This window comes from Petromyzon marinus, unplaced genomic scaffold (assembly GCF_048934315.1).
Source record: "Petromyzon marinus isolate PM22_M1 ecotype Great Lakes invasive population unplaced genomic scaffold, UKy_Petmar_22M1.pri1.0 PM_Scaffold_24, whole genome shotgun sequence".
In the NCBI taxonomy this organism is placed as follows: Eukaryota; Metazoa; Chordata; class Hyperoartia; order Petromyzontiformes; family Petromyzontidae; genus Petromyzon; species Petromyzon marinus.
Genome location: NW_027423213.1, coordinates 653,357 through 725,445, shown reverse-complemented (window position 1 = coordinate 725,445; position 72,089 = coordinate 653,357). Strand labels below are relative to the sequence as shown.

General features: G+C 46.5%; 1 protein-coding gene across 1 annotated transcript; it reads left to right on the top strand.

The window, feature by feature from the left end:
* Positions 1-24,306: 24,306 nt before the first annotated feature.
* Positions 24,307-28,615, top strand: LOC142922990 (uncharacterized). The gene is made up of 2 exons (XM_076063923.1): positions 24,307-24,527; positions 27,707-28,615. The coding sequence occupies exons 1-2, from the start codon at positions 24,341-24,343 to the stop codon at positions 28,360-28,362; spliced, it is 843 nt and encodes a 280-aa protein (XP_075920038.1). The 5' UTR covers positions 24,307-24,340; the 3' UTR covers positions 28,363-28,615.
* Positions 28,616-72,089: the final 43,474 nt, after the last annotated feature.

Below are 72,089 nucleotides of genomic sequence, written 5' to 3'. Positions count from 1 at the left end.
GGAGGGGGAGGGGCCGAAGAAAGCAAGGGGCACGGCAGCAGCAGAAGAGGGAGGGGCAGGAAAATGTAAGGGGGCGCAATTAGTTTAGTACAGAATTGTAAAGGTAACTTCCCCGTAGAAGTGTGTTAATAAAGAATTATAGCTTTCGTGACTGCATAAATTACTCTTGGTTTTTTTCGGTAAAGTCACTAATGTAGAAATACCATAAAATTATATTAAAATAAATCAATCACGACGTTTCGACCGCAACACAAGCGATCTTGCAACACAAGATCTTGCAACACAAGATCGCTTGTGTTGCGGTCGAAACGTCGTGATTGATTTATTTTAATATAATTTTATGGTATTTCTACATACGTGACTTTACCGAAAAAAACAATGAGTTAATCAATGGTTCTCTGTGTGAGTGAGTCTATGTGTCTCCATGTGAGTGAGCCTATGGCTCTGTGTCAGTGAGACTTTGGCTCTCTGTGCGAGTGTACTCTGTGAGTGAGTCTATGGCTCTCTGTGGGAGTAAGTGGGTCTCTAAGGCCACCACCATCTTGCCCCCTGCCCAGTGCGTCCACCTGGTTGAGCTGCAGAAGTCTATTGTCCACCGCTCCAGACCGCACAGATATCCAGACGTCCACCCCCAGCACAGACACCAGCAGATTCTTAAACCTGGTGGTGGAAGTAAGGACACGAGAGGGGTAATAGTCAACCACCATTACCACCATCAATACCACCATTACAACCACCGAAATCACCGCTATCGTTAACACCACCATCAATATCACCACCTCCACCACAACGATCACAATAAAAATTACAATCACAATACTCTTTGGTTCTTTCTGTAAAGTCACGTAGGTAGAAAAAATAATAGATCACGACGTTTCGATCGCAACACAAGCAACCATCATCAGGTGAAAAAATATAGCGAGTAAGCTGCTGAAACACGAAGTCATATAGGCTTGAGATAAGCTCAACCCAAGAGTAAGTGGGCGGAGCAAGAGGTGGAATTTGCATATACATACAACACCGGATCGTAGAAAAGGAGAGACACAGACACCGAGAGACATCCACACACAGAGTGGCACACACAGAGCCACACACAAGAGAGAGACACATATAGAGAAAAACACACACCGAAAGAGAGACACCCAAAGAGAGAGACACAGAGAGAGATAGACACAGAGAGAACGACACAGAGAGACACACAGATGTTTCTGCAATACAATTATAAGAACTGTCAAATTATATATAAATTATTTGTATTATTAAATTAAGGCAATACATTTGAAAATGGTCCCCCATGGGTGAGTGTCCTAAAAATACCTGCTCGAATTACATAATTGCCCATGAATTACTATGGTGTGACAATGCCAATTACCAATGTCAAAGGGAACATCAATGAGTGGTAAATGTGGGGTAATATCCCCAGAAGAGCATGTAGACTACATTAAAAATTAAAATAATCAGGCAATATAATATCACATATGGGTTCAGTTTAAAGTTTACTTATGAAAAATAATACTGAAATAATTGTGCTCCATAGATAATCTTAATGGTCAAGTTACATAAACATCACGGAATCACTTAAGCTGACCATTTAAAAAGACATTAATTCCAAGATGTTGAGCAAAGGAAATTGTTTGGAAGTTCATCTCACACCAAGTACATGTTACTATAAATCTAAATCTGCATAGTTCTCAATCACCCAAGTCGCAAACATGTTTAACCACAAGCAAGAAGTTCGGTGTAAAGCTGTTAAGCAAATTAACCACTGCACACATTTGTGGAAAGGTCGCTTCTGAAAAACAGCCACATAGCTCAGAGGGGTCTCACCTGGTAAAATAAAAAGTTTATAGAATTCGTTCTGCCTCAACGCTGTTTTCATAACGCCATTTGGATATAGCACGATGGATGTATTAGGGAACACGTTTTATAACGCGGATGCTAAGTGGTTGAGTCAACAGAACCACGTCGCGCGAGTAGGAATGTGCGGTTGTACGGCTGCCTGGGCACAGCGTCACACGAGGCATTGGGATGCTGCTGGATGCTTCCTGATGCTCCCCACGCGCCTCGGTCTTTGTTCAGCCGACACACGCATCTCACGCTGTTATCACGGACTGTGCTTTACCCTGTATTAGTCATTGTAACGAGGGAGTTTACACAACGCGGTGTTATTCAGCAACGCAACTGCCGCGTTATAAAACACTGCAGTAAATATTGTCGCGGTGTGGAAGGAGCAATGAACGTCATCTTGTGGCATGGAAAGGCATCGCAGCCCTAGCGAGCAGCCAGAGACAAAGCCTGCACGCACGGCAAAGTTGTGATTGACCCGGGGACTATTATCAAGTGACACGTATGGACTAATGGTTACTCTAAATGACGATGTTGACGTTGGTTAACGTGCTACAAATATGCTGAACGCACATCGCATTAGCTCTGACTAATAGCGTACTTTTTTAAAAATTATCGTTTACAATTGTTAATTTGTATATCATGCCAAGTGAGTAATTTGCGTGTGGACCCTGACAGCGGCACTCAATGTCCAACTCTTGCGAATGCTCTCAGGGGATCTTTACCGTGCGCTGCATTCACTCACTCAGCCCCAATCTCCCTGTCGTGAACTCACCACTCACCACTCACTCACCTCACCCTTCAACTCACTCACCCTCCTCACCTATTAATTCTCCTCATTAACTCACTCACCCTGCAATCCCCCCCCCTCCATCACCCGGCACTCACCGCCTGTCCGTGACCACCTCTCCCGTGCCTACAACCACAAACACCACCACCACCTCTCCCGTGCCTACAACCACAAACACCACCACCACCTCTCCCGTGCCTACAACCACAAACACCACCACCACCACCTCCTGCTGCTGCTGCTGTCGCGGTCTCCGCGTGGCGCCGCGGGCCCAGGGGGAGGCCTCGCGGCCCAAGAGCGGCGCCACGGCACCCCCCCTCCCGCTCCTGGCCCCTCCCCCTCGTCCCTCCTGGCCCCTCCCCCTCCCTCCTCCTCCCGACTCGCGACGTGGAGTGAACTCGGCCCCGCCCCCACCGCCCCCCCCCTGCGCGCCGCCGCCCATTGAAAGAATGGCGGGAAGCGGACGCGGGGCCTACCGAGCGCCGCCTCTCGCGTGATTGGCTCGCTTCGCGTCACGTGGGGAAGGCGGAAGAAGAGTATGGGGGAGGAGCTGCGCGGTTAGGGGCGGGGCTGTCGAGTCACGTGATGGGCAATGATTGCCAATAAGTGGGCAGGGATGGCTTTACGTCATAGCGTACGTCACATCCGGTAATGACGTTTGTATAAATAACACGCCCCTTCGTGACGCGTCTCACACTTCCTTCCGTCCCGCGTGCCATCAACACGAGCTGAGCATGGTGCTGCTGATCGTTGACGTTCTGGTCTTGGCCATGCTTGGGATGGGGATCTTCATTTATCTTCTTTTTACGCTTTCCATTTCAGACTTTGACCATGAGGTCACGACGTTGTCTACGGAGAGGATGAGCCTGCAGAATGTGGAGCTCTGTCAGAAGAACAAGATGCTCCGTCTGGAGCTACAGCAGCAGCAGGAGGAGTTGATGGAGAACCGAGAGACTCTCCAGAGAGAGAACAGGAGCCTGGTTCAACAGCTTAAAGAGTGCCAGTTGGAGCTGGAGTCCACGAGAGTGCCTTGCAGGGAGAGCAAGTCTCTCCATGCGGATTTTCTCCGAGACTGCAATGCAGCACAGCGGCAAATGTCGCTGCGCTGTGAAAACAAAGATCTCCGGAGGTCGCTGCACGCCCACCTGACGGAGTTGAACTTCCTGGATCCGCAGAGAGGCCAGGAACAGTTTAGGCTACGCGGGAAGCTGGTGCGTCACGAGGACATGTGGCATGGGGAAAAGAGGCTGCATGAAGAGAACCTTCATCTCAGTAGCCAGCTGAAAGAATTGAAATGCGCCGTGTCTCAAATGTACCATGATGCCACCGATGCCCCTTCCACCGCCGCTGCCACAGCTTCCACCACCACTTCTGCCACCACCAAGCCCAAGAAGAAGAAGAAGAGATTTATCCATTGGGTGCGAAAATTGCTGAAGCGCAAGTCGGCCAATGTAAAAACATTGGGGAAATTGTGAAAATGACACCGCCCCAATTAAAACATTACTCAGAAAGACAAACATACCCCATAGAACATCAACATACTATTGGGGAAAGTGCTGTACAATATATATGTATCTATATTTAACTTTCTTTGCATTGTATGTAGTCAACCATACCAATGGAAGGTGCTGTTAGCGAATAATACAACTTTTCGGTTCCATTCCTGAGAACTGTCCGTAAGTCGAACGGTTCATAAGTCTGAATACAATAGTGTACTGTATTTAAATCCACATACTGTAAGTTTTTAAAGATGTTATCACGGTTCAGCAAAACATGGAAACATTGTCAAAGTCATATGTAAGACAAAATATCGTACATTTGCATGCAACAATGTAATAAATACTGTATTGTGAGCAAAACATAAAGTTACTTAAATGGAAAAAAAAATCTGTTTTTATTGTCACTTACCTTTAGTTTGGATGCTGGCCTGCTTGTCGGGAGGGGGCGTAATGAGTCCCTAAAACTGCACACATGGGGGCGGTGGGAGGGGGGTGAACGTCCATACACACACACAACAGCGACAATCATTCGCCGTATAGCCTTACCAGAATGTTGGGGCAAGCGCTGTTAGTGAGCAGCGCCTATGAAGCTCAGAATGGCACACAGGCCAGCACAACGCACGGCTGCCTCTCTTTCTCTCTCCATACACGAGACTCACAGGCGTACATACGTCCGTGCACACACGCACAACAACAACGGAACAACCGTCGTTCACCCCTAAGTGGCGGTGACATCACCACAGCAGATTTAAAGCTTTTGCTGTCCTCCAGACAGTCTCGTCCCTTCACCTGATGAAGGCCGCTTGTGTTGTGGCCGAAAGGTCGTGATTTTTGTTATTTTATTTTTTACCTACGTGACTTCATCCAATATAACCAAAGAGTATCACCACAGCACTTGTGCCATTCTCAGTGCATTTTGAGGCCACGTGAAGTGTCGAAGACTGGCTGGCAGGAGGTCATGTAAATAGACGCAGGTGCCATGGATTGACTGAGGAAAATGATCGGCAGATGCAACAGCCGTGCTCCCCACTGTGCCAACTTTATTTGTGTCAGTTGTTTGGCGCTCTGCTCGTTGTTTTGAGCCTTGCTCCTCTGCCCTATGCTGTTGCTGGAGGGCGACTGCCTCCACCTCCCCAGCAGCGCTTTTCATGAACCTCCTCCACAGAAGCCGATCGTGACACTGCTGATACCAGTCATCAATAAGTCCAATCAGCTCCACATCCTTCTGTACCACATCAGTCCATCTCTTCTCTAGCCCGTACCACGCCCATTTAGCACCATCTATCCAGCCAAATTGAAGCTGCTTGGGGATTCCGTGGCTGTGCATCCGGACTGCATGACACAACCAACGCAGCCTCGATTGCTGGAGGAGCCCACAGATGGGCATTTGTCCAGATATTCCAGGAATCTGAGCTCCTCACAAAGTCCAGTCTGGTTAAACCCTGGATAGATCGTGGGCTAACCAAAATGTTTCACCCAGTGCAGATGTTCCTTTCGAGAGAGATACGGGAGGGCATAACTGCGGTCCAGAAGACATGAAGTTTTGTATGGAGTGACATGCCAGGTAGCTTCCACACAGTATTCAGCAGCTGATGAAAATAGAATGCCGCTCGAATGATTCGAAGTGAGACCTCGGCTACTGAAACAGAGTTGGTCATCAGCACACTGCCCAAGTACGGAAATATCTCCACTCTCTCCACAACTGCCCCAAAACACATGGGGAATTGAGGGAGGGGAGCATTTTGATGATGTAAAATACCCAGGGAGGTGATTTGTTTTTGTGAGGCTGATGGTAACGGCCCATAATTTAGGAGAATGCTCCATGTTTAGCTGTAGTGTCTCCAACTTCTCCTTAGAGTAGGAAGTAATCACCAGATCATCCGCATTCATAATATGGTTTAACAATAGAGAGCCAAACCATGACCGAACTGGGGCATCGATCAGCCTCCCATTATATCTATACCAGATATAGATTCTACTGGTACATCCATGGAAATCGTCTCAAACTACGTAGTCAAAAAAAATGTTAAGTCGTGAAAGGGCCAGAGGACACCCGTGTCGCACCTTACTCAAATATTCTATCATCCCTTAACTCCATTACGTCGATTTCCCATGTGACGCATCAGTTGTTTTGTATTATTTATATTTGCTTTCATTACTGTAACTCTGTGTGTTTATTTAGCTATGGTCATTTGGGTGATCCAGGTCTCTCTTGCAAATGAGACTCATCCTGGTCGCTTTAGTTCTCGCCTTGTTCAACTAAATAAACTGGTACTCACTCACTCCATTATGAACTCACCCACTTCCCTTACTCTATGACTTACATAAATGCTCCCTCTCCCTCCTCATGAGTCATATATTTACCTGATCATTCACACAATCACCTGATCATTCACTGTGTCAACCTCACTCACGCACTTTTTCATGCTCTCAAGAATGACCCACCCATCCTATCACTCACTACCTTAATCACCATCCCCTTATCTCATTGACCCACTGGTAAAATGAAAATACTCTACAGCAACAACACGTGAGATTGTACTCAGGCTTACACTCACATGTGTAAATAAGTTCCTTTGCAGGTTCCAATTTCTTGATGATTTATTTCACGATAAAGTATTTACAACGCAGGAGTACGACTTTTACGAACCTTCCCCCGTAAAGTACCCTGTACCTGTCTCCACCCATCAACACTGACACCACTATAACCTTTGCCATCGAAGAGAAGGGAAGTAGATGACGATAGAGTTTGCTGATAGAATCTACCAGGGGCAAGTGCTGGAAGTTACCAGGGCGTGGCCGTAGGGGTATATAAGGGGGAGCGAGGCCCGCGAATGGGTTGATTCCTTGGGGACTGAAGAACAACTGCAGGTGGACGACATCGGGGCCGACTGTTGGAGATCTACATGGGAGAAACCATCAACAAAGACTGTTCGATATTACTCTATTAGAAACCACCAGGACTGCGGTAGTTATAGCCTTGTGAAACGTGTGAGTCGTACTCTCGCCTGTAAATATGTTATCGTGAAATACATCATCATGAAAATGTACCCTGCGAATGAGCTTCTTTACACATGTCGGAATAGAGGACATGTTTCATCGCAGGCCGTTTTTTGTCTACAACAGACCTAAACACACGAAATATGAAAAATGGCATTTGATTAGGATTGCCACCTGCTACCCATTCTGAGATCGCCCAATTAGCAAAACCCTTCTTTCCATTATACCTAAGACTTTAGATTTGTACATTCCGTAATTTCAAGACGACGAGTTGACCAAAGTGGCAATGTTATTTTGTCATTTTATTCACAGTAACAAAAACGGTATAGTTTTTTTTCCCTGTTAACTTATGCATACGAGTGTAACGGTGGCACAATGGTTGGCCATTGCAATATGAATCAGACCACTTTAGTTTGATTCTCAGTCATAGTTACCATCAAGCAAACTGGCCTTGAGCCTTCTCGTCATCAACCCACGTTGACAAGCATGATGGAGTATGGTCAAGCAATCTGCACGACTTATCCAGTATGGAAAGACTTCACCCATAAGTGGTATGACAAAGGGTAACAATTATTATTATTGTTGTTGTTTATTACCACCGAAGGAATAACTTCATATCTGTCAGCCAGCCTATATATACTCATAGATAAATGCTCTCCTAAACACCACCATTGGGTTGAAGCTGATTTGGTATCTTCCACTTTGAGAGCCTCGCCACAAGGACCATCCTACTCGATCCAGCGGTGTATCAGCGCTTTGTCAGGAGCGAAGCAGTCGGCAGTATTCCGGCTGTGAGACGTGAACAACGTTAGAGCGTTATATCATCCCCATTAATAGTTCAGTCATGCTATCAGTCAAGAAGGCATGAAAACAGTAGCCAGGCAGCTCCAAGGGCAGAGCGCGAAGCTGGTACTGCCAATATCCTTCATCAGCTTCCCGTTATTGAGCGACTTTTCTAGTGCAGATATTTCATGGCCTCAGCCAGGTCATCAATGACTGCACAAATAATGAAATTACATTTGCATCTGCACTTGATCTTACTAAATGTCACATATACGAATAAAACATTGGCTTGCCGATGGTATAATGTGCATTGCTCTCTGTAGCAGCCTCGTTGTGCGTGAAATTTTCAACGAGATTCAAGGCAGGACGCATTCTCTTTTGAGCTAAAATTGGACAAAGAATGGAACTGACCAACGGCAAAAAAAGTTTTTTCCGTAAAAAATCCTATATATAGCACATCAGATGTAAGGTCAACATTAACAATGCAATAGTGGCCAAATTATGGAAGGGAAAAAGGAAGCAGATGAAAAAAATTAGTTGAGATGAGAAGATTTAGTGGAACACAGTGAATTAAGGTTGACAAGAGATTTCTGCATTCTTTAAATTATTCATCTGTTGTCTTCAGAAATGCTTCCAGTGGGCAGTTATTCGTTTGAACCATGTCATATTGTTCCAAATGGTTTTGATGGCCATTGTCAATAGTTTTTGGAGGGTGAGGGGTCCAATAAGACAGAGAGCTAGCATTAAAGATAATAACTTAATATCTCGATAAGGTACTGAATCATCCTTTCATCCCTCTGGAGTTGATGAGTACCTCTTTGTGGGACATTAACATGAGCTATTCCTTGGAAAGTGCCAACAATGATAGGCATTCATAATTGCCATTGACCTGGTGCCACTGCCGCAGGCTCTTTTAAACAAAAACATTTCATTTTTAATATTTACGAGATGGTTACCCCTCCGATTGCCTTTTTTTCTCAATTACTGTATTTTACAGTATTGAACTGATACAATGTGTTTTTCTGTTCACTAAAAGAAAGGCCATGACCATCATGAACGTCATCAGTCGGATGTCAGAAGTCCTCCAACATGATAATGTCAGATTAGACATGAGCCTGAGAACATCATGCATAGTACTGGCTTCCCTCTACTTTAGAAATGGATGAGTTCTGGAAAAAACACGAGTCAAACAAAATTTCGTGATCAGAAAATATTTTCCCATTATATTCAACACAAAAACTTAGGGATGAGTTTTAGACAATCATTCCACCCCACTCCTAACCAAAAATTGTTCACATATTGACAAATCAGAAATAATAAGAAAGTACATAAATGTTAAGAAGATTGAATAACAACTAATTTAAGACGAATAATTAATTCTAGATTTCAAGCTTTCGAGACTGCAAGGATCCATACTTTTAAGGGAACTCACCAAACGATCTGCATGTTGGAATGCCTAGAAAGGCGATGTGAGGCGTTACTGGTGAGCTGTAGGGATATACTGTGACAGTGTCGCGGATGGATGACGTATCCTCCTGGGTGCTTCTTCTTTGATGCTTTCATGGCGTGTGCCGTGTAAAATTTCGTTAACATGGAAATTCGATTTCGTAAATAGAAAAATGTCCATAATTTGTCAATTGCATGAACGCGAAATTCCGTAATCCGAACGTCTGTAAATCTATGGATATCTTTAGAGCCAACATCTGGAATACTCAGAATTTAATTGCTTCATCAGTTGGAGGCACTGTCTACTTCAACACCGTAGGAAAAATGTCACTGCTGTATTAAGGTGATGAATTTGCAATGATTATTTGACGGTGGTACCATGGATCCAGGATGGTGCAAGTGCACAGAGAAATATACAATTGTTCATAGCATTACCTGAACAGGATCACGAAAATAACTTATCATAACAAGGCTGGGAGAGGGTTTTTCAATGCCAAGTGAGTTGTCGATTGTTGCTTTTTCATCATAATTCACGTTGCTGGTGAGTACGGATTGGAGAATGCAGAAGGAATATATGTGAGAGGATAGAAGATGTGTTGACTATAAGCAGTGACATTGTATTTGTGTAGGGAACTGTAAAGAGAAAGTTCTAGAGCGTACACGTTGAGATAATTAGAAACAGGTGGCCGGAAGGTACTGTATTGATGATAATAAATTATCCAATAAACAATACACTTGCCACAGTGGAGTGGGGGCACTGTCTGATAGGGGCGGGGCCAAGGGGGTATATTAGGGGAGCGAGGCCCGCGATCTCCGCACTTGCCCGGGGATGCACAAAGAACAAGGTGGACGAGATTGGGACAAACTAATTGTGGAGCGATAAGGTGGAAACCATCAGGGCTGACTGATAGCCGTAGTAATAACGCTCTAAGTTGTAAATGTGTAGTGAGTTCAACTGAGTCGCAGACGTAGACTTGGAGGCAACACATTTATTTAACTCCAACACACAGGGTAACTTCCCCTTAGAATAACAACCTATGGTGGTGACCACCAGGCTAACTACACTAATTACAAAGTAACTAGCTACTACAGACCGGGACCAACAGCTCGGGTCCAGGTACACGTGTTGGAGACTCGTTGAACGGAGAACGTAGATCATAGAACGTAGACCGTCGACGAATGTTTCTTCCAGGATGAAAAACAACAACAACAACAACAACCCTGGTCCCTCTCGGGACCCGGCTTATATTCTCTGCGGCATGGCTGGCTCCACCCTTGGTCACGAACACCTTACAGAATCCTAGAGCAGGATCTGGATCCCAACCACGTGACCCCCCCTAGCCCTCACTTGGGGCCCCTTTGTCAACTCCCCCTTCAATAAAAGAACAAAACGAACAACCCGTTAGTGTGCATCAACAAATAAATACTTCAACCCATCTATACAATATATACAATATATACAAAAACCGAAGAGTCTTTGATCGAGTTCTTGTGGCCAGGCTCCCAGGAGAGGTGGGCGTACTCTCCTCGGGGGTCCCAGGGGGAATTTCAAAATGTCCCATCGAGCAAAGAGCAGTCGGCCGGGCAGACGAGCCTTCCGCTCCCGAAGCTTGTGAAGATGGCGCAGGTGGCGGCTTGGGGGATGTTAAACGTGCGGCATCTGAGGATGGGATCACATGACTCCCCTGAGAACCAACCTCAGTGGGTACACACCTCAGCTCGCCAGACACATCTGACACTTGGCCCCTGTGTAGTGTAGATGGGATGAATTCACGCAGCGTGATGAAAGGCTTGAGGCGAGAGGGATGTACAAACCAACTCCGCCGACCCAAGCAAATTTTTTTCACACTGAAGCCAAACGACCCGAATCACGCCAAACGTCCCCCTCCAGGGTTTAAACAATTTCGGTGAAGTACCCACCAGTATGTGGGGACAGTGCAGCCAGGCTCTGTCGCCTGAAGCCCACTCATGTCCGGAAAGATGGAGACCCCTCAGCTGCTCATTTGACAATTGGCACGAATTGGAATTCTCTCTGGAAGCCTCGCGTGCTTCTGAAAGCCTCTGAAGGGTAAAGCGCATGGACTCCGAAATTTTAGATTTAGCCTTGTTTGGCTCGGCTCATAATTGGACATCAATCTGGGGGTCGTGTTCTCTTCCATACATTTAAAAAATGGTGAGAAGCCGGTGGATGGGTGAGGGGCCATTCTATAGGCAGCCAGGACCCCGGTAACATGCAAGTCCCAGTCAAGCTGGGACTCACTGACCTGATGACTCAACATGGAGGTCAGAGTCCTCTGCAGCCGCTCCACCATTCCATCCGTCTGGGGGTGGTATGGTGACGTGCGTATTTTATTTGTTCCCAACAAGTCGTACACCTCCCGCAGCAATTTTGAAGAAAATTCCTTGCCCTGATCGGTCAGAAGATGCTCAGGGCCCCCCTTGTCCATCACATAGCAATCAAGGAATGCCTCGGTGATGGCCAAATCCGATTGGTTGGGCGGCGGCCAAGCCATCGGCTAAAATATTCGACGCCCACCAGTAAATACTTATTGCCACGAGGGGTGGTAGGAAATGGACCAAGGATAACAAGAGCGACCAGCTCATTTATGCGGGAAACCTGAATGGATTGCAATGGTGGACAGCAGAGTTTGGACGGGGGTTTCCGCCGTGCACACTGCACACACCCCTTGAATACAATAGCGACATCTTCCACCATGCCAGGCCAGAAGAAGTCGAGCTTAAGTGTGGCTAGCATCTTATGCACCCCAAGGTGCAACAGTCGCTCATGCACAGCCCAGATGACTTTACTCCGTAGGGCAGTAGGCACGACAATGTTGTAACGTGTCAATCCTCCATTCCAATGCATGAGCAATCTGCCTCTGAGGATGACAGAGGCTACACCCCGTCGATTTACCACCCCCGTCCACCTCCTTGACACGGCGTTGTAACTTGAACAGGGAAGCGTCTTCCACCTGAAGGCGTCCGAAGTCTGCATGGTTCATGCCAATAACGGCGTCATGCGCAACAGGACTGTCGGCTTTCCTCAGAGATGTCAACCTCAGCCAATGCCAGAAGGGGACGAGGCGAGTCTTCAGCAGGTGCCTTACAGCGCCCCGGCCCGAGAAACACGTTCACCCGTCGCTCGTTGGTAATCGCGAAAGGGCATCCGCGTTCGTGTGTTGGGTACCTTTACAAAAGGAAACAGTAATGGAATAGTCCTGGTGGACTTCCAACCAACATGAAAATTGGTCAGATGGTTGCTCAATATGCAGCGCGTACTGTAGCGCTGCATGGTCAGAGAGCATCTCAAAGCGTCTGCCATAAAGATAGGCGTGATACTGTTGCACAAAAAAAAACAGTTGCCAAAAGTTCCGCCGGAGACATGACTCTGCTGCCATATGCTACAACACTTTCCATGCCATAACGACTTGAGACAGAACAGCGCCAATTCCGGTGTTGCTAGCATACGTATCAAGGATGAACGGCAAGGAAAAGTCGGGGTAGTGGAGGGGAGGGGCGTTCACCAAGCCATCCCAGAGCACAACAAATGTGGCCTCCTCCTACTGCCCCCAATGGAACTTCTGACCTTTTGCCGTCAGGGCGTGGAGAGGTTTGGCGATCGTGGCAAACCCGGTGACAAAACGGCGGTAATAGGATGCAAATCCAATGAAACTCCGCACCTCCTTCCCCACCGACGTGGGGGTCAGCCAAGTATGGACACATGTGGTTTTGTTCAGGTCCATCGCTATCCCTGATTTACTGACTATGTGGCCAAGATACCGTACCCATTTTTGGAGCAGGTTGACACTTCTGCAGATGTTTTTTAAACGTACGGCTAAAAACGATAACATCGTCCAGATATATTAGGCATGAGTCCCACTGAAGGCCTGCCAGAACTAGTTGCGTCAATCGCTGGAACGTAGCTGAGTGGAGTGAAGACCCATCGTAAGCTGATTTAATTCAAATAAGCCTTGTGATGTGCGAAAAGCTGTCTTCGGTTTAGAGGATTCATCCAAGGGCAACTGCGAAAATCAAGATAGGTCAAGAGTCGAAAAATAATATGCCCCTGCGAGAGCGTCCAAGGAATCGTCCATCCGAGGAAGAGGGTACGGGTCAGCTACAGAGATCTTATTAAGCTTACAGAAGTCAACACAGAAGTGCAAACTACCATCCTGCCTTTTTAACAAGAGCAATCGGGGCTCCCCACGGGCTGGTGGATGGTGAGATAATATCGGCGGCCAACGTTTCATCAACTGCCAGCTGTACGTGTTCTTTTTCCATAGGGCTCAGCCGGTAGGGGTTCTGCTGGATGGGAGCGGCGTCGCCCATATCGATGTGGTGACTCTGGGACTCGAACAATTCCGAATTTTCGGAACAAAGCGTATCCATCCACTTTTCATCAGAAACCTGTTGCGGCTTCGTATTCAACGTGACCCCCTACACCGCCAATGATGTTTCCCTCGTGAAGCATGGACGACACGTGAGCTAGCACGGTGCCCTCCTGAATGACAAACATGTCCAACCCTGCCTTCAGGACTTGAATGAGCGGTTCCTGTCAATTGGATATGATAGTTTGGGCCCCCACCAACGGCAAACCACGAATGTCTTTGTTTGAGGATCCTAGAAGAATTCCCCCCTCAGTCGCCTCCTGGTCTAGCGGCTTGCGCAATCGTAAAGGAACCAACATTTGCATGCTGGGGGGAATCTTTACGGTCTTACTCGCAAGCGCTTGTACAGTAGCGTTGGCAAAGAACAATCGAGTGGGAGAAGGCAAAAGGCTATTCGATGGCCCAATGGTAACTCAAGGGAACCTTGATCGATCAAAATTTTCAGGGGCATCTGCCTCAAGAAGTCAGTCCTGAGCAAGCAAGGAACAGCAAGGGACGTTGATACAAGAACTGGCCTCGTCAATTTAATATCTCCAATACACACCCTTATTTTCCCAGTGAGGCCCAATGAGCAGCCATTTGCATAAAAGCACGGAACCCTGACGGGACATAAGGTACGACATTTAGGGGGCAGAATGTTAAAAATCAACTTGGAAATGATAGTCGCGGATGCACCAGTATCGACGAACATTCTGATTTCAACCCCCTCTATCAATCCGATAACAGCGGATGAACCTGCGGTCACAGCAATCGCTCTATGGACCAACTCCAATCACCGACCCGGTCGGAGCAGCCAGTCAGCCTGAGCAAAATCTGAACCCTCATGCACCGACACACGACGGGAATGAAAACCGACCGAACGTAATGAGTGAGGTGGATTCAGGGGCCGAAGGCGACTCGCCTTCGGGTGCAGTGGAGTGGTGGACAGTCAGGTGGATGACTGTGGTGCCCGCTCTCAGGATGAGGAGAGGTATCTTGCCATCGAAGTTGTTCATCCTGTCACACCATGCCATCCCCCCCCGCCAGCCTCCGCCTTGGGTTGAAGCACAGGCTTGGATGGGCTCCACATCTTCGGGTGTATCACGCATCTCACTAGGTACAGTATACGCCGCCAACCCCTTATGTCGTTGCAAGAGCAGGTGGGCCTGGATGCATCTTGAAACTTTGAGAGAAGACAAGTCGTCTTTGTCGACGGATGGCAGGACGATGTCGAGGTTGTTGTATATGTGGGTAATGAAAATTTGATGAAAATAGTAATATTAAATGAAGTTTTAAATTTGCATAATTTATCTGCAATTATGTTAATTTGGGTAATCATGCGTATAAATTATGCGAGTGGGTGTGGTTGTTAATGACAGCCTTTAAGATAATCAGGCCCCGCCTCGTTGACGAGGGTTGGTTATCAATCGGGATAATATAATTAATCGTATGCAGTTATGTTAGTGTGATGCGAGTATGCCAGAGTCAACTCGGCTTCATTGTTTAACTTCGTATTATCGATTAGTATAATACAATTATTCTTGCTTTAATATTTACTGAGTATGGATTAGAGTGTTTATGTAAGGTCACCAAGTTCATATCTCTACGCAGAACCAGTTCTTATGCATAGATTTCAGGAAAGAATCACACAATCACTTATGCGTTAATCAATTTTATTTTCTAATTAAACTTTAATTCTAATATAATATGCGAAATCTCGATCTTGGAATTTCAACAGTATCATCACAGTAACCATCACGACTGCGTTGTTTCACTTTGACAACAGCACCTGTGGTTAATTCCGCCGCATAACGCGAGCTCAGTTGGTGAGAGAGAGAGAGAGTCGTTAAACATCTAAACAAAACAAACCTTGATACTCTATTATGAAAGATTATACTGGAATGTGCACACACAGTATGGCGTTCATTCAGAGATCCATAAGAAACCCTTATCACGTTTTGATTTAAAGCTTTCGTGACTGCAGTAATTCATATTCTTATTTTTTTCGGTAAAGTCACGTTGAAGAGAAACAACAAAATAACAAAATATATATAAAACAATAAAAAATTCTCACGACGTTTCGACCATAACTCAAACGGTCATCATCAGGTGTGTCGGTTTGCATAAATTTATTTTTAAACGGCACATTTATTTAATTATAAAAAACGTTGGCGTCACGCGCAGCGATTGGCAGTTTGCCCAGGACTAGTCCATCTATTTTTTTTTTAAAAGAGGAGGGGGGAGACGAAATTTTTTATAATGTATGCTGTCTGAAAGCCACTGTAAGCGTGAACAATCAATCAAGAACTGAAATGATTTATCAAATCTTTCCAATGATTGCTAAGATAGAATCCATCTTCTCGGTTGAAATTGTCTCTGTGCTTGTACACATTACATAAAATCCGTGATCTGGTTCCGTCTGTAAAAGATGTGATTCCGGACATACAATACCCTGGTGTCTACAAACTAAGTTGCCTCTGTGGTAGTAGTTACATTGGAGAAACCAAACGCCATGTCTCGGACCGCATTCGTGAACATAAAGCAGACCTTAAACACGGTAGGACCAACACCTCGGCCGTAGCAGATCATTGTTCTAATTCAGTAGGCTCACATGCCATTGACTTTTCCAAGACGGAGGTTCTTTGTAAGCCATCTGGCTTCCATGAGAGATTCGTTCATGAGGCTATCCACATATACAAGCACAGAGACAATTTCAACCGAGAAGATGGATTCTATCTTAGCAATCATTGGAAAGATTTGATAAATCATTTCAGTTCTTGATTGATTGTTCATGCTTACAGTGGCTTTCAGACAGCATACATTATAAAAAATTTCGTCTCCCCCCTCCTCTTTTAAAAAAAATAGATGGACTAGTCCTGGGCAAACTGCCAATCGCTGCGCGTGACGCCAACGTTTTTTATAATTAAATAAATGTGCCGTTTAAAAATAAATGTATGCAAACCGACACACCTGATGATGACCGTTTGAGTTATGGTCGAAACGTCGTGAGAATTTTTTATTGTTTTATATATATTTTGTTATTTTGTTGTTTCTCTTCAACGTGACTTTACCGAAAAAAATAAGAATATACCTTATCACGTTGTTAGCACATTGGGTCATGGAACAGTTGAGTATTCTGTAGAGTACGCGAGTATGTGCGGCGATCATTAACGAAGGTGCTTAAAGATTACATGACGAAATTCATACGAAAAGGCGATCAAAACAGTTATTCCCAAAGGCACAAATATATCAATAGATCCATCGGCAAGATCAGATGATTACAGAAATGGCTTGGATTGAGGTTGTGCGGTGGGGTGCATGCTGTCTCACGGGAAATTAATTAATTCGTGGACGGAATTGTATAAGGAACCGGTTTAATACGATTTCTCCCCGTGAGCGAAGCTCCGTGGCGAAACACTGGCCTACTGTACACCATCCATATCACTAAAAACACACGCGTCATTGACAAAGGCCTAATTCTCAAGACGGGAACCATCGGTGGCCGTGAAGGTATCGTGACAGACCGAGTGATAACCATCCGTCGTTTATAAGTATAGTAATAATTTTTCCATCTAAACTATTTTGTCTTGGATTGTACTTCTAATCGCATAAATTACCAACAGATCCATCAATCCGAATTAATTCCTGACACCTTCGCCACGGAGCTTCGCTCATGGGAGAAATCGCTACAGCAGCAGCAGGAGGTGGTGGTGGTGGTGTTTGTGGTTGTAGGCACGGGAGAGGTGGTCACGGACAGGCGGTGAGTGCCGGGTGATGGAGGGGGGGTGAGGGAGTGGATTGCAGGGTGAGTGAGTTAATGAGGAGAATTAATAGGTGAGGAGGGTGAGTGAGTGTAAGGGTGAGGTGAGTGAGTGGGTGAGTGGTGAGTTCACAACAGGGAGATTGGGGCTGAGTGAGTGAACGCAGCGCACGGTAAAGATCCCCTGAGAGCATTCGCAAGAGTTGGACATTGAGTGCCGCTGTCAGGGTCCACATGCAAATTACTCACTTGGCATGATATACAAATTAACAATTGTAAACGATAACTTTTAAAAAAGTCCGCTATTTGTCAGAACTAATGCGATGTGCGTTTAGCATATTTGTAGCACGTTATAACCAACGTCAACATCGTCATTTAGAGTAACCATTAGTCCATACGTGTCACTTGCTAATAGTCCCCCGGTCAATCACAACTTTGCCGTGCGTGCAGGCTTTGTCTCTGGCTGCTCGCTAGGGCTGCGATGCCTTTCCATGCCACAAGATGACGTTCATTGCTCCTTCCACACCGCGACAATATTTACTGCAGTGTTCTGTAACGCGGTAGTTGCGTTGCTGAAGAACACCGCGTTACGTAAACTCCCTCGTTACAATGACTAATACAGGGTAAAGCACAGTCCGTGATAACAGCGTGAGATGCGTGTGTCGGCTGAACAAAGACTGAGGCGCGTGGGGAGCATCAGGAAGCATCCAGCAGCATCCCAATGCCTCGTGTGACGCTGTGCCCAGGCAGCCGTACAACCGCACATTCCTACTCGCGCGACGTGGTTCTGTTGACTCAATCGCGTTATATCCACTTAGCATCCACGTTATAAAACGTGTTCCCTAATACATCCATCGTGCTATATCCAAATGGCGTTATGAAAACACGCGTTAAGGCAGAACGAACTCTATAAACTATTTTATTTTGCCAGGTGAGACCCAATGAGCTATGTGGCTGTTTTCCAGAAGCGACCTGTCCACAAATGATAGATCAGCTAAATCGCTAATCACGTTAGAAATGTGTAGCACCAGCCACAAATACTCTAGACATGGGATCCCCTTTGACAGGGTCAGTGTCTACATAGTCATTCACTCCGCCTATTGTCATGCGGCGTGTGCAGCTGCGTCGTGACACTTGGTAGAGTGCTGTCTTTGAGGCAGAGAGCTTTACAACCGTGTGCAGTGGTTAATTTGCTTAACAGCTTTACACCGAACTCCTTGCTTGTGGTAAAACATGTTTGCGACTTTGCTGATCGAGAACTATGCAGATTTAGATTCATAGTAACATGTACTTAGTGTGAGATGAACTTCCAAACAATTTCCTTTGCTCAACATCTTGCAATTAATGTCTTTTTAAATGGTCAGCTTAAGTGATTCCGTGATGGTTATGTAACGTGACCATTAAGATAATCTATGGAGCACAATTATTTCAGTATTATTTGTCATAAGTAAACTTTAAACTGAACCCATATGTGATATTCTATTGCCTGATTATTTTATTTTTTAATGTAGTCTACATGCGCTTCTGGGGATATTACCCCACATTTACCATTCATTGATGTTCCCTTTGACATTGGTAATTGGCATTGTCACACCATAGTAATTCATGGGCAATTATGTAATTCTCTTTGTGTCTATCTCTCTCTGCATCTGTCTGTGTGGGTGTCTCTCTCTGCCGGTGTGTTTTTCTCTGTATGTGTCTCTCGTGTGTCTCTTTGTGTGTGCCTCTCTCTGTGTGTGGATGTCTCTCGGTGTCTGTGTCTCTCTTTCCTTTTCCACGATGTGGTGTCGTATTTACATGCAAATTCTACCTCTAGCCCCGCCCACTTACCCTTGGGCTGAGCTTATCTCAAGCCAATATAACTTCGTGTTTCAGCAGCTTTCTCGCTATATTTTTTCACCTGATGATGGTTGCTTGTGTTGCGATCGAAACGTCGTGATCTATTATTTTTTTTCTACCTACGTGACTTTACCGAAAGAACCAAAGAGTATTGTGATTGTAATTTTGATTGTGATCGTTCTGGTGGAGGTGCTGATATTGATGGTGGTGTTAACGATAGCGGTGATTTTGGTGGTTGTAATGGTGGTATTGATGGTGGTAATGGTGGTTGACTATTACCCCTCTCGTGTCCTTACTTCCACCACCAGGTTTAAGAATCTGCTGGTGTTTGTGCTGGAGGTGGACAACAGACTTCTGCAGCTCAATCAGGTGGACGCACTGGGCAGGGGGCAAGATGGTTGTGGCCTTAGAGACCCACTTACTCCCACAGAGAGCCATAGACTCACTCACAGAGTACACTCACACAGAGAGCCAAAGTCTCACTGACACAGAGCCATAGGCTCACTCACATGGAGACACATAGACTCACTCACACAGAGAACCATTGATTAACTCATTGTTTTTTCGGTAAAGTCACGTATGTAGAAATACCATAAAATTATATTAAAATAAATCAAGCAAGACGTTTCGACTGCAACACAAGCGCTCTTCATCAGGTGTAAAAACAAATAGCAAATAGGGTGACATCAACGCAAACACATAGAGAGCGTTAAACTGCACGGAGGTAAATACAACAAGAAGATGAGAGACGAGAATTCAAAAAACCTAAGAAAAATTTACGTGATGCAATACCAGTCGGCCAACGACACAGTTAGACACTTGCCTGGCAGACCACGAATTTCAGAAGAGTGCTAAATTTCGTGTTCATCCTCTGGGTTGAACATACCAGCATAGACAGAGTGAACAAATATGAGGTATAATATAGCAGAAATACATATACAGGGACACAAGAGGTAAGAAGAGGAAAGACGGACAGAGAAGCAAGAAAAATGGGGCCGGAGGGATGAACAGACAGAGGCTTAAAATAAGTAGTAGAGGTGGGGGGAGGGTCCGAAGAAAGCAAGGGGCACGGCAGCAGCAGAAGAGGGAGGGGCAGGAAAATGTAAGGGGGCGCAATTAGTTTAGTACAGAATTGTAAAGGTAACTTCCCCGTAGAAGTGTGTTAATAAAGAATTAAAGCTTTCGTGACTGCATAAATTACTCATTGTTTTTTTCGGTAAAGTCACGTATGTAGAAATACCATAAAATTATATTAAAATAAATCAATCACGACGTTTCGACCGCAACACAAGCCATCTTGTGTTGCAAGATCTTGTGTTGCAAGATCGCTTGTGTTGTGGTCCAAACGTCGTGATTGATTTATTTTAATATAATTTTATGGTATTTCTACATTAGTGACTTTACCGAAAAAAACAATGAGTTAATCAATGGTTCTCTGTGTGAGTGAGTCTATGTGTCTCCATGTGAGTGAGCCTATGACTCTGTGTCAGTGAGACTTTGGCTCTCTGTGTGAGTGTACTCTGTGAGTGAGTCTATGGCTCTCTGTGGGAGTAAGTGGGTCTCTAAGGCCACCACCATCTTGCCCCCTGCCCAGTGCGTCCACCTGGTTGAGCTGCAGAAGCCTATTGTCCACCGCTCCAGACCGCACAGATATCCGACGTCCACCTCCAGCACAGACACCAGCAGATTCTTAAACCTGGTGGTGGAAGGACACGAAAGGGGTAATAGTCAACCACCATTACCACCATCAATACCACCATTACAACCACCAAAATCACCGCTATCGTTAACACCACCATCAATATCACCACCTCCACCACAACGATCACAATCAAAATTACAATCACAATACTCTTTGGTTCTTTCTGTAAAGTCACGTAGGTAGAAAAAATAATAGATCACGACGTTTCGATCGCAACACAAGCAATCATCATCAGGTGAAAAAATATAGCGAGAAAGCTGCTGAAACACGAAGTTATATTGGCTTGAGATAAGCTCAGCCCAAGGGTAAGTGGGCGGGGCTAGAGGTAGAATTTGCATGTAAATACAACACCACATCGTGGAAAAGGAAAGAGAGACACAGACACCGAGAGACATCCACACACAGAGAGAGGCACACACAAAGAGACACACGAGAGACGCATATAGAGAAAAACACACCGGCAGAGAGAGACACCCACACAGACAGATGCAGAGAGAGAGAGAGACAGAGATAATTACATAATTGCCCATGAATTACTATGGTGTGACAATGTCAATTACCAATGTCAAAGGGAACATCAATGAATGGTAAATGTGGGGTAATATCCCCAGAAGAGCATGTAGACTACATTAAAAATTAAAATAATCAGGCAATATAATATCACTGTAAGCGTGAACAATCAATTAAGAACTGAAATGGTTTATCAAATCTTTCCAATGATTGCTAAGATAGAATCCATCTTCTCGGTTGAAATTGTCTCTGTGCTTGTATATGTGGCTTTCAGACAGCATACATTATAAAAAATTTCGTCTCCCCCCTCCTCTTTTCAAAATATAGATGGACTAGTCCTGGGTAAACTGCCAAATCTCTGCGCGTGGCGCTAACGTTTTTTTTATAAATAAATAAATGTGCCGTTTAAAAATTAATTTATGCAAACCAACACACCTGAAGATGACCGTTTGAGTTATGGTCGAAACGTCGTGAGAATTTTTTTGTTTTATATATATATTTTATTATTTTGTTGTTTCTTTTCAACGTGACTTTACCGAAAAAACTAAGAATATCACGGAATCACTTAAGCTGACCATTTAAAAAGACATTAATTCCAAGATGTTGAGCAAAGGAAATTGTTTGGAAGTTCATCTCACACCAAGTACATGTTACTATAAATCTAAATCTGCATAGTTCTCAATCAGCAAAGTCGCAAACATGTTTTACCACAAGCAAGGAGTTCGGTGTAAAGCTGTTAAGCAAATTAACCACTGCACGCGATTGTAAAGCTCTCTGCCTCAAAGACAGCACTCTACCAAGTGTCACGACGCAGCTGCACACGCCACATGACAATAGGCGGAGTGAGTGAATCTAAGTAGACACTGACCCTGTCAAAGGGGATCCCATGTCTAGAGTATTTGTGGCTGGTGCTACACATTTCTAACGTGATTAGCCATTTAGCTGATCTATCATTTGAGGACAGGTCGCTTCTGGAAAACAGCCAGATAGCTCAGTGGGTCTCACCTGGTAAAATAAAAATAGTTTATAGAGTTCGTTCTGCCTTAACGCGTGTTTTCATAACGCCATTTGGATATAGCACGATGAATGTAATAGGGAACACGTTTTATAACGTGGATGCTAAGTGGTTGAGTCAACAGAACCACGTCGCGCGAGTAGGAATGTGCGGTTGTACGGCTGCCTGGGCACAGCGTCACACGAGGCATTGGGATGCTGCTGGATGCTTCCTGATGCTCCCAACGCGCCTCAGTCTTTGTTCAGCCGACACACGCATCTCACGCTGTTATAACGGACTGTGCTTTACCCTGTATTAGTCATTGTAACGAGGGAGTTTACACAACGCGGTGTTCTTCAGCAACGCAACTACCGCGTTATAGAACACTGCAGTAAATATTGTCGCGGTGTGGAAGGAGCAATGAACGTCATCTTGTGGCATGGAAAGGCATCGCAGCCCTAGCGAGCAGCCAGAGACAAAGCCTGCACGCACGGCAAAGTTGTGATTGACCCGGGGACTACTAGCAAGTGACACGTATGGACTAATGGTTACTCTAAATGACGATGTTGACGTTGGTTATGAAGTGCTACAAATATGCAAAACGCACATCGCATTAGCTCTGACAAATAGCGGACTTGTTTTAAAGTTATCGTTTACAATGGTTAATTTGTATATCATGCCAAGTGAGCAATTTGCGTGTGGACCCTGACAGCGGCACTCAATGTCCAACTCTTGCGAATGCTCTCAGGGGATCTTTACCGTGCGCTGCGTTCACTCACTCAGCCCCAATCTCCCTGTCGTGAACTCACCACTCACCCACTCACTCACCTCACCCTTCAACTCACTCACCCTCCTCACCTATTAATTCTCCTCATTAACTCACTCACCCTGCAATCCACTCCCTCACCCCCCTCCATCACCCGGCACTCACCGCCTGTCCGTGACCACCTCTCCCGTGCCTACAACCACAAACACCACCACCACCTCTCCCGTGCCTACAACCACAAACACCACCACCACCTCTCCCGTGCCTACAACCACAAACACCACCACCACCTCTCCCGTGCCTACAACCACAAACACCACCACCACCTCTCCCGTGCCTACAACCACAAACACCACCACCACCTCTCCCGTGCCTACAACCACAAACACCACCACCACCTCTCCCGTGCCTACAACCACAAACACCACCACCACCTCTCCCGTGCCTACAACCACAAACACCACCACCACCACCTCCTGCTGCTGCTGTCGCGGTCTCCGCGTGGCGCCGCGGGCCCAGGGGGAGGCCTCGCGGCCCAAGAGCGGCGCCACGGCTCCCCCCCTCCCGCTCCTGGCCCCTCCCCCTCGTCCCTCCTGGCCCCTCCCCCTCGTCCCTCCTGGCCCCTCCCCCTCGTCCTTCCTGGCCCCTCCCCCTCGTCCCTCCTGGCCCCTCCCCCTCGTCAATCCTCCTCCCGTTCGTGACGTGGAGTGAACTCAGCCCCGCCCCCCCCGCCCCCACCGCCCCCCCCCCTGCGCGGCCCCGCTGCCCATTGCAAGAATGGCGGGAAGCGGTCGCGGGGCCTACCACGCGCCGCCTCTCGCGTGATTGGCTCGCTTCGCGTCACGTGGGGAAGGCGGAAGAAGAGTATGGGGGAGGAGCTGCGCGGTAAGGGGCGGGGCCGTGGAGTCACGTGGTGGGCAATGATTGCCAATAAGTGGGCAGGGATGGCTGTACGTCACATCCGGTGATATAGGACACGCCCCTTCGTGACGTGCCTCACACTTTCTTCCGTCCCGCGTGCCGTCAACACGAGCTCAGCATGGCGCTGTTGACCGTTGGCGTTCCGCTGTTGGCCATGCTTGGGATGGAGATCTTCATTTATCTTCGTTTTAAGCTTTCCATCTCATACTTTTACCGCGAGACCACGACGCTGCAAACGGAGAGGATGGGCCTGCAGAATGTGGAGCTCTGTCAGAAGAACAAGACCATGGAAGTGGAGAAAGATGGTAAGCTACCATTTTCTTTGGTTCTTTCGGTAAAGTCACGTAGAATGAGAATAAAATAATAAATTGATAAAATAAAATAACACAATAATATTCTCACGACGTTTCGGCCACAATACAAGCGGCCTTCATCAGGTGAAGGGGACGAGACTGTCTGGAGGACAGCGCTGGAGTGAGAAAGCCACGCTGAGATCGCGATCTTTAAGCTGTGTGAGAAGAAACAAAGCGCCTTGACAAAGGAATTAACATATAATTTAGCATTGAAATGGCTGAGTGATTAGCTTGTGACTGGTCACAGAAAAGGCTATGTTAAAGTTAAAGCATACACATCCGCAAAGGCACCCCTTGACAAAGGAATTAGCGTAGAATTTAGCATTGAAATAGCTGAGTGATTAGCTTGTAACTGGTCACAGAAATAGCTATGTTAAAGTCAGAGCATATACATTCACCGAGTCACCTAGTACAAATCAAACAGGAGAATTTAGCATTGAAATAACTAGGCGAATTTAGCATTGATATAACTGAGTGATTAGCTTGTGACTGGTCACAGAAATGGCTATGTTGAAGTTAAGGCCTACACATCTGAGCTATTCACAGTAACTGGGTATACAATATATAATGAATACTATATACTGAACCAATAAAAAACACAAAAATTTAAATTACCTCAATGTTATCAATAAACTCTATATTCTCCAATCAGCTAAGCTACCAACAATAAGTCGTTATATATCACAATGCTATATGGCGAAAAATGGGTGGATTCTTACCCTCAACTTTAGCACCACGGATAGCTACGGGTCCCGTTCAGACGGACGAGTTCATCGATGGTCGGAACAGAGGAGGGGGAGAGAGACAGCTGCGAGGCGCTGTTATACTCCATGTTGTAAACCATACCATTAACCACGGTTAAGCTATCCGTGTTGCTAAAGTTGAGGGTAAGAATCCACCCATTTTTCGCCATATAGCATTGTGATATATAACGACTTATTGTTGGTAGCTTAGCTGATTGGAGAATATAGAGTTTATTGATAACATTGAGGTAATTTATATTTTAGTATTTTTTTTGGTTCATGATATAGTATTCATTATATATTGTATTGTATACCCAGTTACAGTGAATAGCTCAGATGTGTAGGCCTTAACTTCAACAGCCATTTCTGTGACCAGTCACAAGCTAATCACTCAGTTATTTCAATGCTAAATTCGCCTAGTTCAATGCTAAATTCTCCTGTTTGATTTGTACTAGGTGCCTCGGTGAATGTATATGCTCTGACTTTAACATAGCTATTTCTGTGACCAGTTACAAGCTAATCATTCAGCTATTTCAATGCTAAATTCTATGCTAATTCCTTTGTCAAGGAGTGCTTCTGCGGATGTGTATACTTTAACTTAGCTATTTCAATGCTAAATTCTATGCTAATTCCTTTGTCAAGGGGTGCCTTTGCGGATGTGTATGCTTTAACTTTAATATAGCCTTTTCTGTGACCAGTCACAAGCTAATCACTCAGCCATTTCAATGCTAAATTAAATGCTAATTCCTTTGTCAGGCGCTTTGTTTCTTCTCACACAGCTTAAAGGTCGTGATCTCAGCGTGGCTTTCTCACTCCAGCGCTGTCCTCCAGACAGTCTCGTCCCCTTCACCTGATGAAGGCCGCTTGTGTTGTGGCCGAAACGTCGTGAGAATATTATTGTGTTATTTTATTTTATCAATTTATTATTTTATTCTCATTCTACGTGACTTTACCGAAAGAACCAAAGAAGATGAATCCTTGCAGTCACGAAAACTTTAAATCGAAATTTAAGCTACCATTCTTAGATGTTCTGTTTGAGAGGAGACCTGATGGCTCATTGGGGCATTCTGTCTACAGGAAACCCACCCACACAGATTCCTACTTGAAACCTGATTCCCACCACCACCCAGCCCAAAAGAATTCTCTCATCAAAACTTCATACCATAGGGCTCATTGCATTTCGGACCAACACCACCTGACCAGTGAATTAAAACATGTGCACCTGGCCCTCAAAAGGAATGGTTACTCTGACCGTACCATCTGCCAAGCTGTTTCTCCCTCCATACAGAAACAACCACTTGATACTCCGGCCAAAACCATCACACTACCATATATAGCAGGCGTTACTAAAAAGATTTCAAAAATTCTAAACAAACACAAGATCCAGGTCCGGTTCAATACAGTACACAAAATTCGTGATCTGATCCCATCCGTGAAGGATGGCATTCCTGACTTACAGTACCCCGGGGTTTACAAATTGAGTTGTACCTGCGGTGATTGCTATATCGGGGAGACAAAGCGACATGTCTCTGACCGAATTCGCGAGCACAAATCAGATTTGAAACACAGCAAAACGAATTCTTTGCTGATCACTGTTACAACCATGTGGGTGATCACGATATAATTTTCTCCGATACCAAGGTTCTTTGCAAACCCACGGGTTTTTATCAGAGATTTGTTCACGAGGCAATTCAGATCTACAAACACAGACACAATTTCAACCGAGAAGTTGGTTTCAAATTAAGCAACCATTGGAAAGATGTTCTAAATCGAACTAAACATAAACTCATTTCTGTGGTACAGTATATTTTTCAAGTAGTGGTACCCCAAACTTTCGCAGCTCTCAGCTCCCCCCCCCTCCCGCTCCTGGCCCCTCCCCCTCGTCCCTCCTGGCCCCTCCCCCTCGTCCCTCCTGGCCCCTCCCCCTCGTCCCTCCTCCCGACTCGCGACGTGGAGTGAACTCGCCCCCGCCCCCCGCGCCCCACCCTGAGCGGCCCCGCCGCCCATTGCAAGAATGGCGGGAAGCGGACGCGGGGCCGACCGCGCGCCGCCTCTCGCGTGATTGGCTCGCTTCGCGTCACGTGGGGAAGGCGGAAGAAGAGTATGGGGGAGGAGCTGCGCGGTAAGGGGCGGGGCCGTGGAGTCACGTGGTGGGCAATGATTGCCAATAAGTGGGCAGAGATGGCTGTTACGTCATAGTGTACGTCACATCCGGTAATGACGTCACGATAAATAACACGCCCCTTCGTGACGTGTCTCACACTTGCTTATGTCCCGCGTGCCGTCAACTCGAACTGAGCATGGTGCTGCTGATCGTTGGCGTTCTGGTCTTGGCCATGCTTGGGATGGGGATCTTCATATATCTTCTTTTTACGCTTTCCATTTCAGACTTTGACCATGAGACCACGACGCTGTCTACGGAGAGGATGGGCCTGCAGAATGTGGAGCTCTGTCAGAAGAGCAAGATGCTCCGTCTGGAGCTACAGCATCAGCTGGAGGAGTTCATGGAGAACCGAGAGACTCTCCAGAGAGAGATCAGGAGCCTGGTTCAACAGCTTAAAGAGCGCCAGTTGGAGCTGGAGCCCACGAGAGTGCCTTGCAGGGAGAGCAAGTCTCTGCATGCGGATTTTCTCCGAGACTGCAATGCAGCACAGCGGCAAATGTCGCTGCGCTGTGAAAACGAAGATCTCCGGAGGTCGCTGCACGCCCACCTGAGGAAGTTGAACTTCCTGAATCCGCAGAGAGGGCAGGAACAGTTTAGGCTGCGCGGGAAGCTGGTGCGTCACGAGGACATGTGGCATGGGGAAAAGAGGCTGCAAGAAGAGAACCTGCATCTCCGTAGCCAGCTGAAAGAGCTAATATGGACCGTGTCTCAAATGTACAATGATGCCACCACCACCGACGCCACTTCCACCGCCGCTGCCACAGCTTCCACCACCGCAACCGTTTCCACCACCACTTCTGCCACCACCACCAAGCCCAAGAAGATGAAGAGATTTAGCCATTGGTTCCGAAAATTGCTGAAGCGCAAGTCGGCCATTTAAAAATATTGGGGAAATTGTGAAAATGACACCACCCTAATTAAAACATTACTCAGAAAGACAAACATACCCCATAGAACATCAACAAAGTCATATATAAGACAAAATATCGTACATTTGCATGCAACACTCTAATAAATACTGTATTGTGAGCAAAACATAAAGTTACTTAAATGGAAAAAAAATCTGTTATTGTCACTTACCTTTAGTCCGGATGCCGGTCTGCTTGTCGGGAGGGGGCGTAATGAGTCCCTGCACACACGGGGGCGGTGGGAGGGGGGTGAACGTCCATACACACACAACAGCGACAATCATCCGCTGTATAGCCTTACCAGAATGTTGGGGCAAGCGCCTATGAAGCTCTGAATGGCACACGGGGTGAATGGCCAGCACCCTGCCCGGCTGCCTCTCTTTATCTCTCCATACACGAGACTCACAGGCGTGCATGCGTCCGTGCACACACGCACAACAACAACGCAACAACCGTCGTTCACCCCTAAGTGGCGGTGACATCACCACAGCACTTGTGCCATGCTCGGTGCATTTTGAGGCCACGTGAAGTGTCGAAGGCTGGCTGGCAGGAGGTCATGTAATAGACGCAGGTGCCATGGATTGACTTAGGAAGATGATGGGCAGATGCAACAGCCGTGCTCCCCACTGTGCCAACTTTATTTGTGTCAGTTGTTTGGCGCTCTGCTCGTTGTTTTGAGCCTCGCTCCTCTGCCCTATGCTGTTGCTGGAGGGCAACTGCCTCCACTTCCCCAGCAGCACCTTTCATGAACCTCCTCCACAGAAGCCGATCATGACACTGCTGATACCAGTCATCAATAAGTCCAATCAGCTCCACATCCTTCTGCACCACATCAGTCCATCTCTTCTCTATTCTGTACCACGCCCATTTAGCACCATCTATCCAGCCAAATTGAAGCTGCTTGGGGATGCCGTGACTGCATACGGACTGCATGACACAACGCAGCCTCGCTTGCTGGAGGAGCCCACAGATGGGCATTTGTCCAGATATTCTAGGAATCTGTGAGCTTACAAAGTCCAGTCTGGTTAAACCCTGAATAGATCGTGGGCAAGCTAACCTTAATGTTCCTTTCGAGAGAGATAAAGGAGAGTATAACTGTGGCCGAGAAGACATGGAGATTTTTATGGAGTGACATGCCAGGTAGCTTCCACACTGTGTTGAGCAGCTGATGAAAATATAATGCTGCTCGAATTATTTTAAATGAGACCTCGGCTCCCAAAACGGAGTTGATCATCAGCACACTGCCCACTCCACTCTCTCCTCAGGTGCCCCAAATACATGAGGAATTGAGGAAGGGAGCATTTTTATGATGTAAAATACCCAGGGAGGTGATTTGTTTTCGTGGGGCTGATGGTAACGGCCCATATTTTAGTAGCATGCTTCATGTTTAGCTGTAGTGTCTCCAACTTCTCCTCAGAGTGGGCAGTAATCACCAGATCATCCGCATTCATAATATGGTTTAACAATAGAGAGCCATACCATGACCGGCTCAGGCATCGATCAGCCTCCCATTATATCTATACCAGATAAATTCTACTGGTACATCCATGGAAATCGTCTCAAACAACGTAGTCAAAGAAAATGTTCAGTCGTGTAGGGGCCAGAGGACATCCATGTCACACATTACTCACACATTCTATCATCCCTTAGCTCCATTACGTCGATTTCCCATGAAACAGCAGTTGTCTTTATATTGTTTATATATGCTTTATCGAAAGAAGAAAATAGTATATTTGCTTTAATTACTGTAACTCTGTGTTTTATTTAGCTTTGGTAATTTGGGTGATCCAGGTCTCTCTTGCAAATGAGACTCATCATGGTCGCTTTAGTTCTCGCCTTGCTCAACTCAATAAACTGGTACTCACTCACTCCATTATGAACTCACCCACTTCCTTAAATCTATGACTCACGTAAATACTCCCTCTCTCTCCTCATGAGTCATATATTTACCTGATCACACAATCACCCGATCATTCACTGTGTCAACCTCACGCACTTTTTCATGCTCTCAAGAATGACCCACCCATTCTATCACTACATTAATCACCATCCCCTTCCCTCATTGACCCACTGGTAAAATTAAAATACTCGACAGCAACAACACGTGAGATTGTACTCAGGCTTACACTCACATGTGTAAAGAAGCTCCTTTGCAGGTTCCATTTGATAGATGATTTATTTCACGATAACGTATTTACAACGCAAGAGTACGACTCACACGAACCTTCCCCCGTACAGTAACCTGTACCTGTTTCAACCCATCTCCACTGCCCCCACTATAAACTTTGCCATCCAAGAGAAGTGAAGTAGAAGACAATAGAGTCTGCTGAGAGAATCTACCGGGGAAAACTGCTGGAAGTTACCAGGGCGTGGCCGTGCGGGTATATAAGGGGGAGCGTGGCCCACAAATGGGGTGATGCCTTGGGGACTGAAGAACAACTGCAGGTGGACGACATCGGGGCCGACTGTTGGAAATCAACATGGTGGAAACCATCAAGAAAGACTGTTCGAGATTAATCTACTCTATTAGAAACCACCGGGACTGCAGATAGTCATAGCCTTGTGCAACGTATGAGTCGTACTCTCACCTTGTAAATATGTTATCGTCGGGAATAAATAATCTAGAAAATTAAACCTGCGAAGGAGCTTCTTTACACAAGTAAGAATGCAGGACATGCTTTATCAGCAGGCTGCTGTTTTTGTCTACAACAGACCTATGCACACGATCTTGAAAATGGCATTTGATTAGGATTGTCACCTTCAACCCATTCTGAAATCGTCCAACTACCAAAACCCTTGTCTGCATTATACCTAAAACTTGACCAACGTGGCAATGTTATTTTCTCATTTTATTGACAGTAAACAAAAAACATGGCATAGTTTTTTAATTTCCCTGTTAACTTGTACATACGAGTGGAACGGTGGCACAATGGTTTGTGCATTGCACTATGAATCAGGCCACTTGAGTTTGATTCTCGGTTATAGTTAACATCAAACAAACTGGCCATGAGCCTTTTCGTTATCAACCCACGTTGAGAAGCATGATGGCGTATGGTGAAACAATCTCCATGACTGATCCAGTATGGGAAGACTTCACCCATGACAATGGTTATACATTTATTATTGTTTTTGTTGTATATTACCACCAAAGGAGTAACTTCATACCTGTTAGCCAGCCTATATATACTCATAGATAAACTTTCGCCTAAACACCACCATTGGGATGAAGCTGACTTGGTATCTTCCATACTCTTTGGTTCTTTCGGTAAAGTCACGTAGGTATAAAATAAAATAAATCACGACGTTTCGGGTGCAACACAAGCGTCCGTCATGAGATGGCAAAGCATGATCTGCTGTTGAGGCAGAATGTTTAAAAGAGTTTGAAATGGGTGTAGCCAAAGGGCCATAAATAAGTGGGCGGGGCCAGTGATGTTAATGTGAGAAATTAGCATGTAAATGTAAGAACGGAGAGCGGCCTCCTCGTAGAGGGCATCAAAGTGGCTATGTTAATGTGAGAGATTAGCATGTTAAAGTAATATCGAAGAGTGGTGGAATCCAAAGGCATGAGAGTGCAATCCAAAGGACATGTGAGCATGAGAGATCTAAGAGAGAGGCATAGAGAGAGACACAAAGAGTCGGAAATAACAGCTGATATAGGCAGGTAGGATGGAAATATCAGAATCATAAAGAAGGTACACCACTCTGTGCTATCGCCTCCACCAAAGAGTATGAATCCCTGCATTCATGAAAGCTTTAATTTAAGATTATTCTAGCAGACTTTACCGTCTTGTACCTCGAACCTTCCCTCGTACGGTACCATGCACCTGTTTCCACCCATCTCCACTGACACCACTATAACTTTTGCCATGTACAGTACCCTACATCACCCTCTTCTGCCCATAAAAATATCTGTCCCGGCTAAAACTCTAATTTAACAGGTCCCTGCAGGGTGGGCTGGTAGGAACATTGGACTTTTGCGCAATTTTATTTTTACACCCCAATAGCACGAGATTTCACTTCGTTAAAGTATTGAAAGGGGACGGACGGACGGACGCATTAATCTATTGCAAGCTGGTACACTCATCTATTGCAGGCTGGTACACTCAGTTTACAACTTCGTTCCTACCAGTAATAGGGAACTCTATGTGGACATCAATGGGATCGCACACGGGATTCAATGATGTGGGCATGGAGTACAAAACATTTAACCTCTGGGTTAATGCTTAACATAGCCGCTTGAATCAAGGGGGGGAAGACATTACAACCCAACTTGACCATTCAGTATCATCACCAAACTCTTACGTGGGCTGCCCTATTGAAGGTGTACATTCTTAGGCAAACAATACGCAACATCATTAGCCCTACATTTACAACAAGCCATCAATATGTACTGTAGGTGTGGTCGAGCAGCACATTCGACCCGGTGACACTCCTTTTCGGCACCTCTCGAAATTAGTCCGTCGGCCTCCCTCATCGTGGCCATCTTCATTCCGGTCGATCCTGAGAGGAGAGTGCGGGGGCAGTATTTCTGTGAGGAGGATGCTCCCCTCCCTGGCATTCGTCACGACGCCCCTGGACACGGCCTTTTTGAGCCTGAACGATCCCTTGTGACGTCAGTTCTCTATATGGTTTAGGCCGACTCGGATTAACCACCCATCTCTGGCGTCCCATTTGGATGCGAACACTTTGCGGGCAGAGGATTTTAACAATTCCACTGGGCTTTGCAAAGGATGGTGTAGTTTGGCGGATTTTCTAACCCGGACCTCAGGACAGTGTAACCAGGCCCGATCAACCTGTTCAAAGGGTACAGGCGTCTCCGTTCTTTTCCGCAACCGTTTGTTTGCTATTTGCGATCTGCCTGACTCTGCTATCGCGGCTTCACGAGCTTCACAGAGCTTTTTTAGTGGCAGTCTGAGGGAGGTTGGCGACGACACAACTTTAGCAGGGAAAGCCACCAATTGGTCCTCAATAGGTGGCTCAGGGTCTCTCCCATAAATCAAAAAGAAGGGGAAGAGACCGGCCGATGAATGTGGCACTCTACAATATGCCCCTAGGACCCCTGGGATGTGCAAGTCTCAGTCCATCTGATCACCATTTACAACATGGCACAACATTGCGGACAGCGTGCGGTTAAGCCTATCTACTTGTCCATCACACTGCAGGTGGTACGGTGGCGTTCGAATTTTCTTAGTACCCACGATATTACAAACCTCTCGCAACAGATTAGTAGAAAAATTCTGACCCTGGCCTGTTAGACGTTTCTCAGTGGGGCCCTTGTCCAATACATAGCCATGGAGAAAGGCTTCTGCTATTATTGCAGCCGTTTGGTCATGTATTGGCCATGCAACGAGCCAGTGTGTGCAATACTCTATCCCCTCGAGCAAATATTTTTTATCCTTGCTGTTTTAGGAAATGCACCCAGGATATCCAACGTTACTAGTTCGTTTACCCTCACCACTGCGATCGACTGCAGTGGAGGCTGTATAGGATGGGGAGCAGGTTTCCTTTTTGCACACTCCTGACAATGATTACCCGCTCGCGTACATCTTTTGACATCACTGGCCAAAAATATCGAGCCTGCAGTGTGAGCAATGTGTTTCGGTGGCCCAAGTGCATTTGTTGTTTGGCGTGCACTTCTAGTAGCAACTGTTTTTGCAAGGGTTTTTGCACCAAAAGGCAACAACGCTGCATCTTCATGTCCCACCTCATCAGGAGTCCTCACCATGGGATGAATGGCTCCCCCTTTTGACCAGTTTGAGCACATTCAGCTGCCTGTGCAGCCAATGACTAGAATTTCATCCTATTTTTGCAATCGGATTCATTCGGTCCTTATCAGCCCAAGATCATGATCTGCGGGTGATACATCATTTTCTATCGTTGCTGTGTTTATTTACATCACCTGTCTCGGCGAGTCAGGGAGGGTCGGTTTACACCATGCTGTTCCTGTCGCTGCTGCTACGACCGATCTCACTAACTTTTTCCACTTAGCCCGAGATGTTGGCCCAATTTTCCCTGTTGTTTCACTCCAGGTCGATGTGATCGAGTGGTGTGCTAGTGATGTTGGTGATGAGGGTTTTGGAAATGAGGTGCACGTGTGATCTGGCTGGGTGTACAGGCGACACGCCTGGGTGTTTCTTGGTTGTCTCGGGATGACTTCCCCTCGGCAACCTCTCGCGATGTGGCCCGGCCTCCCGCAGTGGTAGCAGTATATCACCGCATGGTCCTGGATTCCTCCGTGGTTGTGCCATGGTCGCTGATGCTGTAGTTGACACCTTGAATCGTTGAACCCCTGGATGGCAACAGCCATCTCTTCCAAGGTCGCCTGCAGATCACCCTCCATGCTGGGTATTGCGGCGGTCCCTGTTGTTGCTGTCCCTGTTGGCTCCGTTGGTCCTCCTGCTCCTCCATTCTCCATCACCCTTGTCACATGGGCTGCTACTTCACATGGTGCCCTGGGATCTGTGTGTGCCCAGAGGCATTTAGCAAACTACATTGAAGTTTGCTCCCTCTCTGGCACAATCGGCAATGTAATGCCACTTTGATAGAGAAGAGTTTGTAGCCGCTCCACCACTAGCACGTTTCAGGTCGTCATGTCCATCGTTGAAAATGCCACATCTGCAACCGCTTGCAAGGTACTTCTATAAGCCATCAGTGGCTCGCTCTCTCCTCTTCTCCAGGCCGAACATTGCTGCCTTGTGCTGGACGCAGGACAGAAAACATCGGCCATCCCTTGACAACCGTGTTGGGTTGTGGCAGGTTGATTTTCCGGGATCATAAAGAAGGCCAATAGTGCTCTGTCATCCAACACCGTAGGCAGCAATCGTAGCACTTAGTCGTCAATCAATCGGCTGACTCTGACAGCTGCTTCAAATCTTTTGATGAATGCAATCCAATCGCCTTCCGTATTTTTCTGCATGGTGGTTAAGGTCTGTTGAACAGCTTCTAGTTGTGGTTGAGTCATTTGATTGGTTCCCGCCTGCTGCTCGACGGGGGGAAGCGATGGCTGCTGCCCTATGGCGCTTTCTCCTCGCCATTGCGGTCCATGGTGGAGATGGATCTGGCTTAAGCCGTGCACTACCTGTTCCTTCCTTTTCTCTTTTCTTCATCATCGAAATTATCAGTCGATCCACCACTGAGGTAAGGTGGTCCAACCTGTCCAACAGCTGCCGCCAATTTTCTTTGTTCGGCGATGCTGGTTCTTGGGTCTTTGGCGGAGCATCCACTTCCATCGGGAACTTGGCTGCCAACGGGGTCCGGCTCTCACTCCCGCCATTTGCCGAGTTTGAAAAACCTGGAGCGCTTAGGGTTGATAACTCGTTCTCTGCAGGAGCTCTTCGGCGGGTCTTCCTTCTTGAACTTGTAGACTGTATCCCACCACTGCAACCAGAAGCTTCTTTGCAGGTTCCATTTTTGAGAAGAGAGTGCAACTCACACGCTTCACAAGGGTATGGCTATCTGCAGCCCCAGTGTTTTCCACTACATTCATCTCGAACAGTCTTTCTTAATGGTTTCCACCATGTAGATATCCAACAGTCAGCCCCGATGTCAGCCACCTGCAGTCGTCCTTCATTCTCCGAGCTAGCGCCCCAATTGTGGGCCTCGCTCCCCATTTTCTACCTACTCAGCCTCGCCCTGGCAGCTTCCAGCAGTTTTCCCTGGTACATTCTTCCAGCAGACTCAACTGTCTTCTACTTCCTTTCTCTTAGATGGCAAAGGTTATAGTGGTGTCAGTGTTGATGGGTGGAAACAGGTGCAGGGTACTGTACGAGGGAAGGTTCATGTGAGTCGTACTTTTGCGTTGTAAATACGTTATCGTCAAATAAATCATCTAGAAAATCTAACCTGCGAAGGAGCTTCTTTAAACACGTGAGTGTTAGACTGCATATTTCCATTTTACCAGTGGGTCAATGAGGAAAGCGGATGGTGAGTAAGGTAGTGAGTGATGGGATGAGTAGGTCATTGGTGAGATTGTGAAATAGTGCATGAGTGATGTTGGCACAGTGAATGATCAGGTGATTGCCTGGGTTATCAGGTCAATATATGACTCGTGAGGAAGGAGAGGACGTATTTATGTGAGTCATAAAGTAAGGGAAGTGGGTGAGTTCATAATGGAGTGAGTAAGTAGTAATTTATTTAGTTAAAACAGGCGAAAACTAAAGAGACTAGGATGATTCTCATTTGCAAGAGAGACCTGGATCACCAAAATAACAAAAGCTAAATAAAAACACAGAGTTACTGTAATGAAAAGCATATATAAACAATAGAAAAACAACTGCTGTGTCTCATGGGAAATCGATATAATGGAGTTAAGGGATGATAGAATATGTGAGTAATGTGCGACATGGATGTCCTCTGGCCCCAACACGACTTAACATATTTCTTTGACTACTTAGTAATGAGACGATTTCCATGGATGTACCAGGAGAATTTATATCTGGTATAGATATAATGGGAGGCTGATCGATGCACGAGTCCGGTCATGGTATGGCTCTCTATTGTTAAACCATATTATGAATGCGGATGATCTGGTGATTACTGCCCACTCTAAGGAGGAGTTGGAGACACTCCATCTAAACACGGAACATGCTACTAAAATATGGGCCGTTACCATAAGCCCCACCAAAACAAATCACCTCCCTGGGTATTTACATCATCAAAATGTTCCCCTCCCTCAATTCCCCATGTATTTTGAGGGAGTTGTGGAGACAGTGGAGATATTTCCATACTTTGGCAGTGTGCTGATGACCAACTCTGTTTTGGGAGCCGAGGTCTCACTTCGATTAATTCGAGCGGCATTATATTTTCATCAGCTGCGTAACATTGTATGGAAGCTACCTGATCTGTTACTCCATACAAACCTTCATGTCTTCTGGACCACAGTTATGCCTTCCCTTATTTCTCTCTATAGGATTATCTGCAATGGTTTGAAACATTCGGTCTAGCCTGCCTACGATCTATCCAGGGTTTAACCAGACTGGACTGTGTGAGGAGGCCAAAATATCCTGAAATATCTGGACAAAGGCTCATCAGCGGGCCCTTCCGACAAGTCAGGCTCCATTGGCTGGGTCATGAAGTCTATATGCACTGTCACCGCATCCCCAAGCAGCTTCAATTTGGGCAGATAGATCATGCTAAACAGGCGCGGCATGGGCTACAGAAGAGATGGACTGATGTGGTACAGAAGGATGTGGAGCTGATTGAACTTGCTGATGACTGGTAGCAGCAGTGTCGCGATAGGCCTATGTGGAGGAGGTTCATGAAAGACTCTACTGGGGAGGTGGAGGCAGTTGCCCTCCAGCAATAGCGTAGGGCAGCGGAGCGACACTCATAACAATGAGCAGAGCGTTATACGACTGAAACACTGAAAGTTGGCACAGTGGGGAGCACGGCTTTGGCATCTGCCCGTCATCACCTTAAGTCAACCCATGGTACCTGTGTCTATTCATGACTTCCTGCCAGCAAGCCTTCGACACTTCAAGTGACCTCAAAATGCACCAAGCACCGCACAAGCGCTGTGGTGATGTTACTGCCACTTAGGGGCAAACGGCGATTATTGTCTTTTTGTTGTGCGTGTGTGCACGGACGCATATACCCCTGTGAGTGTGTGTGTGGAGAGAGATAGTGCAATGGTGAACACTGTCTACCATCCCACCGATCCCAGTTCGATTCCCACTCACGACCAACACCTTTAACGATTATATTAATGGTTGCTGGGCTTTCCGTCGATCAACTCAGCCTCAAATAAGTGCCTGGTGTGGTGTGTAAATATCACCACTGGGGAGACAAAGGCAGCCGGGCGTGGTGCTGTCCACGCACCCCCTCGTGCGACATTCCAGCCTTCATAGGCGCTGCTGACTAACAGCACTTGCCCCAATATTCTGGTTAGGCTATTCGGGGGATGACTGCCGCTGTTGTGTGTGTGTGTGCTTGCGGGCGTTCACCCCCAACCCCCCCGTGTGCCGTTATGGGGACTCATTATGCCCCCTCTCGACAAACGGGCCCACATCCAGACTCAAGGTAAGTGACAAAAAAACATATTTTTTTCTATTTACGTAACTTTATTTTTTGTTTACCATACAGTATTTATTACAGTATTATTTGCAAATGTATAATATTCCGTGTTATGACTTTAACAATGCTTCCAATTTTTTGTTAAACCGTAATACATTTTACAACACTTCCAGTATGTGAATTTAAATACAGTACACTATTTTATTCAGACTTATGAACTGTTCGACTTACTAACGATTCTCTGTAATGGAATCCAAAAGTTGTACTATTCATTAACAACACCTCCCATTGGTATGGTTGACTACATGTGATGCAAAATAAGTTAAACATAGATAAATATATATTGTACAACTTTCCCCAACAGTGTGTTGAGGCTACATGGGGGACCTTTGTGTTTGTGCTTGTGATTGTATTGTGGAGGCCTTCTTAGGTGCTGCTCCTTGCTAATAGCACTTGCCCCAATAGTCTCTTGATTCTATACGGGGAACGTTTGTCTTTGTGAATAATGTTTTAATTGGGGCGGTGTCATTTTCAAAATTGCCCCAATGTTTTTAAATGGTCGACTTGCGTTTCAGCCATTTTCGGACCCAATTAATACATCTCTTCATTTCTTGAGCTTGGTGGCGGTGGTGGCAGCTGTGGCAGCGGCGGTGGCAGTGGCGTTGGTGGTGGCATCTTTACAAATTTGAGAACTGGCGCATTTCAGCTCTTTCAGCTGTCTACTGAGATGCCGGCACTTTTTGCGCATCTTCTCTTCGCCGTGCCACTTTTCCTCGTGACGCGCCAGCTTCCCGCGCAGCCTAAACTGCTTCTGCCCTCTCTGTGGATTCAGGAAGTTCAACTCCCTCAGGTGGATGCGCAGCGACCTACGGAGACCTTCCTTTTTACAGCGCAGCGACATTTGCCGCTGTGCTGCATTGCAGTCTCGGAGAAAATCCGCACGGAGAGACGCACGCTCGCAGCAAGGCACTCTCGTGGACTCCAGCTCCAACTGGTGCTCTTTAAGCTGTTGAACCAGGCCCCTGTTCTCTCTCTGGAGAGTCTCTCGGTTATCCATCAACTCCTCCTGCTGCTGCTGTAGCTTCAGATGGGGCGTCTTGTTCTTCTGACAGAGCTCCACATTCTGCTGGCCCATCATCTCCCTTTGCAGCGTCGTGGTCTCGCGGTGAAAGTCTGAGATGGAAAGCGTAAAACGAAGATAAATGAAGATCCCCATCCCAAGCAGGGCCAAGAGCAGAACGCCAACGATCAGCAGCGCCATGCTCAGCTAGTGTTGACGGCACGCGGGACAGAAGCAAGTGTGAGACACGTGACGAAGGAGCGTTATTTATATTAACGTAATTACCGGATGTGACGTACACTTTGACGTAACAGTCATCCCTGCCCACTTATTGTCAATCATTGCCAACCACGTGACTCCACGGCCCCGCCCCTAATCGCGCAGCTCCTCCCCCATACTCTTCTTCCGCCTGCCCCACGTGACGCGAAGCGAGCCAATCACGCGAGAGGCGGCGCGCGGTCGGCCCCGCGACCGCTTCCCGCCATTCTTGCAATGGGCGGCGGGGGCGCGCAGGGTGGGGGGGGGGCGGTGGGGGCGGGGCCGAGTTCACTCCACGTCGCGAGCGGGAGAGACGAAGGGGAGGGGCCAGGAGGGACGAGGGGGAGGGGCCAGGAGGGACGAGGGGGAGGGGCCAGGAGAGACGAGGGGGAGGGGCCAGGAGGGACGAGGGGGAGGGGCCAGGAGGGACGAGGGGGAGGGGCCAGGAGGGACGAGGGGGAGGGGCCAGGAGCGGGAGGGGGGGAGCCGTGGCGCCGCTCTTGGGCCGCGAGGCCTCCCCCTGGGCCCGCGGCGCCACGCGGAGACCGCGACAGCAGCAGCAGCAGGAGGTGGTGGTGGTGTTTGTGGTTGTAGGCACGGGAGAGGTGGTGGTGGTGTTTGTGGTTGTAGGCACGGGAGAGGTGGTGGTGGTGTTTGTGGTTGTAGGCACGGGAGAGGTGGTGGTGGTGTTTGTGGTTGTAGGCACGGGAGAGGTGGTGGTGGTGTTTGTGGTTGTAGGCACGGGAGAGGTGGTGGTGGTGTTTGTGGTTGTAGGCACGGGAGAGGTGGTGGTGGTGTTTGTGGTTGTAGGCACGGGAGAGGTGGTCACGGACAGGCGGTGAGTGCCGGGTGATGGAGGGGGGGGGTGAGGGAGTGGATTGCAGGGTGAGTGAGTTAATGAGGAGAATTAATAGGTGAGGAGGGTGAGTGAGTTGAAGGGTGAGGTGAGTGAGTGGGTGAGTGGTGAGTTCACGACAGGGAGATTGGGGCTGAGTGAGTGAACGCAGCGCACGGTAAAGATCCCCTGAGAGCATTCGCAAGAGTTGGACATTGAGTGCCGCTGTCAGGGTCCACACGCAAATTACTCACTTGGCATGATATACAAATTAACCATTGTAAACGATAACTTTAAAAAAAGTCCGCTATTAGTCAGAGCTAATGCGATGTGCGTTCAGCATATTTGTAGCACGTTATAACCAACGTCAACATCGTAATTTAGAGGAACCATTAGTCCACACGTGTCACTTGCTAATAGTCCCCGGGTCAATCACAACTTTGCCGTGCGTGCAGGCTTTGTCTCTGGCTGCTCGCTAGGGCTGCGATGCCTTTCCATGCCACAAGATGACGTTAATTGCTCCTTCCACACCGCGACAATATTTACTGCAGTGTTCTATAACGCGGTAGTTGCGTTGCTGAATAACACCGCGTTGTGTAAATTCCCTCGTTACAATGACTAATACAGGGTAAAGCACAGTCCGTGATAACAGCGTGAGATGCGTGTGTCGGCTGAACAAAGACTGAGGCGCGTGGGGAGCATCAGGAAGCATCCAGCAGCATCCCAATGCCTCGTGTGACGCTGTGCCCAGGCAGCCGTACAACCGCACATTCCTACTCGCGCGACGTGGTTCTGTTAACTCAATCGCGTTATATCCACTTAGCATCCGCGTTATAAAACGTGTTCCCTAATACATCCATCGTGCCATATCCAAATGGCGTTATGAAAACACGCGTTGAGGCAGAACGAACTCTATAAACTATTTTTATTTTACCAGGTGAGACCCACTGAGCTATGTGGCTGTTTTCCAGAAGCGACCTTTCCACAAATGATAGATCAGCTAAATGGCTAATCACGTTAGAAATGTGTAGCACCAGCCACAAATACTCTAGACATGGGATCCCCTTTGACAGGGTCAGTGTCTCCTTAGATTCACTCACTCTGCCTATTGTCATGCGGCGTGCGCAGCTGCGTCGTGACTCTTGGTAGAGTGCTGTCTTTGAGCCAGAGAGCTTTACAACCGTGTGCAGTGGTTAATTTGCTTAACAGCTTTACACCGAACTCCTTGCTTGTGTTAAAACATGTTTGCGACTTTGCTGGTCGAGAACTATGCAGATTTAGATTTATAGTAACATGTACTTGGTGTGAGATGAACTTCCAAACAATTTCCTTTGCTCAACATCTTGGAATTAATGTATTTTTAAATGGTCAGCTTAAGTGATTCCGTGATGTTTATGTAACTTGGCCATTAAGAATATCTATGGAGCACAATTATTTCAGTATTATTTGTCATAAGTAAACTTTAAACTGAACCCATATGTGATATTATATTGCCTGATTTTTTTTTAATGTAGTCTACATGCTCTTCTGGGGATATTACCCCACATTTACCATTCATTGATGTTCCCTTTGACATTGGTAATTGGCATTGTCACACCATAGTAATTCATGGGCAATTATGTAATTCTCTCTGTGTATATCTCTCTCTGCATCTGTCTGTGTGGGTATCTCTCTGCCGGTGTGTTCTTCTCTATATGCATCTCTCGTGTGTCTCTTTGTGTGTGCCTCTCTCTGTGTGTGGATGCCTCTCGGTGTCTGTGTCTCTCTTTCCTTTTCCACGATGTGGTGTTGTATTTACATGCAAATTCTACCTCTAGCCCCGCCCACTTACCCTTGGGCTGAGCTTATCTCAAGCCAATATAACTTCGTGTTTCAGCAGCTTTCTCGCTATATTTTTTCACCTGATGATGGTTGCTTGTGTTGCGATAGAAACGTCGTGATCTATTATTTTTTTCTACCTACGTGACTTTACCGAAAGAACCAAAGAGTATTGTGATTGTAATTTTGATAGTGATCGTTGTGGTGGAGGTGGTGATATTGATGGTGGTGTTAACGATAGCGGTGATTTTGGTGGTTGTAATGGTGGTTGACTATTACCCCTCTCGTGTCCTTACTTCCACCACCAGGTTTAAGAATCTGCTGGTGTCTGTGCTGGAGGTGGACGTCGGATATCTGTGCGGTCTGGAGCGGTGGACAATAGACTTCTGCAGCTCAACCAGGTGGACGCACTGGGCAGGGGGCAAGATGGTGGTGGCCTTAGAGACCCACTTACTCCCACAGAGAGCCATAGACTCACTCACAGAGTACACTCACACAGAGAGCCAAAGTCTCACTGACAGAGCCATAGGCTCACTCACATGGAGACACATAGACTCACTCACACAGAGAACCATTGATTAACTCATTGTTTTTTTCGGTAAAGTCACGTATGTAGAAATACCATAAAATATTAAAAGAAATCAATAAATCAATCTTCATCAGGTGTAAAAACAAATAGCACATAGGGTGACATCAACGCAACACATAGAGAGCGTTAAACTGCACGGAGGTAAATACAACAAGATGAGAGACGAGAATTCAACAAACCTAAGAAAAATTTACGTGATGCAATACCAGTCGGCCAACGACACAGTTAGACACTTGCCTGGCAGACCACGAATTTCAGAAGAGTGCTAAATTTCGTGTTCATCCTCTGGGTTGAACATACAAGCATAGACAGAGTGAACAAATACGAGGTACAAGATAGCAGAAATACATATACAGGGACACAAGAGGTAAGAAGAGGAAAGACGGACAGAGAAGCAAGAAAAAAGGGGCCAGAGGGATGAACAGACAGAGGCTTAAAATAAGTAGCAGAGGTGGGGGGAGGGGGAGGGGCCGAAGAAAGCAAGGGGCACGGCAGCAGCAGAAGAGGGAGGGGCAGGAAAATGTAAGGGGGCGCAATTAGTTTAGTACAGAATTGTAAAGGTAACTGGTCCGTATAAGTGTGTTAATAAAGAATTAAAGCTTTCGTGACTGCATAAATTACTCATTGTTTTTTTCGGTAAAGTCACGTATGTAGAAATACCATAAAATTATATTAAAATAAATCGATCACGACGTTTCTACCGCAACACAAGCGATCTTGTCTTGCAAGATCTTGTGTTGCAAGATCGCTTGTGTTGCGGTCGAAACGTTGAGACTTTGGCTCTCTGTGTGAGTGTACTCTGTGAGTGAGTCTATGGCTCTCTGTCGGAGTAATTGGGTCTCTAAGGCCACCACCATCTTGCCCCCTGCCCAGTGCGTCCACCTGGTTGAGCTGCAGAAGTCTATTGTCCACCGCTCCAGACCGCACAGATATCCGACGTCCACCTCCAGCACACACACCAGCAGATTCTGTCTCGGTAAGTGGGCTGGGAGGCGGCTCACGATGGCCGGTAGGATTATGGTGGTAAAGACAGATATATTACCATCCCTAAACTACTTGGCGCAGGTTTTCCCGCCAGGTGGGAGGGAGGCTAAGGCCTTGACCTCGGCGATTTTCAGGTTTATCTGGGGGGGAGGGATGGAGAGGGTGAGGAGGGCCGTGGTGTGTCTGCAGGTCCGGAATGGGGGGAGGGGTGCCCCAAATGTGGGGTATACCCTGCAATCGACTTTTGTCTGCAATGCGCTGCAGCTGTTCTTCTCTACGGAGCCGCGGGGCAAGGCAGCGTGTTATATGAGGTATCAACTGAATTACGGGTTGCGGGGGCTCGGGATGACTGGGATAGGAAGGAGCACTCCTTTGGACTGGCGGGGGCGCTGGGTCAGCGACGTGGTGGGGAGCTACGTCGGGCAGCACGGCCTGAACTGGTGGGGGGGCCGGTGGGCTCCCAGGGAGGTGCGGGCTGCGGCGGAGAAGGAGGAGGCCTGTGACGAGGTGGCCGGTGCGAGGAGGGAGATGCACGGGAAGATTTGGAGGAATGTGTTGTCGGCAGCGCTCACGAAGGAGCAGAGGGACCTGTCATGGCTGGCTGTCCGGGACAGGTTGGAGACGCGGGGTAACTTGTACAGCCGCCAAATGGCGCATACCCCCAAGTGCCTGAGGGGCTGCAACGTGGACGAAACTGCAGCGCATGTGATGGTGGCGTGCCCTTTTGCCCAGGAGGTCTGGAGGAGGAGTAAGCCGTTGCTGGCCCGTTTCGCGCTGTCGAGGGTGACGGCATGGGACGTCATGTGGGGAGAGCTGCGGGGGGTGGGGAGGGAGGACAGGGACCAGGTGTGGGCTGTAATAGGAGCGACGAAGGAGGCACTGTGGAACGCGCGAAAGAAGGAGCTGGAGGGGTCCCCGATGTCCCCGTTGGAGACATGTTATGTTGCGAGGAGATTGTTGGAAAGGGTGGTGGAGGTGGACCGGGTGAAAATGGGGCGCGATGCCGCAAGGGAACGATGGAAGTGGCCGCTACCCAGGGTGGGCTAGGGCGGTCGGGGGGGGGGGGGCAGGGTTGACTCCGGTCCAGAGGATGGGTCGGTGGCCGAGCGGGGCCTTTATGGTGCGAGCGAAGGGGCGGCCCCTCGGTTTTTGCTTTTTTTGTTTTTGTTGTCTCCGCTGAGATACTGAATAAAATTTTAAAAACCATAATTACCAGCGAAACGTAGTACCCAAACTGTAAATGTTGTGGATTCACTCTTCAACACACCGGTGGGCTAAAGTAGTGAATTATTTGTCTTTTGTCAATGTGACACTTTTTTTGCTGATTGGCCATGTCGGGTGGTGGAGGGTTACGACACATTTAAAAATAACGCGATCTAACCCAAAAACCTTTATTATGAATAATATTGGTCGCGAAAGCCTACGTGTTAAACTGAGAGGCAACTTAGTTTGTAAACACCCGGGTACTGTATGTCTGGAATCGCATCTTTTACAGAAGGAACCAGATCACGGATTTTATGTACTGTGTTGAATCGGACCTGGATCTTGTTTTTATTCAGGATTTTGGAGATCTTTTTTGTGACCCCCGCAATGTAAGGTAAGGTGATGGTTTTGAATGGCTCCTCAAGCGGATCCTTCTTCATGACTGGAGTGATGACTTTGCGGATTGTGTAGTCGGAGTAACCATTACCTTTGAGAGCTTGGTGTACGTGCTTGAGTTCACTGGCAATGTGTTCCTGGTCGGAAATGCATTGGGCTCTATGGTATAGAGTCTTGATGAGGGAGTTCTTCTAGGATGGATGGTGGTGGGAATCCGGTTTTAAGGTAGCATCCGCATGGGTAGGTTTCCTGTAGACAGAGTGGCTCATTGAACCATCAGGTCTCCTTTTAATTAGGACATCCAAAAAGGGTAGCTTGCCTTCTTTTTCGACTTCCATGGTAAATCTGATGGCTGGGTGTATGGAATTGATGTGGTCGAGGAATTGGCCTAGAGCAGGCAGGCCATGTGGGCAGATGACAAAAGTGTCATCCACGTACCTCTTCCATAAGGTCGGGCGTAGAGTGGCAGTCTGGATGGCGTCAGTTTCAATTTTTTCCATGAACACGTTGGCTACAACCGGAGATAGGGGGGAGCCCATTGGGGTGCCCTCAGTTTGTTTGTAGAAAGTTCCATTCCAGGTGAAGTATGTGTTGGTTAAGCAGTGTCTCACCAGGGGTGGTACATCAGTATACAGTCCTTGATGAACCAAGTCTTCAATGATTGTGATGGTGTCAAGTACAGGAACTTTGGTGAATAAGGAAGCCACATCAAAACTGGCAAGCAGGTCGTCTGGGGATAGGGAAATACCCTTGATTGTCGATACCAGGTGAGTAGAGTTTAGTACTGCAGAGGTGGTTTTTCCAGTAAAAGGTCGCAGGATATCAGACAGAAAACGAGCCAGTTTGTAGGTGGGGGAGTTGATAGGGGAGACGATGGGACGAAGGGTGTATCTTCTTTATGTATATTTGGAAGGCCATATAATCTTGGTGGTCTGGCCACAGAAGGTGGATTTACCACTGGTGATGATGCAGATAATGATGATGAATGCATGGGTAGTCCACTCACATTCGTGCATAATCAGGTGCACGCCCACTCCCCTAGTCACCCCTCCACTAATCTCACTCCCCGAGTCACCCCTCGACTCACCTCACCCCCATTCCCCGAGTCACTCTCACCTCGACTTCTCCACTCTATCGCCAGTCGCCCTGAGGAGGCCCAACTCCGGAGCCTCTCCTAGTGCCACGTTCACTCTCAGCATGAACATCGTGCGGTGCCACCCCCTCCTCTGCTGCATCCCTCCAACTCTTCCTCCGCCGTTGTGAGAATCAGCTCCACGAAGGGCCCCACGCTGTCCCCGTCCCTCAATGGACTCGTGTCCTTTGTTGATGAAGGCCATTTCATTAAATAATGAGAATTATGCACCCACACAGGTCACCAAAGTAGCCTCAATAGACGTGTTAAGGCAAGTTGTGGATCCTTGTGCTGTGGAACACACGAGGGGGTGGTATGTATTTTGTATGCTGAACTTCTTTGGCACGGAACGTAGCCAACTGTGCTAATCGGAGGTGCAGGGGAAGGACATCAAACTCAGCACAAAAAGTAGTTCTAAAGAAATTAGTTTTCAATCAAGATGTAAAGGTGCACAGCTCCAGTGGCTTCCTGATATCAGAAGGAAGAGCGTTTGAGATGGCCGCAGAAGCTCTTCTGAAAGCGCGATGCAGCGACCGTCTTTGTTTGATGGTTCACCAAAATCCGCTGTGGGGATGTGATGTGGCCAACACCATGCACGCGGCCACCTTTGTCTCTCCCAATTGCTGATGTTTATTATAGACACTGCACCAGGTACTCTTTAGAGGGTGAGTCGACCGAGGGAAGGTCCAGGACTGGGTCACACAGACACACACACACAGAAATGATGCCCTATGTCAAATCCAGAGGCTTCTAAGAAAATGGAGGTGTAAGACGGACACAGCTATTACATGGATGAAGGTGTAATACAGATATTTGTGTTAAGGTGGTGCTGCTCACCTGAAAACAATAACAAAAATCCCACCACTCATTCATCTGTTTAATCTTTGATTGGAAAACGCTGGGCGAGACCTGCGACATTCGAGTGAGCTCACCTACTCGCTCACAAACACACAACACTCAACCCAGTCAATCAACATGTTACACACCCTAAATATGACCCGCCTTGTCCTGGGGAAGACCTGCAACATGCTACTGAGCTCACCTCTTCACTCACCTACTCACCCACTATTGCTATGTCATCCACACACCCACACACTCGCTTATCTTAACAGACCTCAATAATTGACATTTAGCTCCTGAAGATATTGCTACATGTAATAAAACGCGAATGTGTGAGTGATTGAGTGATTGATTGAATGTGTAAGTGAGCGTCTGGTTGCGTGAATGAGTGAGCATGTGAGTGCGTGTGTGAGTGTGTAAGGTGAACGGTAGTGTATCGGCGAATGTGCTGTGCTACAAATCTGGTGATCCGAGTTCAAATCTCGCTCACCAGTCTATGGGTCTCTGTGTAAGTCTTTACCTCTCTGTAAGTCTATGGGTCTCTGTGTAAGTCTATACCTCTCTGTAAGTCTATGTGTCTCTGTGAGTCTACGGGTCTGGTAAGTTTACTGGTCTCTGTGTGAGTCCATGGGTCTCAATGTGAGTTCATGGGTATCTGTTATCATCATCTGTGTTTGAATGAGTCGATGGCTCTGTGTGATTGACTCCAAGTCTCTCTGTTCGAGTGAGTTTATGGCTTTCTGTGCGAGTCTATGTCTACGTGACTTTACCGAAATAACCAAAGAGTAATTCCTGCAGTCACGAAAGTGCCAAATCAAGTTTGAGTCTATGTCTCTCTGTGTAAGTGAGTACAACATATCCTTGCTTAACGCGGGGGTTGCGTTGTCGAAAATTGCTGCTTAAAGCTATTTTACGTCAAGCAGAAAACTTTTCTACAAGGAAAAACGGTAAAGGGGGAGGCTCCGTTTTAGCACAATATAACTTTTATTATTATTTTTAATTGAGAGTACAGTACACTGTTTTCTATGTTTATTTTAAATGTGTTGTGTATATGTAGAAGATCTATATTATAATCTTTATTTATACTGGATGAATCTAAAAAGCCCTTTTTCACAGATTTCCAGTTGGGGTGGTACAGAAAGTTACAAGAACAAATGATGCAAAAACACAATCGAAGTGAAAAGTATAGGAAAGGTAAGCAAATCACAAAAAAATGAAAATAAACTATTTTTATCTTACCTAGTAAAGCCCTCTAAGCTATTAGCTTCTATTTCAGAAGCGAACTGGCCACAAATTATAGATGAATGAAGTAGCTTATGACGTGGCAATTTATAGCAGCCAAATAATAATAAAAAAATGTTACATTCATCAATATACATACAAAGGACATGAAATGGAGATATGATGAGTGAAAACTATAAGGGAGTGAGTGAGATGACACTACACACAGATGTTGGAACAAAGGCTGAGGAAGAGGATGACACGCCACGTAACACAGTGCGCACCGGTACAGCATCAGCTCCCAGCAATACAGAACAACGCTGCCAACACCCACACCACTCATAAGAGCAGTCCGTCATGTGCTACTCGAGTTATAGTGGGTGTGGTGTGCGCTAAGTGAAACACATTACATAAAAGACGAGGATGTACTGCATAAAGTCCTCTACGTCAGTGAGTCTATGTCTCTCTCTGTGAGTCTGTGCGAGTGACTCTGTGGTTCTCTGTGTGGGTTAATCAATGGTTCTCTGTTTGAGTGAGTCTATGTGTCTCCATGTGAGTGAGTCTATGGCTCTGTGTCAGTGAGACTTTGGCTCTCTGTGTGAGTGCTCTCTGAGTGAGTCTATGGCTCTCTGTGGGAGTAAGTGGGTCTCTAGGGCCACCACCATCTTGCTCGCTGCCCAGTGCGTCCACCTGGTTGAGCTGCAGGAGTCTATTGTCCACCGCTCCAGACCGCACAGATATCCAGACGTCCACCTCCAGCACAGACACCGGCAGATTCTTAAACCTGGTGGAAGTAAGGACACGAGAGGGGTAATAGTCAACCACCATTACCACCATCAATACCACCATTACAACCACCAAAATCACCGCTATCGTTAACACCACCATCAATATCACCACCTCCACCACAACGATCACTATCAAAATTACAATCACAATACTCTTTGGTTCTTTCGGTAAAGTCACGTAGGTAGAAAAAAATAATATATCACGACGTTTCGATCGCAACACAAGCAACCATCATCAGGTGAAAAAATATAGCGAGAAAGCTGCTGAAACACGAAGTTATATTGGCTTGAGATAAGCTCAGCGCAAGGGTAAGTGGGCGGGGCTAGAGGTAGAATTTGCATGTAAATACAACACCACATCGTGGAAAAGGAAAGAGACAGACACCGAGAGACATCCACACACAGAGAGAGGCACACACAAAGAGACACACGAGACACGCATATAGAGACACACACACCGGCAGAGAGAGACACCCACACAGACAGATGCAGAGAGAGATAGACACAGAGAGAATTACATAATTGCCCATGAATTACTATGGTGTGACAATGTCAATTACCAATGTCAAAGGGAACATCAATGAAATGTGGGGTAATATCCCCAGAAGAGCATGTAGACTAAATTAAAATAATCAGGCAATATAATATCACATATGGGTTCAGTTTAAAGTTTACTTATGACAAATAATACTGAAATAATTGTGCTCCATAGATTATCTTAATGGTCAAGTTACATAACCATCACGGAATCACTTAAGCTGACCATTTAAAAAGACATTAATTGCAAGATGTTGAGCAAAGGAAATTGTTTGGAAGTTCATCTCACACCAAGTACATGTTACTATGAATCTAAATCTGCATAGTTCTCGATCAGCAAAGTCGCAAACATGTTTTACCACAAGCAAGGAGTTCGGTGTAAAGCTGTTAAGCAAATTAACCACTGCACACGGTTGTAAAGCTCTCTGCCTTAAAGACAGCACTCTACCAAGTATCACGACGCAGCTGCACACGCCACATGACAATAGGCGGAGTGAGTGAATCTAAGTAGACACTGACCCTGTCAAAGGGGATCCCATGTCTAGAGTATTTGTGGCTGGTGCTACACATTTCTAACGTGATTAGCCATTTAGCTGATCTATCATTTGTGGAAAGGTCGCTTCTGGAAAACAGCCACATAGCTCAGTGGGTCTCACCTGGTAAAATAAAAATAGTTTATAGAGTTCGTTCTGCCTTAACGCGTGTTTTCATAACGCCATTTGGATATGGCACGATAGATGTATTAGGGAACACGTTTTATAACGTGGATGCTAAGTGGATATGACGCGATTGAGTCAACAGAACCACGTCGCGCGAGTAGGAATGTGCGGTTGTACGGCTGCCTGGGCACAGCGTCACACGAGGCATTGGGATGCTGCTGGATGCTTCCTGATGCTCCCCACGCGCCTCAGTCTTTGTTCAGCCGACACACGCATCTCACGCTGTTATCACGGACTGTGCTTTACCCTGTATTAGTCATTGTAACGAGGGAGTTTACACAACGCGGTGTTCTTCAGCAGCGCAACTGCCGCGTTATAGAACACTGCAGTAAATATTGTCGCGGTGTGGAAGGAGCAATGCACGTCATCTTGTGGCATGGAAAGGCATCGCAGCCCTAGCGAGCAGCCAGAGACAAAGCCTGCACGCACGGCAAAGTTGTGATTGACCCGGGGACTATTAGCAAGTGACACGTATGGACTAATGGTTACTCTAAATGACGATGTTGACGTTGGTTATAAAGTGCTACAAATATGCTAAATGCACATCGCATTAGTTCTGACTAATAGCGGACTTTTTTAAAGTTATCGTTTACAATGGTTAATTTGTATATCATGCCAAGTGAGTAATTTGCGTGTGGACCCTGACAGCGGCACTCAATGTCCAACTCTTGCGAATGCTCTCAGGGGATCTTTACCGTGCGCTGCGTTCACTCACTCAGCCCCAATCTCCCTGTCGTGAACTCACCACTCACCCACTCACTCACCTCACCCTTCAACTCACTCACCCTCCTCACCTATTAATTCTCCTCATTAACTCACTCACCCTGCAATCCCCCCCCTCCATCACCCCCCCTCCATCACCCGGCACTCACCGCCTGTCCGTGACCACCTCTCCCGTGCCTACAACCACAAACACCACCACCACCTCTCCCGTGCCTACAACCACAAACACCACCACCACCTCTCCCGTGCCTACAACCACAAACACCACCACCACCACCTCTCCCGTGCCTACAACCACAAACACCACCACCACCTCTCCCGTGCCTACAACCACAAACACCACCACCACCTCTCCCGTGCCTACAACCACAAACACCACCACCACCTCTCCCGTGCCTACAACCACAAACACCACCACCACCTCTCCCGTGCCTACAACCACAAACACCACCACCACCTCTCCCGTGCCTACAACCACAAACACCACCACCACCACCTCTCCCGTGCCTACAAACACAAACACCACCACCACCTCTCCTGTGCCTACGACCACAAACACCACCACCACCTCTCCCGTGCCTACAACCACAAACACCATCACCACCTCTCCCGTGCCTACAACCACAAACACCACCACCACCTCCTGCTGCTGTCGCGATCTCCGCGTGGCGCCGCGGGCCCAGGGGGAGGCCTCGCGGCCCAAGAGCGGCGCCACGGCTCCCCCCCCTCCCGCTCCTGGCCCCTCCCCATCGTCCCTCCTGGCTCCTCCCCCTCGTCCCTCCTGGCCCCTCCCCCTCATCCCTCCTGGCCCCTCCCCCTCGTCCATCCTGGCCCCTCCCCCCCGCCTCCCTCCGCCCCCCTACCACCCTGCGCGGCCCCGCCGCCCATTGCAAGAATGGCGGAAAGCGGTCGCGGGGCCGACCGCGCGCCGCCTCTCGCCTGATTGGCTCGCTTCGCGTCACGTGGGGAAGGCGGAAGAAGTGTATGGGGGAGGAGCTGCACGGTTAGGGGCGGGGCCGTGGAGTCACGTGGTGAGCAATGATTGACAATAAGTGGGCAGGGATGGCTGGTACGTCATAGCGTACGTTACATCCGGTATAGACGTTGGTATAAATATCACGCCCCTTCGTGACGTGTCTCACACTTCCTTCCGTCCCGCGTGCCGTCAACACGAGCTGAGCATGGTGCTGCTGATCGTTGGCGTTCTGGTCTTGGCCATGCTTGGGATGGAGATCTTCATTTATCGTCGTTTTACGCTTTCCATCTCAGACTTTTACCGCGAGACCATGACGCTGCAAACGGAGAGGATGAGCCAGCAGAATGTGGAGCTCTGTCAGAAGAACAAGATGCTCCGTCTGGAGCTACAGCAGCAGCAGGAGGAGTTGATGGAGAACCGAGAGACTCTCCAGAGAGAGAACAGGAGCCTGGTTCAACAGCTTAAAGAGTGCCAGTTGGAGCTGGAATCCACGAGAGTGCCTTGCAGGGAGAGCAAGTCTCTCCATGCGAATTTTCTCCGAGACTGCAATGCAGCACAGCGGCAAATGTCGCTGCGCTGTGAAAACAAAGATCTCCGGAGGTCGCTGCACGCCCACCTGACGGAGTTGAACTTCCTGGATCCGCAGAGAGGCCAGGAACAGTTTAGGCTACGCGGGAAGCTGGTGCGTCACGAGGACATGTGGCATGGGGAAAAGAGGCTGCATGAAGAGAACCTTCATCTCAGTAGCCAGCTGAAAGAATTGAAATGCGCCGTGTCTCAAATGTACCATGATGCCACCGATGCCCCTTCCACCGCCGCTTCTGCCACCACCGCCACCAGGCCCAAGAAGAGGAAGAGATTTATCCATTGGGTGCGAAAATTGCTGACGCGCAAGTCGGCCATGTAAAAACATTGGGGAAATTATGAAAATGACACTGCCCCAATTAAAACATTACTCAGCAAGACAAACATACCCCATAGAACATCAACATACTATTGGGGAAAGTGCTGTACAATATATATGTATCTATATTTAACTTTCTTTGCATTGTATGTAGTCAACCATACCAATGGAAGGTGCTGTTAGCGAATAGTACAACTTAGCGGTTCCATTCCTGAGAACTGTCCGTAAGTCGAATGGTTCATAAGTCTGAATACAATAGTGTACTGTATTTAAATCCACATACTGTAAGTTTTTTAAGATGTTATCACGGTTCAGCAAAAGATGGAAACATTGTCAAAGTCACATGTAAGACAAAATATCGTACATTTGCATGCAACACTGTAATAAATACTGTATTGTGAGCAAAACATAAAGTTACTTAAATGGAAAAAAAAAATCTGTTTTTATTGTCACTTACCTTTAGTCCGGATGCTGGTCTGCTTGTCGGGAGGGGGCGTAATGAGTCCCTAAAACTGCACACACGGGGGCGGTGGGAGGGGGGTGAACGTCCATACACACACACAACAGCGACAATCATTCGCCGTATAGCCTTACAAGAATGTTGGGGCAAGCGCTGTTAGCGAGCAGCGCCTATGAAGCTCAGAATGGCACACGGGCCAGCACAACGCACGGCTGCCTCTCTCTCTCCATACACGAGACTCACAGGCGTACATACGTCCGTGCACACACGCACAACAACAACGCAACAACCGTCGTTCACCCCTAAGTGGCGGTGACATCACCACAGCAGATTTAAAGCTTTCGCTGTCCTCCAGACAGTCTCGTCCCTTCACCTGATGAAGGCCGCTTGTGTTGTGGCCGAAACGTCGTGATTTTTGTTATTTTATTTTTTACCTACGTGACTTTATCCAATAGAACTAAAGAGTGTCACCACAGCACTTGTGCCATGCTCGGTGCATTTTGAGGCCACGTGAAGTGTCGAAGGCTGGCTGGCAGGAGGTCATGTAATAGACGCAGGTGCCATGGATTGACTTAGGAAAATGATGGGCAGATGCAACAGCCGTGCTCCCCACTGTGCCAACTTTATTTGTGTCAGTTGTTTGGCGCTCTGCTCGTTGTTTTGAGCCTCGCTCCTCTGCCCTATGCTGTAGCTGGAGGGCAACTGCCTCCACCTCCCCAGCAGCGCTTTTCATGAACCTCCTCCACAGAAGCCGATCGTGACACTGCTGATACCAGTCATCAATGAGTCCAATCAGCTCCACATCCTTCTGTACCACATCAGTCCATCTCTTCTCTAGCCCGTACCACGCCCATTTAGCACCATCTATCCAGCCAAATTGAAGCTGCTTGGGGATGCCGTGGCTGTGCATACGGACTGCATGAAACAACCAACGCAGCCTCGCTTGCTGGAGGAGCCCCACAGATGGGCATTTGTCCAGATATTCCAGGAATCTGAGCTCCTCACAGATTCCAGTCTGGTTAAACCCTGGATAGATCGTGGGCTAACCAAAATGTTTCAAACCAGCGCAGATGTTCCTTTCGAGAGAGATACGGGAGGGCATAACTGCGGTCCAGAAGACATGAAGGTTTGTATGGAGTGACATGCCAGGTAGCTTCCACACAGTGTTCAGCAGCTGATGAAAATATAATGCCGCTCGAATGATTCGAAGTGAGACCTCGGCTACTGAAACAAAGTTGGTCATCAGCACACTGCCCAAGTACGGAAATATCTCCACTCTCTCCACAACTGCCCCAAAATACATGGGGAATTGAGGGAGGGGAGCATTTTGATGATGTAAAATACCCAGGGAGGTGATTTGTTTTTGTGATGCTGATGGTAACGGCCCATAATTTAGGAGCATGCTCCATGTTTAGCTGTAGTGTCTCCAACTTCTCCTTAGAGTGGGAAGTAATCACCAGATCATCCGCATTCATAATATGGTTTAACAATAGAGAACCATACCATGACCGGACTGGGGCATCGACCAGCCTCCCATTATATCTATACCAGATATAAATTCTACTGGTACATCCATGGAAATTGTCTCAAACTACGTAGTCAAAAAAAATGTTGAGTCGTGAAAGGGCCAGAGGACATCCGTGTCGCACCTTACTCACATATTCTATCATCCCTTAACTCCATTACGTCGATTTCCCATGTGACGTATCAGTTGTTTTGTATTATTTATATTTGCTTTCATTACTGTAACTCTGTGTTTTTATTTAACTTTGGTCATTTGGGTGATCCAGGTCTCTCTTGCAAATGAGACTCATCCTGGTCGCTTTAGTTCTTGCCTTGTTCAACTCAATAAACTGGTACTCACTCACTCCATTATGAACTCACCCACTTCCCTTACTCTATGACTTACATAAATGCTCCCTCTCCCTCCTCATGAGTCATATATTTACCTGATCATTCACACAATCATCTGATCATTCACTGTGTCAACCTCACTCACGCACTTTTTCATGCTCTCAAGAATGACCCACCCATCCTATCACTCAGTACCTTAATCACCATCCCCTTATCTCATTGACCCACTGGTAAAATGAAAATACTCTACAGCAACAACACGTGAGATTGTACTCAGGCTTACACTCACATGTGTAAAGAAGCTCCTTTGCAGGTTACAATTTCTTGATGATTTATTTCACGATAAAGTATTTACAACGCAGGAATACGACTTTTACGAACCTTCCCCTGTAAAGTACCCTGTACCTGTCTCCACCCATCAACACTGACACCACTATAACCTTTGCCATCGAAGAGAAGGGAAGTAGATGACGATAGAGTTTGCTGATAGAATCTACCGGGGGCAAGTGCTGGGAGTTACCAGGGCGTGGCCGTAGGGGTATATAAGGGGGAGCGAGGCCCGCAAATGGGTTGATTCCTTGGGGACTGAAGAACAACTGCAGGTGGACGACATCGGGGCCGACTGTTGGAGATCTACATGGTGGAAACCATCAATATAGACTTCGATATTACTCTATTAGAAACCACCAGGACTGCGGTATTTATAGCCTTGTGAAATGTGTGAGTCGTACTCTCGCCTGTAAATATGTTATCGTGAAATAAATCATCATGAAAATGTAGCCTGCGAATGAGCTTCTTTACACATGTCTGAATAGAGGACATGTTTCATCGCAGGCCGTTTTTTGTCTACAACAGACCTAAACAGACGAAATATGAAAAATGGCATTTGATTAGGATTGCCACCTGCTACCCATTCTGAGATCGCCCAACTAGCAAAACCCTTCTCTCAATTATACCTAAGACTTTAGATTTGTACATTCCGTAATTTCAAGACGACGAGTTGACCAAAGTGGCAATGTTATTTTGTCATTTTATTCACAGTAACAAAAATGGTATAGTTTTTTTTCCCTGTTAACTTATGCATACGAGTGTAACGGTGGCACAATGGTTGGCCATTGCAATATGAATCAGACCACTTTAGTTTGATTCTCAGTCATAGTTACCATGAAGCAAACTGGCCTTTGAGCCTTCTCGTCATTCAACCCACGTTGACAAGCATGATGGAGTATGGTCAAACAATCTCCACGACTTATCCAGTATGGAAAGACTTCACCCATAAGTGGTATGACAAAGGGTGACAATTATTATTGTCCTTGTTTATTACCACCGAAGGAATAACTTCATATCTGTCAGCCAGCCTATATATACTCATAGATAAATGCTCTCCTAAACACCACCATTGGGTTGAAGCTGATTTGGTATCTTCCACTTTGAGAGCCTCGCCACAAGGACCATCCTACTCGATCCAGCGGTGTATCAGCGCTTTGTCAGGAGCGAAGCAGTCGGCAGTATTCCGGCTGTGAGACGTGAACAACGTTAGAGCGTTATATCATCCCCATTAATATTTCAGTCATGCTATCAGTCAAGAAGGCATGAAAACAGTAGCCAGGCAGCTCCAAGGGCAGAGCGCGATGCTGGTACTGCCAATATCCTTCATCTGAATCAAGACAGCTTCCTGTTATTGAGCGACTTTTCTAGTGCAGATATTTCATGGCCTCAGCCAGGTCATCAATGACTGCACAATAATGAAATTACATTTGCATCTGCACTTGATCTTACTAAATGTCACATATACGAATAAAACATTGGCTTGCCGATGGTATAATGTGCATTGCTCTCTGTAGCAGCCTCGTTGTGAGTGAAATGTTCAACGAGATTCAAGGCAAGACGCATTCTCTTTTGAGCTAAAATTGGACAAAGAATGGAACTGACCAACGGCAAAAAAAGTTTTTTCCGTAAAAAATCCTATATACAAAACTAACTAGATAATCACCTGCCAACTAGAGTTGGCAGGTGATTATCTAGCACATCAGATGTAAGGTCAACATTAACAATGCAATGGTGGCCAAATTATGGAAGGGACAAAGGAAGCAGATGAAAAAAATTAGTTGAGATGAGAAGATTTAGTGGAACACAGTGAATTAAGGTTGACAAGAGATTTCTGCATTCTCTAAATTATTCATCTGTTGTCTTCAGAAATGCTTCCAGTGGGCAGTTATTCGTTTGAACCATGTCATTTGTTCCAAATGATTTTGATGGCCATTGTCAATAGTTTTTGGAGGGTGAGGGGTCCAATAAGACAGAAAGCTAGCATTAAAGATCATAAGATAATATCTCGATAAGGTACTGAATCATCCTTTCATCCCTCTGGAGTTGATGAGTACCTCTTTGTGGGACATTAACATGAGCTATTCCTTGGAAAGTGCCAACTATGATAGGCATTCATAATTGCCATTGACCTGGTGCCACTGCCGCAGGCTCTTTTAAACAAAGATATTTCATTTTTAATATTTACGAGATAGTTACCCCTCCGATTGCCTTTTTTTCTCAATTACTGTATTTTACAGTATTGAACTGATACAAAGTGTTTTTCTGATCACTAAAAGAAAGGCCATGACCATCATGAACGTCGTCAGTCGGATGTCAGAAGTCCTCCAACATGATAATGTCAGATTAGACATGAGCCTGAGAACACCCTGCATAATACTGGCATCCGTCGAATTAAGAAATGGATGAGTTCTTGAGTCAAACACAATTTTTAAATCAAAATTTCGTGATCAGAAAATATTTTCCCATTATATTCAATACAAAAAATTAGGGATGAGTTTCAGGCAATCATTCCACCCCACTCCTAACCAAAAATTGTTCACATATTTACAAATCAGAAATAATAAGAAAGTACATAAATGTTAAGAAGATTGAAAAATAACTAATTTAAGAGTAATAATTAATTCTAGATTTCAAGCTTTCGCGACTGCAAGGATCCATACTTTTAAGGGAACTCACCAAACGATCTGCATGTTGGAATGCCTAGAAAGGCGATGTGAGGCGTTACTGGTGAGCTGTAGGGATATACTGTGACAGTGTCGCGGATGGATGACGCATCCTCCTGGGTGCTTCTTCTTTGATGCTTTCATTGCGTGTGCCGTGTAAAATTTCGTTAACATGGAAATTCGATTTCGTAAATAGAAAAATGTCCATAACTTGTCAATTGCATGAACGCGAAATTCCGTAATCCGAACGTCTGTAAATCTATGGATATCTGTAGAGCCAACATCTGGAATGCTCAAAATGTAATTGCTTCATCAGTTGGAGGCACTGCCTACTTCAACACCGTAGGAAAAATGTCACTGCTGTATTAAGGTGATGAATTTGCAATGATTATTTGACGGTGGTACCATGGATCCAGGATGGTGCAAGTGCACAGAGAAATATACAATTGTTCATAGCATTACCTGAACAGGATCAGGAAAATAATTGATCACAACAAGGCTGGGAGAGGGTTTTTCAATGCCAAGTGAGTTGTCGATTGTTGCTTTTTCATCATAATTCACGTTGTTGGTGAGTACGGATTGGAGAATGCAGAAGGAATATATGTGAGAGGATAGAAGATGTGTTGACTATAAGCAGTGACATTGTATTTGTGTAGGGGACTGTAAAGAGAAAGTTCTAGAGCGTACACTTTGAGATAATTAGAAACAATGGCCTAAAGGTACTGTATTGATGATAATTAATTATCCAATAAACAATACACTTGCCACAGTGGAGTGGGGGCACTGTCTGATAGGGGCGGGGCCAAGGGGGTATATTAGGGGAGCAAGGCCCGCGATCTCCGCACTTGCCCGGGGATGCACAAAGAACAAGGTGGACGAGATTGGGACAAACTAATTGTGGAGTGATAAGGTGGAAACCATCAGGGCTGACTGATAGCTGTAGTAATAATGCTCTAAGTTGTAAATGTGTAGTGAGTTCAACTGAGTCGCAGACGTAGACTTGGAGGCAACACATTTATTTAACTCCAACACACAGGGTAACTTCCCCTTAGAATAACAACCTATGGTGGTGACCACCAGGCTAACTACACTAACTACAACGTAACTAGCTACTACAGACCGGGACCAACAGCTCGGGTCCAGGTACACGTGTTGGAGACTCATTGAATGGAGAACGTAGATCATAGAACGTAGACTGTCGACGAATGTTTCTTCCAGGATGAACAACAACAACAACAACCCTGGTCCCTCTCGGGACCCGGCTTATATTCTCTGCGGCGTGGCTGGCTCCACCCTTGGTCACGACCACCTTACAGAATCCTCGAGCAGGATCTGGATCCCAACCACGTGACCCCCCTAGCCCTCACTTGGGGCCCCTTTGTCAACTCCCCCTTCAATAAAAGAACAAAACAAACAACCCGTTAGTGTGCACCAACAAATAAATACTTCAACCCATCTATACAATATATACAATATATACAAAACCGATGAGTCTTTGATCGAGTCCTTGTGGCCAGGCTACCAGGAGAGGTGGGCGTACTCTCCTCGCGGGTCGCAGGGGGAATTTCAAAATGTCCCATCGAGCAAAAAGCAGTCGCTGGGCAGACGAGCCTTCCGCTCCCGAAGCTTGTTAAGACGGCGCAGGTGGCGGCTTGGGGGATGTTAAACGTGCGGAATTTGAGGATGGGATCACATGACTCCCCTGAGGACCAACCTCAGTGGGTACACACCTCAGCTCGCCAGACACATCTGACACTTGGCCCCTGTGTAGTGTAGATGGGATGAATTCACGCAGCGTGATGAAAGGCTTGAGGCGAGAGGGATGTACAAACCAACTCCGCCGACCCAAGCAAATTTTTTTCACACTGGAGCCAAACGACCCAAATCACGCCAAACGGCCCCCTCCAGGGTTTAAACAATTTCGGTGATGTACCCACCAGTATGTGGGGACAGTGCAGCCAGGCTCTGCCGCCTGAAGCCCACTCATGTCTGGAAAGATGGAGACCCCTCAGCTGCTCATTTGACAATTGGTACGAATTGGAATTTTCTCTGGAAGCCTCGCGTGCTTCTGAAAGCCTCTGAAGAGTAAAGCGCATGGACTCCGAAATTTAAGATTTAGCCTTGTTTAGCTCGGCACATAATTGGACATCAATCTGGGGGTCGTGTTCTCTTCCATACATAAAAAAAATGGTGAGAAGCCGGTGGATGGGTGAGGGGCCATTCTATAGGCAGCCAGGACCCCGGTAACATGGAAGTCCCAGTCAAGCTGGGACTCACTGACCTGATGGCTCAACATGGAGGTCAGAGTCCTCTGCAGCCACTCCACCATTCCATCCGTCTGAGGGTGGTATGGTGACGTTCGTATTTTATTTGTTCCCAACAAGTCGTACACCTCCCGCAGCAATTTTGAAGAAAATTCCTTGCCCTGATCGGTCAGAAGATGCTCAGGGCTTTCCTTGTCCATCACATAGCAATCAAGGAATGCCTCGGTGATGGCCACATCCGATTGGTTGGGCGGCGGCCAAGCCATCGGCCAAAATATTCGACGCCCACCAGTAAATACTTATTGCCACGAGGGGTGGTAGGAAATGGACCAAGGATAACAAGAGCGACCAGCTCATTTATGCGGGAAACCTGAATGGATTGCAATGGTGGACAGCAGAGTTTGGACGGGGGTTTCCGCCGTGCACACTGCACACACCCCTTGAATACAATAGCGACATCTTCCACCATGCCAGGCCAGAAAAAGTCGAGCTTAAGTGTGGCTAGCATCTTATGCACCCCAAGGTGCAACAGTCGCTCATGCACAGCCCAGATGACTTTACTCCGTAAGGCAGTAGGCACGACAATGTTGTAACGTGTCAACCCTCTATTCCAATGCATGAGCAATCTGCCTCTGAGGATGACAGAGGCTACACCCCATCGATTCCCACCCCCGTCCACCTCCTTGACATGGCGTTGTAACTTGAACAGGGAAGCGTCTTCCACCTGAAGGCGTCCGAAGTCTGCATGGTTCATGCCAATAACGGCGTCATGCACCACAGGACCGTCGGCTTTCCTCAGAGATGTCAACCTCAGCCAATGCCGGAAGGGGACGAGGCGAGTCCTCAGCAGGTGCCTTACAGCGCCCCGGCCCGAGAAACACGTTCACCCGTCGCTCGTTGGTAATCGCGACAGGGCATCCGCGTTCGTGTGTTGGGTACCTTTACAAAAGGAAACAGTAAAGGAATAGTCCTGGAGGACTTCCAACCAACATGAAAATTGGTCAGATGGTTGCTCAATATGCAGCGCGTACTGTAGCGCTGCATGGCCAGAGAGCATCTCAAAGCGTCTGCCATAAAGATAGGCGCGATACTGTTGCATAAAAAAAACAGTTGCCAAAAGTTCCGCCGGAGACATCACTCTGCTGCCATATACTACAACACTTTCCATGCCATAACGACTTGAGACAGAACAGCGCCAATTCCGGTGTTGCTAGCATACGTATCAAGGATGAACGGCAAGGAAAAGTCGGGGTAGTGGAGGGGAGGGGCGTTCACCAAGCCATCCCAGAGCACAACAAATGTGCCCTCCTCCTACTCCCCTCAATGGAACTTCTGACCTTTTGCCGTCAGGGCGTGGAGAGGTTTGGCGATCATGGCAAACCCGGTGACAAAACGGCGGTAATAGGATGCAAATCCAATGAAACTCTGCACCTCCTTCCCCACCGACGTGGGGGTCAGCCAAGTACGGACACATGTGGTTTTGTTCAGGTCCATCGCTATCCCTGATTTACTGACTATGTGGCCAAGATACCGAACCCAGTTTTAGAGCAGGTTGACACTTCTGCAGTTTAAATTTGAGATTCGCCGCAGGCATGTTAAGAAAGACAGCATGTAACCATTCCAGATGTTTTTTAAACGTACGGCTAAAAACGATAACATCATCCAGATATATTAGGCATGAGTCCCACTGAAGGCCTGCCAGAACTAGTTCCGTCAATCGTTGGAACGTAGCCGAGTGGAGTGAAGACCCATCGGAAGCTGATTTAATTCAATTAAGCCTTGTGATGTGCAAAAAGCTGTCTTAGGTTTAGAGGATTCATTCAAGGGCAACTGCGAAAATCAAGATAGGTCAATAGTCGAAAAATAATATGCCTCTGCGAGAGCGTCCAGGGAATCGTCCATCCGAGGAAGAGGGTACGGGTCAGCTACAGAGATCTTATTAAGCTTACGGAAGTCAACACAGAAGTGCAAACTACCATCCTGCTTTTTAACAAGAGCAATCGGGGCTCCCCACGGGCTGGTGGACTGTGAGATAATATTGGCGGCCAACGTTTCATCAACTGCCAGCTGTACGTGTTCTTTTTCCTTAGGGCTCAGCCGGTAGGGGTTCTGCTGGATGGGAGCGGCGTCGCCCATATCGATGTGGTGACTCTGGGACTCATACAATTCCGAATTTTCAGAACAAAGCGTATCCATCCACTTTTCATAAGAAACCTGTTGCGGCTTCGTATTCAACGTGACCCCCACACCGCCAATGATGTTTCCCTCGTGAAGCATGGACGACACATGAGCTAGCACGGTGCCCTCCTGAATGACAAACATGTCCAACCCTGCATTCAGGACTTGAATGAGCGGTTCCTGGTGATTGGATATGATAGTTTGGGCCCCCACCAACGGCAAACCACGAATGTCTTTGTTTGAGGATCCTAGAAGAATTCCCCCCTCAGTCGCCTCCTGGTCTAGCGGCTTGCGCAATCGTAAAGGAACCAACATTTGTGTGCTGGGGGGAATCTTTACGGTCTTACTCGCAAGCGCTTGTACAGTAGCGTTGGCAAAGAACAATCGAGTGGGAGAAGTCAAAAGGCCATTCAATGGCCCAATGGTAACTCAAGGGAACCTTGATCAATAAACATTTTCAGGGGCATCTTCCTCAAGAAGTCAGTCCTGAGCAAGCAAGGAACAGCAAGGGACGTTGATACAAGAACTGGCCCCGTCAATTTGATATCTCCGATACACACCTCCGCTGTTATTTTCCCAGTGAGGCCCAATGAGCAACCCTGACGGGACATAGGGTACGACATTTAGGGGGCAGAATGTTAAAAATCAACTTGGAAATGATAGTCGCGGATGCACCAGTATCGACGAACATTCTGATTTCAACCCCCTCTATCAATCCGATAACAGTGGATGAACCTGCGGTCACAGCAATCGCTCTATGGACCAACTCCGATCACCGACCCGGTTGGAGCGGCCAGTCAGCCTGAGCAAAATCTGAACCCTCATTCACCGACACACGACGGGAATGAAAACCGACCGAACGTGATGAGTGAGGTGGATTCGGGAGCCGAAGGCGACTCGCCTTCGGGTGCATTGGAGTGGTGGACAGTCAGGCGGATGACTGTGGTGCCCGCTCTCAGGATGAGGAGAGGTATCTTGCCGTCGAAGTTGTTCATCCTGTCACACCATGCCATCCCCCCCGCCAGCCTCCGCCTTGGGTTGAAGCACAGGCTTGGATGGGCACCACATCTTCGGGTGTATCATGCATCTCACTAGGCGCAGTATACACCGCCAACCCCTCATGTCGTTGCAAGAGCAGGTGCGCCTGGATGCATATTGAAACTTTGAGAGAAGACAAGTCGTCTTTGTCGACGGATGGCAGGACGATGTGGAGGTTGTTGTATATGTGGGTTATGAAAATTTGATGAAAATATTACCATTAAATGAAGTTAGAAATGTGCATAATTTATCTGCAATTATGTTAATTTGGGTAATCATGCGTATAAATTATGCTAATGTCGTATTAATTTCTCTTCTTTGGTTCTTTCGGTAAAGTCACGTAGAATGATAATAAAATAATAAATTGATAAAATAAAATAACACAATAATATTCTCACGACGTTTCGGCCACAACACAAGCGGCCTTCATCAGGTGAAGGGGGCGAGACTGTCTGGTAGGACAGCGCTGGAGTGAAAGAGCCACGTTCAGATACGGTCTTTAAGCTGTGTGAGAGGAACAAAGCGCCTTGACAAAGGAATTAGAATATAATTTAGCATTGAAATGGCTGAATGATTAGCTTGTGACTGGTCACAGAAATAGCTATGTTAAAGTTAAAGCATACACACCCGCAGAGGCACCCATTGTTAAAGGGATTAGCATAGAATTTAGCATTGAAATAGCTAAGTTAAGGCATACACATCTTGACAATGGAATTAGCATAGAATTTAGCATTGAGATAGCTGAGTGATTAGCTTGTACCTGCTGCAGAAATAGAGCTTGTACCTGCTGCAGAAATAGCTACGTTAAAGTCAGAGCATACACATTCACCGAGGCCCTTAGTACAAATCAAACAGGAGAATTTAGCATTGAAATAACTAGGCGAATCCAGCATTGAAACAACTGAGTGATTAGCTAGTGACTGGTCACAGAAATGACTACACATCTGAGCTATTCACAGTACTATATAGTGAACCAATAAAAACTAAAATATAAATTACCTTCATGTTATCAATAAACTCTATATTCTCCAATCAGCTAAGCTACCAACAATAAGTAGTTATATATCACAATGCTATATGGCGAAAAAATGGGTGGATTCTTACCCTCAAATTTCAGCACCACGGATAGCTACGGGCCCCGTTCAGACGGACGAGTTCGTCCATGGTCGGAACAGAGGAGGGGGAGAGAGACAGCTGCGAGGCCCTAGTATGCTCCATATTGTAAAACTATACCATTAACCGTGGTGTGAGAGGTATTAAGAGGCAATGCTGGCGAAAGAGCTGCAGTCTGAAGGTCATCGTAAAAATACAATTAATTAAGAACAGAAATGATTTAAAACATCTTTCCAGTGGTTACTAAGCCTGAATCCATCTTCTCGGTTGAAATTGTCTCTGTGCTTGTATATGTGAATGGCCTCATGAACGAATCTCTCATGGTAGCCGGTTGGTTTGCAAAGAACCTCCGTCTTGGAGAAGTCAATGTCATGTGAGCCCACTGAATTATAACAGTGATCTGCCACGGCAGAGGAGTTCGTCCTACCGTGTTTCAAGTCTGCTTTGTGTTCGCGGATGCGGTCCGAGATATGTCTTTTAGTTTCTCCAATGTAGCTACTACCACAGAGGCACTTTAGTTTGTAAACGCTATCAGCTCCAGCGCTGTCCTACCAGACAGTCTCGCCCCTTCACCTGATGAAGGCCGCTTGTGTTGTGGCCGAAACGTCGTGAGAATATTATTGTGTTATTTTATTTTATCAATTTATTATTTTATTATCATTCTACGTGACTTTACCGAAAGAACCAAAGAAGATGAATCATTGCAGTCACGAAAGCTTTAAATCGAAATTTAACCGCCTCTACGGGGAGGGATTCCACACATCCTTAAGATCATTCAACAGACTTCGGGATAAGAAGGCTCAACTAATCGAGTCTCTCACCTTTCTGAAGAGATGCCGCGACTCTAAGGTAATACCAACCGCATTTACACTAACCTCTGCTGTTGCAACTTCTCTCAATGCAAAACGAATTCTAGCTAGAACTAGCTTCGCTCTTATCTCGGAAAAAATCAGACTTACCCGCACCGAACTCGATCAGTTAGACAAGACACTCTACAAATCACACTTAAAATTGACAGCAACAATGTCTACATCGGATTGGGAACATGTAGACAATATGACTACCTCTTCGGCTGCCACTATGTCGAACAAATGTAGGGACAATTTGATTTCCAAATTCAATCACCTCTCCAGCAAAAAATCGGATCCACACACCGAAAAGATAGACGTCAACAAAGTCGTAATTAATCGCAGTAACAGTTCCATTTCTGATGGTCTGAAATCCGTTTTAACTAAAGGTCTAAACTTTGCTGTCACACCGAGACACTTACCGGTTAATGATATCATTGCCCATGTCGACGTTGCACTCAAGGGCTTGAGTCACATCTCTGCAGACGTAGCAAGATCTGAAATCGCTGCAACCCTCAAAAACGCTAAGTTGCCACCCAGCAACATCAGCAAAGACGAACGTTTTGAATTATCTCAATTAAAAAATAGGGATGATATTGTCGTCCTCTCAGCCGACAAAGGCAATGCCACTGTCATCATGGACAAAACAGAATATAACAACAAAATTCAAGAACTACTCAACGATGGCAGCTACACAAAAATAATAAGAGATCCCACCAACAGCCTGGTCACCAAAACGAACAAAATAATCTCTGATTCAACAGCATTAATTGATGAGATCAAACAGTTCTCGTTGAAGCCCTCTGCTGCCAGACCACCAAGATTATATGGCCTTCCAAAGATACACAAAGAAGATACACCCCTTCGTCCCATCGTCTCTACTATCAGCTCCCCCACCTACAAACTGGCACGTTTTCTTGCTGATATACTGCGACCTTTCACTGGAAAAAACACCTCTGCGGTACTAAATTCTACTCACCTGGTATCGACAATCACAGGCATTACCCTGTCCCCAAACGACCTGCTTGTCAGTTTTGATGTGGTGTCTTTGTTCACCAAAGTCCCGGTACCTGACACCATCGCTATCATTGAAGACCTGGTTCATCAAGGACTGCATACTGATGTACCCCCCCTGGTGAGACATTGCTTAACCAACACTTACTTCACCTGGAATGGAACTTTCTACAAACAAACTGAGGGCACCCCAATGGGCTCCCCCTTATCTCCGGTTGTAGCCAACGTATTCATGGACAAATTTGAAACTGACGCCATCCAGACTGCCAATCTACGCCCGACCTTATGCAAGAGGTACGTTGATGACACCTTTGTCATCTGGCCACATGGCCAGCCTGCTCTAGACCAATTCCTCGACCACATCAATTCCATACACCCAGCCATCAGATTTACCATGGAGGTCGAAAAAGATGGCAAACTACCCTTTTTGGATGTCTTAATTAAAAGAAGACATGATGGTTCAATGAGCCACTCTGTCTACAGGAAAGCTACCCATACAGATGCTTACTTGAAAACGGATTCCCACCACCATCCATCCCAGAAGAACTCCCTCATCAAGACTCTATACCATAGAGCCCAATGCATTTCCGACCAGGAACACATTACCAGTGAACTCAAGCACGTACACCAGGCTCTCAGGGCTAATGGCTACTCCGACTACACAATCCACAAAGCCATCACTCCAGTCATGAAGAAGGATCCTCTTGTGGAGCCACTCAAAACCATCACCTTACCCTACATTGCAGGGGTCACTAAAAAGATCTCCAAAATCCTGAACAAACACAAGATCCAGGTCCGATTCAACACAGTACATAAAATCCGTGATTTAGTTCCATCTGTAAAAGATGCTGTTCCAGACATACAGTACCCGGGCGTTTACAAACTAAAGTGCCTCTGTGGTAGTAGCTACATTGGAGAAACCAAAAGACATATCTCGGACCGCATCCGCGAACACAAAGCAGACTTGAAACACGGTAGGACGAACTCCTCTGCCGTGGCAGATCACTGTTATAATTCAGTGGGCTCACATGACATTGACTTCTCCAAGACGGAGGTTATTTGCAAACCAACCGGCTACCATGAGAGATTCGTTCATGAGGCCATTCACATATACAAGCACAGAGACAATTTCAACCGAGAAGATGGATTCAGGCTTAGTAACCACTGGAAAGATGTTTTAAATAATTTCTGTTCTTAATTAATTGTATTTTTACGATGACCTTCAGACCGCAGCTCTTTCGCCAGCATTGCCTCTTAATACTTCTCACACCACGGTTAATGGTATAGTTTTACAATATGGAGCATACTAGGGCCTCGCAGCTGTCTCTCTCCCCCTCCTCTGTTCCGACCATGGACGAACTCGTCCGTCTGAACGGGGCCCGTAGCTATCCGTGGTGCTGAAATTTGAGGGTAAGAATCCACCCATTTTTTCGCCATATAGCATTGTGATATATAACGACTTATTGTTGGTAGCTTAGCTGATTGGAGAATATAGAGTTTATTGATAACATGAAGGTAATTTATATTTTAGTTTTTATTGGTTCACTATATAGTACTGTGAATAGCTCATATGTGTAGTCATTTCTGTGACCAGTCACTAGCTAATCACTCAGTTGTTTCAATGATGGATTCGCCTAGTTATTTCAATGCTAAATTCTCCTGTTTGATTTGTACTAAGGGCCTCGGTGAATGTGTATGCTCTGACTTTAACGTAGCTATTTCTGCAGCAGGTACAAGCTCTATTTCTGCAGCAGGTACAAGCTAATCACTCAGCTATCTCAATGCTAAATTCTATGCTAATTCCATTGTCAAGATGTGTATGCCTTAACTTAGCTATTTCAATGCTAAATTCTATGCTAATCCCTTTAACAATGGGTGCCTCTGCGGGTGTGTATGCTTTAACTTTTAACATAGCTATTTCTGTGACCAGTCACAAGCTAATCATTCAGCCATTTCAATGCTAAATTATATGCTAATTCCTTTGTCAAGGCGCTTTGTTCCTCTCACACAGCTTAAAGGCCGTATCTGAACGTGGCTCTTTCACTCCAGCGCTGTCCTACCAGACAGTCTCGCCCCCTTCACCTGATGAAGGCCGCTTGTGTTGTGGCCGAAACGTCGTGAGAATATTATTGTGTTATTTTATTTTATCAATTTATTATTTTATTATCATTCTACGTGACTTTACCGAAAGAACCAAAGAAGATGAATCATTGCAGTCACGAAAGCTTTAAATCGTATTAATTTATGTGAGTGGGTGTGGTTATGTTAATGACACCCTTTATGATAATCAGGCCCCGCCTCGTTGACGAGGGTTGGTTATCAATCGGGATAATATAATTAATCGTATGCAGTTATGCTAGTGCAGTGGTTCTTAACCTTGTTGGAGGTACCGAACCCCACCAGTTTCATATGCGCATTCACCGAACCCCTCTTTAGTGAAAAATAAAATGTGATTTTTTTCAAATTCAAGACATAGATATGTTTTTTACTGGTACACAAAATGAGCCGTGCATGAACATTACCTTGTTCAAAGAATAAAACCAACACAATGCATAAACTCACAACAAATTACATACCTGGAAATCAATGTGACTTCTGCTGTTGCCTTTGAGAGATCAGTTCAGATATGCATGGCTTCACCTTGGCAAGTGCCACTCTCATGTCATTTTCACAGCAAAGTCTGTTCCTTTTCTTCGTTTTTATGTCCAGCATCCTCGAAAAGGATTGCTCACAAAGATATGTTGTAACAAATGGTATAAAAAAAAATCCAGGGCTTTCTTAGCAATAACTGGATACTTGTTCATTTGTCGACACCAAAACGTTGAGAGCGTTGTTGTTCTGAAGAGTTGCTGTTGAACCTGGCTCTGCTGAATTTCAATGATTTCGTCGAGGAATTCATCATTGACATCTGCTGTTTCAACAGAAAACGTGAACGGCTGTCTCACCCATGCTGGATATGACTCTCTTGTAGGGAAATATCCGTCGAGAGACTTTGCAAGCTCATCTAAGTGCGTGGCAATTGTTTGCTTCAGTTCCGTGGATACAGAAATATCTCCGATTCCAGACACATCTTCGATCTTACTTGCACAGTCGTCCAGAAGCGGGAAGTTTGCGAAGTTATTGTTCTCTGTTCGTCGTTTCCATAACGGTAGCTTTTTTTGAAAAGCCTTCAGGTGTTCTTCCGCTTCCATGATATTGACTCCACCACCCTGCATCTGCTGATTGAGATGATTGAGAGCTGCGAATATATCAGCCATGTACGCTAAAATGAGAATTAACTCAGGATTTTTGAAGCAATCTGCATGGCAGTGTTGGTGCTCTTGCAAAAACAGGGCTAATTCCACACGCATGGCAAAAACACGATTCAGCACCTGTCCCCGGGATAACCACCGAATATTAGAATGGAGCAGAAGTACCTCAAATTCAGAGCCCATTTCTTTACAGAGCTCACTGAAGATGCGGTGCCTCAGAGCACTTTTTCGCACATAGTTCACACATTCCACCACAGTTTTTAATACTTCTGCCATTTTTGGAGGTAAGGTTTTTGTTGCCAACGCATGCCTGTGCAGAATACAATGCGTCACAATGATGTGTGGTGCATCGGCCTTTACTAGCGCACCAAAACCAGACTTTCTTCCCAGCATGACTGGAGCTCCGTCCGTACAAACTGCAGAAACCATATCCCATGAAAGATTGTTGTCTCTGAAGAAGTCATCCACAAGCTTCTTCACATCGGCTGCCTTCGTTGTTGTTGTAAGAGGCTTACAAAATAAAAACTCTTCTTTTATCATGTCGTCTTTCACATAGCGTACAAAAACAGCAAGCTGGCTTAGATCAGAAACGTCTGTGGTTTCGTCGAGTTGAAGGCTGAATTTTGCCGGGCTTGAAATCAGATCCGCGACTACTTGAGCCAAGATGTCTTTACTCATGTCTTCTATTCTGTCACTGACGGTGTCATTTGAAAGGGGAATTTGGGATAATTTACCTTCGGCTGCTGTTCCGAGTATCAGATTCGCCATCTTTAATGCAGCTGGTTTCACAAGTGTTTCACCAATGGTGTGTGGCTTGCCCTGCTTTGCGATCAGGTAAGCAACTTCGTACGATGCTGTCAGGATCGGTTTGTTAACAGGTACAAATACAAGAGCAGGCAGAGTGGCCCTTTCATCGAATCTGGCTCTCTTCACCCTGAATTCAGCAAGTGTTGTGTTCTTGTATTCCCCGTCTCCATGCAGCTTCAAGAAGTGTTCCTTTAGTTTTGCCGGTGCAAGACTAGAGTTGCTCAACTTGGCGTTGCAAATCATGCAGATAGGATGCTCACTCCCATCACGTTCCGTGATACATGAGAATCCATGTTGTACATATTCGTCCGACCACTTTCTTCTTTTGCCCGACATAGTTAGTATGGATAAAATATTAAAGAAATCACACGACGTACGACAACAACAGTCACACGTTGACTACTGAGTACGCACTAAATTCCCCGCAGCGCTGATTGGCCAAGCAGTGTAGCATGATCATCTGCAGCCAGTGATGGCCAAGCGGGCCGTGTGTGTCATCACAAATTTACACAATAATTCAAGTGTGTCCGGACCTCTGTGGCGGGGGCTCTGCCGAACCCCTGAGATCGACTCACCGAACCCCTGGGGTTCGATCGAACCCAGGTTAAGAACCACTGTGCTAGTGTGATGCGAGTATGCCAGAGTCAACTCAGCTTCGTTGTTTAACTTCGTATTATCGATCAGTATAATACAATTATTCTTGCTTTAACATTTACTGAGTATGGATTAGAGTGTTTATGTAAGGTCACCAAGTTCATATCTCAACGCAGAACCAGTTCTTATGCATAGATTTCAGGAAAGAATCAAACAATCACTTATGCGTTAATCAATTTCATTTTCTAACTAAACTTTAATTCTAATATAATATTCGAACTCTCGAACTTG

What these genes read in the sequence shown, in the direction of transcription:
- LOC142922990 (XM_076063923.1), top strand. Translation starts at nt 24,341, where the DNA reads ATGGCGCTGTTGACCGTTGGCGTTCCGCTGTTGGCCATGCTTGGGATG. An exon ending in CATGGAAGTGGAGAAAGATG is followed by an intron (nt 24,528 to 27,706) that starts GTAAGCTACCAT and finishes TTTCCATTTCAG; the next exon opens with ACTTTGACCATGAGACCACG.